At 41.1% G+C, this 63,912-nt stretch overlaps 3 protein-coding genes across 10 annotated transcripts; all 3 read right to left on the bottom strand.

Moving 5' to 3' along the window:
- Positions 1–13,997: 13,997 nt before the first annotated feature.
- LOC148874916 (RNA polymerase II elongation factor) lies at positions 13,998–15,180 on the bottom strand. Of its 2 annotated transcripts, none has more exons than XM_088963871.1 (2): positions 14,232–15,180; positions 13,998–14,136 (listed from the first exon to the last, which is right to left on the bottom strand). In XM_088963871.1, exon 1 carries the CDS (start codon positions 14,993–14,995, stop codon positions 14,333–14,335), a length of 663 nt encoding a protein of 220 aa, XP_088819997.1. In that variant the 5' UTR covers positions 14,996–15,180; the 3' UTR covers positions 13,998–14,136; positions 14,232–14,332. The 2 variants fall into 2 exon arrangements, with proteins under 2 accessions (XP_088819997.1, XP_088819998.1); XM_088963872.1 differs by having other exon boundaries at positions 13,999–14,136; positions 14,249–15,180.
- A 14,952-nt stretch (positions 15,181–30,132) lies between these two features.
- Positions 30,133–37,668, bottom strand: LOC148874915 (uncharacterized). 6 transcript variants are annotated; one of them, XR_016104834.1, is made up of 10 exons: positions 36,971–37,668; positions 35,288–35,680; positions 34,958–35,178; positions 34,656–34,850; positions 34,155–34,244; positions 33,994–34,057; positions 33,637–33,680; positions 31,863–31,898; positions 30,701–30,988; positions 30,133–30,547 (listed from the first exon to the last, which is right to left on the bottom strand). XR_016104834.1 is itself a non-coding variant. In XM_088963868.1 (9 exons), exons 1-8 carry the CDS (start codon positions 37,260–37,262, stop codon positions 31,851–31,853), a joined length of 1,347 nt encoding a protein of 448 aa, XP_088819994.1. In that variant the 5' UTR covers positions 37,263–37,668; the 3' UTR covers positions 30,133–30,547; positions 31,848–31,850. The 6 variants fall into 6 exon arrangements, 4 of the variants coding, with proteins under 4 accessions (XP_088819994.1, XP_088819993.1, XP_088819995.1 ...); XR_016104835.1 differs by lacking the exon at positions 30,701–30,988 and having other exon boundaries at positions 33,994–34,069; XM_088963868.1 differs by lacking the exon at positions 30,701–30,988 and having other exon boundaries at positions 31,848–31,898.
- Positions 37,669–47,805: 10,137 nt separating this feature from the next.
- On the bottom strand, positions 47,806–51,587 carry LOC148874914 (putative amino acid permease 7). Of its 2 annotated transcripts, none has more exons than XM_088941853.1 (8): positions 50,713–51,587; positions 50,394–50,627; positions 50,163–50,256; positions 49,756–49,970; positions 49,390–49,523; positions 49,032–49,259; positions 48,214–48,691; positions 47,806–48,097 (listed from the first exon to the last, which is right to left on the bottom strand). In XM_088941853.1, the coding sequence occupies exons 1-7, from the start codon at positions 50,783–50,785 to the stop codon at positions 48,290–48,292; spliced, it is 1,380 nt and encodes a 459-aa protein (XP_088797979.1). In that variant the 5' UTR covers positions 50,786–51,587; the 3' UTR covers positions 47,806–48,097; positions 48,214–48,289. The 2 variants fall into 2 exon arrangements, with proteins under 2 accessions (XP_088797979.1, XP_088797982.1); XM_088941856.1 differs by having other exon boundaries at positions 50,723–51,382.
- Between the last annotated feature and the right edge of the window lie 12,325 nt (positions 51,588–63,912).

Below are 63,912 nucleotides of genomic sequence, written 5' to 3'. Positions count from 1 at the left end.
TGTTTTAACTGCTAAGGTTAGACCCCAAGCACAGCCAGTAGGTGTTTATTAGAAGCGTTGAATCCGAACAAATTTCTAGTTATGCCCTGGACCTTGGAGATAGATGGGCAAACCTAGAAAGTTACACATAACCCCAAACTTGATTATAGAACTACACTAGGTGATTGGACTGGGTTGTCTTTGATATGCTAACCAGTGATTAGGATCAAATACCTGGGTAGGTTGAGGCAGTCTATGAATTCACCTAATTCGGCTCATCTCGCCTTGAATCCACCCCTAAATGGTCAATTGGGAGGATGATAAAGGGTTTGGCAAGGTTTGGGAGTCTTGGATGATGTGACACAACGAAAATTTAAAAATATGAGAGTGATGATTAGTAAGGATGGTCTATTTAGAATCTTTTTATGTGAAGGTCAATATGGGTATTTTTTAGTTTAAAATTTGGTGGCTGGGCAATCATGAGGTTGATAAAGGTTTTGGTGGGGTTTAGAGTCTTTGGAAGTAGACATATTCATGGCTGGCCCTGCCCGACCTATTATTTTAAGTCGGGTTTGGACATTATTTTAGGCATGCGGGCTCTGGCTTGGGCCTTACCTTTTTTTGGCTAGGTTTGGACTTTCTCAAAAAATCCCAGCCCAAGCCCGAGCCCGACTTAATAATATATTATATAATAATAAATATATACATAATATTTTTTCTTCTTTTTTATTCTCTTTTTTCAAGTAATAGTTAGATCTTTTATTATTTTTAAGTTTTGAGGGCATTTAATATAAAAAAAACACTTTTTTATTGAATAAAAAAAGAAAAAAAATTGTTTTCAAATTTCTAATTGGGCTCGAGCTCCAGCCCTAGCTTCAAGCTTTATATGAGGGCTGACTCGGGCTTAAGACCTAGGCCCAATGGTCAGGCTGGGCTCAAGCTTGGGCCTGAATGTATTTTGTTGATACATAGACAAAGCTCGACCTGAACCAACCCATGAACATAGGTCTATTTGGAGGGAGTATCATGATGGATATCTAAGATTTTGAGAGTAATATTTGATGAGAATGATTGATTTGGAATCTTTTGTATGAAGGGAAAAAATGGGCAACTTTGGGTTTAAATTTGGTGGATGGTCATCTTAGGATATTTGGAGTCTAATGAGAGTGTCTAACGGCTCTAAAATTGGAATCATGGGAATCTAGTTTGTGGGTATTTTAGTTAATTAGGGAGCTTAGAATGGAATCTTGTTTGATGGATGGGTAAGTGAAGGAGTTTTAGGTTGGACTTTGGTGAAGGGGCATGGATTTGAATTATAAGGACGTTTGGAAGGTTTGATTGTGTCAGGGATGTGTGGACCATTGGTTTTAGTCTTGAAATCAAGAAATTTAAGGCTTAAATTTGGTGTAATTGGTTATTTAATGGTATTGCTTCATGTGATGACATTTGATCATGTAAGAGGTGTCACGAATTTTAGTAGGCTGATGACAAAAGGAGTAAGTGATTTTATTTCTTTGTCTTAAAGTCCATATTGACTACTTTGTTCTTACTACATTCATTAAGATCTTTCACCCAAGAGAAGACATTTATAGGGGCTTTGATTTTCCAAAGTCTAGACCATCGAATTGAGGAATGGGAGGATGATCCATCGGAGTTCAAGATGAAGCACCTGTAGGCTGATTTGAAGAGAATATTCATTTTTTTTTATTTTGCTAGAGCATAGTGTTTTCTTGCCTCTATTGGTTAATGGGAATGTTTTGGGTTTGGTGAACATAGATTTCCTAAAAAATCTCTCTTTGAAAAGATGTATTCCATTCTCCATGGTTAGTAATAATGTGGCTATCTTTCCAAGTATTCTCTATCAGTTGATTAGTTCTTGCTCTAAGAACATGTGGATTATTTGTTGTACAAGGGATCCAAGGGTTTAGTCTAGCATTTTTTTTCACATTTTTCCATCTGCTAGTATAAGATTCTGTCTAATTCATCCCTTAGTTTCAATACATTCTTCCACCAACAGGAGTGGGAGCTCTTAATTTTGCATTCAAAGAGGCTTCTACCTTTTAGGTATTTTGCCTACAATTGGCTAATCCATATTTCTTGACCACCTTTCAATCCAAAACCTCCATTGTTTTTCGGTCTACAAAATTTCTTCTAAGGAATGTTAATATCATGCACCTTGTTCTTGCCTGCCTTCTACCAGAAATTTCTCTATATTTTCTCTAATATGGATAGAGTTTTCTTTGTCATAAGACTTGCCATCATGACATAGGTTAGGATGCTTTGTGCTACAAATTGCAACATAGTAGTTCTGCCAACTTGAGAGAGAACTTTGGATTTCCAGCTAGCAAGTTTACTCTCTACTTTGGAAGTTACTTCTTTAAAGGTTTGGATTTTCTTTATTTTTTCCTTTATCCATGTTCTGAGATATTTCAAATTTGAATTCATTACCTTCATGCCCATACTTTACGGAGGATCATTTGGTGGATTGTATGGGTGTTTTTGTTGAAGAATATTCTTGATTAGTTATGGTACATTTTTTATCCTATCATCCTTTCAAACTTTTTCAAGACAATATTTACTACTAATAAGGACTCTAGTGTAGCCTCACTTATTATGAGACCATCATTAGTAAATAAGAGGTGAATTAAAGGTTTTTCCCCTGTTGTAATTTTTATCCCTTGCAACCTTCATAATTGTTCCTCTTGATTTAGGAGTTTTGATGAAACTGCATTCTAATGATAAAAAGATATGGAGATAAAGGATCTCCCTATCATGGACCTCTCTTGGTGTAAAAGAATTCAACAAAACTTCCATTTAACTTGAATGAAAAGGTTGTAGTAGTAATACATGTTGTATAAGATTGCACCACTAATTTGGAAAACCTAGTTTCCTCAAAGTTTTTATAAGAAAATTCCACCCCATCTTGTTAAAAGCCTTGCCCATGTCTATTTTTAGAGCAACCCACCTTTTTCTTCCTTTTTGGATTTTGGATTTGTGCATTATCTCTTTTGATAGAATAATATTATTGGTAATGTGCCTTCCCTTTTTGTAAGAAACCTGATTTTGACTTACAAATTTTGGTAAGAGAGGTTTCATCCTATTTGCTAGAACCTTTGCTATTAGCCTATAAATGACGTTACGGAGGTTGATAAGTCTATGCTAGTTTGTGTGTAGTTTCAAGTCCTTTGCTTCTGGGGATGAAGACAATGTGTGTGTAGTTTAGTTTTCTTAGTATAACTCCATTTCTGAAGAATTTTTGGACCTTTTTAATGATGTCTTGCCCTAGAATGTTCAAATATTTTTGGTAAAAATATGGGGTAAACCCATCAGGCCTGGAGATTTGTGAGGGTTCATCTCAAAGAGGGCACTCTTTATTTCACTCTCCCGAAGTAAAGTGATAAGGTGGATCTGTCTTCCTCTAAGAGAATTGGTGAAATTAAGCCTTCAAGCTAGGTTGGGTTGAAAACTTCTTCTTGGCCACTTATATTTTGGAGTTGGTTTTTCAAAATCTCTGCTATCTCTCTCTTATCCAAGATCCAAGCAACATTTCTATTCTTCAACCATTTAGTACTATTCCACCTTGTCTTTGCTTGGTTTGGAGGTGGAAAAATCTTGCACTTTTGTCTCCCTCCTGCAACCAAAGTTCTCTTGATTTGAGGTGCCATAAATTTTCTTCATATGCAAGCCACTTGTAATATTTCTCTATGCTTTCCAGGTTTTGGTAGTCCACTATATCAGGTGGCTATTGTTGCACAGTAAGGATAACTTCTTCTAGAATTTTGATGTTTTTGTTTATGATACCAAATGTTTCTTTGTTCTATTTCTTCCGTTCTCTTTTGATTACTTGGAGTTTGTTAATGATTTTTTAGGCTTCCAAGCCTTTATTGGGTTGCTTCCAACTTTCCCAAACTACTTTTTCACCTTCATGCTTAGCCCACATAGGGAGGAAGTGGAACGCTTTTTTCCCTATGAGAGCTGAAGGAATAGTACCCAAGAGAATGAGGCTATGATTAGAATTTAAACCTGGTAGGATTGTTACTTTTGCCTCCCCAAAAGTTTTTAGCTAGAGAATACTTGCTAGGGCATTGTCTAATCTTTCCCTCACAAGTCTTCTACCCTATTGTTTGTTTGACTAGGTAAAGCAAGGCTCGGAGTTCCCTATTTTAGAAAGGGAGGTGTTTAAGGTGATGAGGTTGAGCCTTCATAGTCTTGTAGGGAAATTAAATCATTTAAGTCTTCCATCATTACCTAAGGCTTTGAGTTCAGGAAGCTTTTTGTTTCAGAGAAATTCTCCCAAAAGGAGGCTCTATCTCCCCTACTTGGGTGGCCATATATAAGAAGAAGGTACCAACTAAGATTGTTAGATTTTTAGCTCAATGAACCATTGACTTGAGTCAATGACTTTCTATAATAATGTCATCTTTCTAGTAACACAGTAACCCCCCTCTTGGTCTAGTTGCTTCTTCAATTTTGTAATTGAAGTACTTTAATTTTTTGTAAAATTTGGAGGCTTGTTCATGATTTAGTTTCGTTTCAGGTAGAAAGAGAATATTAGGGTCATAAGAGTAGGTTAGTTTCCTAATAGTACTTTGGGTTTCTCTATTTCCACCCCCTGGTATTCCATGCAATGATCCACATTTGACAAAATACAAAGTAGGCAAGAAAGTAAAAGAAGTAAAACGTTGTTAGCTGTTTTTCATGAGTTGGAAGGGTTTTCCACTTCTTCCACCATTCAGCCACCTAAATGAAGAAACAAGTCAGTTGTTTCAGGCTAGCATTGTCTCCTTAATTTGTACTTGCCATCCATTCACCATATTTTAATATTTGTAAAATGTATAATATATAGTATTTAAATGACCCTTAGTATATATACATACTATCGTATATAGTATTTATAATTTCCCTCTTGTCATAGTGCAAGTCTCCCTCCCTCTCTCTCCTTGTCTTTCACTTTATTCTTTTCCTCTCCTTGTGTATCCACCATTCATCATCTATCTATTTTATTCACCTTTCTATGTTTTTTCCCAATGTTTTGATTTGTCTTATTAAATGGTTGATGATGACTTTGTTTGAAGTTTTTCAACTCCCCTTCTAGAAACTACTGCACCAGTTGAGGCCTGTGATGTTGATTCTTTTGCACAAGTAGACTGGTGGCAGAATTGTTTAATTTTTAAAGTCCTAAAAAAAACAACTTGTTAAGATTGTTGGGTTAAAGGAAATGGTTAGTAAGGCATGGAAAGTTAATACTAAGTCTATACCGGACTTCACTTCCAAATCTTTTCTTGTCAGATTTGAGACTTGTTTCGATCGAGTTCAAATTATTGAAAAAGGTCCATATGGTTCTTTGATGGAGGTATTATAGTCACCCAAAAAGGTAATCTTGATATTAGCCCAAATGATGATCTTTCAGATCTTGTTGCCTTTTGAGTCTACTTAAATTATCGGGTTTTCCACTTACTTTAAATCTAATGAGGTTTTAAAGGTTGCTTCAAAGATTGGTACTTCCTTGAACCATTTATTTAGGATATATCTAAATGGGGGAAGTTTTCACGTATACAAATTATTATTGACACTAATGCGCCTCTAGCCCAAGAAGTTCCTTTCACATAACATAATAGTTGTACAATTCCAATTAAAGTTAAATTAAAGTCCAATATGAACCCCATAGAGCACACCCCACAAATGCCCCACATGCACATCTCAATGTGCATTGGAAGCATCTCCCATACTAGCCATGGTGAATGTCCTTTCTACAATTGTTGATATATGGGTTGTGGAGGCTGGCCCAAATAAGCTCTATTGGAATTTATGAAGATATTATCTTGGAACAACAACCAAGGGGAGGAAGCCTCCCAACAGTTCGACATATGCACTGACTCCTCACTAGTGTGCAACCAGACATACTATTCTTCTCGGAGACCAATTGTACTACTAAATGTTATCATATTCTTGTTAAGTTTTTAGATTCTAATTTCTAAGTTGTTGGTGCTAATGGTTGCTCAAGTGGCTTGTGGTTTGGCTATCACACAACTTTTATCTGACCATTCAGTTTTTTTCCACAAGTTCGGCTATTGCTACCAGTCTGGATGAGTTGGAGACAAAATAGTACACACCGAACTAAGATACCTATCACAAGTGAACACACCAATGTTCATTATGGGCCCTATCTATACTAAACACTAGTGTGTTTACTAGTGATAGGTAACCTAACCCAGTATGCATGATTATGTCTCTACGCAATCTAGGCTTTGTTGTTTACTGTTTCTAGGGGTTCCTCCCCAATTCCATGGACTATTTATTTAGTGTTTATGGCTTGATGTCCATATCTGACCGTGCACATTTATGGGATTACATTGAACACATGCTTCAACACTCTGCTACACCATCTTGTGTTACGGGTGATTTTAACTCTATCTCTATTGATAGTGAGAAGTTTGGGGGAAGGGGTGTACAACACCAATAAACTCATGACTTTAGTTACTTTATGCATCATAAAAATTTGGTGGATTTGGGTTATGCAGGATTAACATACACTTGGTTCAGTAAGAGATTTAATTTGAATCTTATTCTAGAGTGTCTAGGTAGGGTTCTATTGAACCCAAACTAGTGAAAGTTGTTCCCTCATGCTAGAGTCCTTCATTTGCCAATTGTAGGCCCATATTATTAACATGGAAATCTCAAAGGAAGGTGAGACCAATACATCATTTTAATTGCCTTTGTGTTGTCCAGACAAATGGCAAAAAATGTTTTAATTGCCCATGAAATCTTGCATAGAATCAAGGACAAAAAAAGTGGATCTGGTTTGGTAGCTTGGAAAATAGATATGAGAAAAACCTATGACACATTGAAATGGGGCTACATTAAAAAATGCCTAGAAAAATTAGGCTTGAACAACATATGGGTCAATTAAGAAATGGAGTGTATCTCTATAATAAGTTATCAAGTGTTGGTGAATGGCTCCTTTGAAGAGGAAATTTATCCATCAAGTGGGATAAGGCAAGGGGATGCTTTATCTTCATATATTTGTGTTATCTATGGAGAAACTCTTAGCAGAAGAGAATCTCATGCAATAGAAAAGATGAATAGGGTGATTAGGGGGCTCCAATTATCCCAATTTTATAATTTTTTGATGATTGTCTTATACTTTCAAAAGCCACTATAAATGTTAGCATTATGGTTAAAAATATTCTAGATATCTATGCAAAATCCTCAAAGTAGCAACCTAATTACCAAAAATCAGCCTTGTATTTTTCAAAAAATTGCCCTCTAAAGCTCTGAAAGTTGCCAGCAAATATAATTAAGATTCCATAAAAAATTGAAGGGAATTACCTTGGAGCTCCCATGATAAATCACAGAGTAGGAAGAACTACTTTTATAGAAAACCAAGATAGGATAAAGAATAAGCTTAAGGGTTAGATGACTCAATACCAGATGATCATGTTTTAATTCCCAAAGCATACGACTAAGAAATCAACAAGTTCTAGAAAAGCTTTTTATGGGGAAAAAGAATGATAAAAGACCCTTCAACTTAGACAAACGGAATTGGGTGTGTTCCTCAAAACAAAATGGAGTTCTAGGTATAAGAAAAATGGAGCTTATAAGCTCAACAAATTTAATGAAACTGGGGGTGGAGAGTTCTAGTTGAATAGGACAATACCTGGGTCAAAGTAATCAAAGCAAAATGCCCAAAAGGATGAGACTTTCTACAAACAAGCGCTCCTAAGAGGGCCGCCTGGACTTAGAGAGGTATATGCAACTAAAAAGAAAAGTTAAAGAAATTCCTAGCTTGGAGATAGGTAATGGTAAAATGCATTTTATGGAGTAATAACTAGGTAATGAATAAAACCCTCAAGGATGAAGGGATTATGATCAATGATACCCAAGAAAATAAAAACATTAAGGTGGACTCCATTATAAACACTAATAATAAGGCATGTAATGTAGACACGATTGTCATTATTCCCTTATCTCATAAAGAGGAAAATTTGAACTATTATCCTTCCATCATAGGTGAGAGAGGATGGAATAGTTTGGAGAATGAATAGTAAAGGGGTGTTCTCTTTGAACTCATCTTATGCCTTCTTAAATAATGAACAAGATTTTGACACATGCCTAGTAAGATTACCACATTGCATAGATAAAGTAACTTGACCTTCAAAAAAAATCATTTAGTTAGTGATTAGGGGTAAGCTCCTGGTGTGTCGGAAGCATGTCGTTAAACACTTCGGAACACCAATTTAAACATTTATAATTTTATTTCGATTCTCAAATAACTACTAACATATAAAGTGATTATAATGCATCGTATCCATAGGGAAATGAGGGAAAAATAATTATGTACTTAGATCCGGGAGAAGAGAACACAAGTGGGAGTTGAAGAAATAAAAAAATTAATTAATTAAAAATGGAATTTATTAAAACCACATTCGAGCAGTACTGAGAATGACAACTCCATAAGAATAAATAAATAACAAAGACAAATAAATAACATGAACGAAATAAAAATGTCTGGGAATCCAATTAGAGGTAGCAGTCTCTAGATCTCTCCTTCGACCCTTGAACTTCTCGAGCTAGGCCTTCCATCTTACATGGCCGAATTCCAAATCTACCGAAAAGAAAACGAAGATCAAATGAAATGAAAATAAATTGCAGAAAGAAAGAAATGGAACTTGAAATGCAAGAACAAAAATTAAAATTAAAACTAAAGATATTGGTTGGGATTCGATTCCAAAGGTGGCAATAGTGGTGTTGGCGAACTGCAAGTAGGAACCCCTCCTCTTGCCTAGGCATCCTCCTCTTCCTCTACCCTTAAACTTCTCAAGATCAGCCTTCCTTCTTACCTATGTGAATTGACTAACCCTTTTTCTAGGGCCCTTGGGGTCATTTTTATAGAGAAGGGTGGATATATTTGGGAATAGAGAGAAAAAGGTGATGGCAGTTGGGTTTTAGCAAAAATATGGGTGCCGCAGGATTTAGAATGAAGGGTTAGGATGGTTCTAAGGTGATCCTAAGGCTGAGAAGAAAAGGAGAAAGCACCCGATATTATGTAAGGCTGAGATTTAATGGCTAAAGGCTGAATGGTGAAGATTAGAAATTAGGTGGCTCCTAGGGTTAGAATGCTAAAAGGAGAGTGCCCTACAATGGATGGTGGAGATTAGAAGGGATGGAAGGTGAGGATTTAGTAGTTAGTGGCGGCTAGGGTTTGTTAAGAGTGAAAAAAATGGGTTAAAAGGTGCCCTAGGGTTTGCTAAAACGTGGGGAGCATGCTAATACAGTAGGAGGGGCGCCAAACTAGGTTTAACAGCTAGGAGATGCCCTCCTACTTTCAGTTTTTTACAAAAACACTCCCTCTATCATCTGGACTTTACACCAACTTTGCAAAATCTGCATTTCAGCTATGTAACTTCCTTAGTTTTTCACAAAATTTGCATAGAGACCCTCAGAGGTCACAACATTGAATTTAATTGGGAAAATGGCATACTTTGACTATTCTAAGGCCAAAAATACCATTGAAATGATCCCCTTAAGGTATCAAAATGCAAAGTTATCGCTTCCTATAAAAGTTAGACTATTTAATAGAGTGATTAATTGTGACCCAAATTGTCTCATCTATGGGTTGCCAAAAACCACTCACCACATCCTTTTGACTTGCCAACTATCCAATCAGGTTTGGTCCCTTCTTCTTGACCAAATCCCTCTTTGAAATATTAGATAAATCAAAATAAAATTGGTTCACCTATTGCCTTGAAAAAGCTTGTTTACAATATGGTATTTAAGGAAAAATAGAAACAAAAAGGTTTTTAATAACGAACTCTAAAGCCTCCTAGAAGTTGTATCAAAAGCTTTCATAAGCTTCGAAGACTATAAGGAGGCACAAGAGAAGCTAGTACCTAAAAAAGAAAGAAAAAAGAGTCATGTGAGTTAAATGAAACCCTCCTAATCCCAATGAGATAAAATTTAACTTTGATGCATCAAGAACATAAGTAGGGATGACAATTTTCCCCATTTCCCTGATCCCCATGGGTCGACCCACCTTAAATGGGGCAGTAATGGGGAATTTTTCATCCCTATTTGTGGGAATGGGGCAGGGGAAAAAAGAGCACTCCCTACCACGTAGGGCCTCTAATCCCCATCTTGTGGGGATTCTCGCAGATATATATGTATTTATGCATGTATATTAATATTTTTAAAAATATGGTTGAATATGTTTGAATATATTTGGATATTTTTTAATAAGATTTTAAATTTTAACTATTTCATTCTTAACTTTAAATGAAATGAAAAAACAAAAAACAAAATGGTTGACATTATAAAAAAGAATGGGGAGTGGGGATCCTTGTGGAGATAGGGATGGGAATAAACCTTGTCCCTGCTGGTGTGGACAAGGACAAGGATGGGGATAGGGATTTTCGTAGGGGCAAGGATGGGGAGTGGCTCCACGTCATTGCCCTGCCCCATTGCCATTCCTAAACTCGAGAGGATAGGTGTGCATTTGGTTGCATTTCTAGTTATCATAAGGGGGAAATCTATATCAATATGTTAAAACTGGTCATACCATGTCAATAGGCCTCTCCTTACTTCCTCACCCTTTATCTATTTTATGGTTTTCTTGATTTTTTTTTTTCAGAGAAAAAATTCAAGTAGTCAATCATCTTTAAGATTTTCATCGCTCCTCATTAACTCACCATCAGCTCTCTCTTCTCATTCTCATTAACCCCTTTAGATTATTTCTCTTGCTTAAAATTCATTGACTACTTTGGTTCCTTTTTTTTTTTGAATTTTTCTTCTTTTTTCTTTGGAAAGTGAATAATAAACCAAACACACTTTGCTTAGGGTTCATTTGGTAGATCTAGGTTATGTGAAAGTCGCTTTTGAAGGAAATATTATTTAGGCCTTGTTTATTTGGCAGATTTGGGTAAATGCATTTACCCAAGTAAGTGTTTTCCAAGAAAATGTTATTCGAGAAAGTACATATACCCATGTTTGTTTACCAGATGGATAAATGAGAAAATTTCCTAAAGGATCCCTATTTTTTTTTGTTTTAGCATGGAAATTTTAGTTCTACATAGTTTGACCAATTTCCACCCTCTATGAGTAAGCAACTTACCCACCTCCTAGGTGGGTAAAACTTTCTCATGTAAGTTATCAAATACTTACCTAGGGAAAAGTTTTATTTCCATAGAACCCACACTTCACTAGTAACAGAACATAAGAATGTTAGTCAACTTTTCCATTGACAAACTCCCCGCTAGTTGTCCTAAAATGAATAGGTCATTGGACATTTCATGCTCATGAATCATTTTGTCCTATGTGGTGCACCTAGTAACACCAATGTATAATAAGCAACAATGAACAATTGTTACATTGTGTCCGATTTCTTTTTTTTCTTCCCAATTTCGAATGCTTGGATCAAGTACTATGCAATAGCATGATACCAAGCATTTTATTTGTTTAAGCGATGTACTATGTTTTATTTTTTTAGGGTAAATTACATATAGGTACTTTGGGGGTAATGACACTTAAGGGCTTGAACTTTCAAGTGCAACAATTTAATATCTTGAACTTTTAGAAACATACACTTAAGCCCAACTCTATTAAAAATAACATTATAGTGAGGATAAAATTACAAAAATGCCATATTTAGATTTTCTTTTTTTTTTTCACTGTTTTTTGTTGTTCCATTCAAATGTATTTATTCTTTGTTAAAAGAAGTATAGAGATGGTTGCATATGGCAAAAAAGAGTAAAATAAAAGTTCATGAGTGAGCAAAAGAGAATCTAAACATGATCATTTTTAGGAATTGCAACAGGGTGGGTTCGGGGCAAGGATCGTATTCCCCGTTTGCAACCCTGATTTTGGAATAAATCCCCATCCCCGATACCGATCCCCCTCAGGGATAAAAGTTGTCCTCCATCCCCATCAGAATGGGGATGGATTCCTCATGGAGATCCAAATCCTCGGAATTTTTAGTTAATAGTATTTTTTGAAAAATAAATTTACTTAAAACAAATAAAAATTTTAAAATATAAATACTATTTTAAATATATTTTGATATATAAATAATATCATATATATAATAATATATTTAATATATATATAATCAGGGTCAAGGAGGGCAGAGACCTCATTCCCCATCCCTATTAATCCCAACCCCATCAAGTCATTACTATGCATTTTTATAATTTTATCCTCATTGTAACGTTAGTTTTAACAAAGTTAGACTTAATTGTATATTTCTGAAACTTTTAGGTACTAAAATGTCCCACTTGAAAGTTTAAGCTCTTAAGTGTCACTAACCTCAGAGTACAGGAACCCCATTTTTTATTCCCTCCAAGTCAATACGTACAATGTCAAAGTTTTGGTGGCGGAGACTTGGTGAGAAACCAGGTTAAGTGGGTTAATCTTTTGCAAAACAGGCATAGAGATCTCTCAAAAATCCACAATCCTCTTGGGCATCAACCATTAAAGCAAAATACTTCCCAAATACTATTTTCTTTAATCTCAAGCTTTGTGCTTTCTCTAGGGGATGGAGAAGTCTATTTGAAATGGTGATACGTTTGGTCTTTACCCATGGATTCCCACCCTTCTTCTCATGCTGAAGATACTTATTGCAAAGCCTCCTACGTGCCAATCTATTAAAGTCTAAGGATTTGTTAATTCCAAAGTTCAAGATCTTGTATATGCACCTTCTAAACGAGAACTTATGGAAGAGAACTGTGTAACATGGAAATGAAACCTACTCATGCTCTGTGAGTCTGATATTGGCAAGGAGCCTTTTGTTTGGATCTCTTGGGAGCAGTTACTGGAGCTAGAGCAGGTGCTCAGGTCGGAGCTTGCTGGCCACTCACACAAGGATTAACATCAATAGCCATCAACGTCAAGCCCCGGCTCCGTGCAAGTTTTGTCAGGATCAGGATCAATGGTGCATTTTATTGAGAATGAATATGTGGAGGTATTTCTTGTCTCTGAAGATTCTAACGGTCACACCAAGTCAACATTGTCTTCATATGGCTTTCCTGCTTAAATTCAACAAGAGTTGAAAGTGGTTCGGTGATGTGTGTTCAAGAATAATTGAAGTGCATTTTACACAAAATTTATTGACAACCAATGCACCAAGGCTGCCGCCAATGGGGCGACTGGGGAGGGAGACATTACACAGTAATTGAAGTGCATTTTACACAAAATTTATTGACAACCAATGCACCAAGGCTGCCGCCAATGGGGCGACTGGGGAGGGAGACATTACACAGTCTTACCCCCTGCACATACACAGAGGTGGTTCAGTATACTGTGTGTTCAAGAAGAGTTGAAGTGGTGTATTTTACACAAATTTTGTTGATATTTCAATGGAATCAGATTTGAATTGGGATATTATCAGTGTAAAAGGCCAGCCCAGTGCACAAGGTTGTTTTCAAGAATTGAATTGGGATACCACCACAGTGAATGAATTGGAATTCAGAGCTGTATTTTACATACCCGTCTGATATCTATTACTCATATTCTTATCAGATCAGGATTTGGACAACCCCTCTTCCGATTGCAGGGATCAACACAGAAGATAGATAGATAGATATGCATAGATATAGATAGATAGATAGATAGATAGATAGATAGATAGAGAGAGAGAGAGAGAGAGAGAGAGAGAGAGAGAGAGAGAGAGAGAGAGAGAGAGAGAGAGAGAGAGAGAGAGAGAGAGAGAGCAAAGGGAAAATGTAAATTTTTTTGCAGTTTCTATTGGGGAAAAAAAAAACAAAGCCAGCCTTAATGACTTTTCAAGTGTTCATACATATAGTACTTTCATATACTTGCAACATCCACAAATCCCTTTCTGCTGGGATTGAGATTCAAATTGGCGTTTAAATTTTTTGGCACTGTTATTAGCAACAAAAGAAAGAGAAAATGATAAATGGAAATAACATAACTCAGCAGTTTTATTTATGTGCATAAAAGTTGGAGCACAAGCAGTGTTCTCCCACCCTAGCGCTGGCTCTTCAACCATAATCTTCCTTTCTTCAGCAGGGCCAGAGTTTCAGTCCTTCCATTGACTGATAGAAATTTTGAAGAAGTAGTCCTTGACGGGGTTGTGGCTTGTGGGTGGCACAACACAATTACACGCCCAAGATCCATTCTTCGTCTACAGCAGATCAGCATCAGTTCCTAATCCCAAACAGTAAGAAGAAGTCTGAGCGGCTTTGAAAGAAAAGCTGTATTTCTGAACTGAACTAATTTCAAATATGTAATAGGTAAATCACCTTAGTCACTGCCATACCATAGATAGATCGATCCAACAGATCTTCAGCGACCCAATACCGCATTGAATTGAGTTGACGCCGAGATAGCAAGAAACCAACCATCAACCGCAGAGGATAAATTTGCAAACCGGGAACACCAACCCAGTAAAACAAACAAGACAGATAGTAACAACATTCTGTGAACACCAAGCATACGGCCTCCACTTAATTTCAACACTGGAGCTTTTCATCCTCTTTGCATTGTGCGGCTCTTTGGACAAATCGAAGCTAGCCCCTTTCATCCTTAGTTCCTGAATACACCTCGTAAGTGCTCGGTTGTCGCTCTTCTCCCTCTGCAACTGCCTCCAAACCTTCCAGTACCTGAAAAGCTTCACCTGAACCAAACATATCATAACAAGTGAAGTAAAAAGAGACAAGGAAGAGGGAAGCCACCATTGCCTACAAGTGTGGTCTTGGGTATTAATGGAAGAGGTGTAGAGAATGGTTAAGAAGAGCCCATGAAAGGCGAGAAAGAAACAACACAGTTGGAATATTTCGCGCTTGATGTTATCTAGTCGGATTTCTTTCCTGGCGATTCGCTTCCCGAAGAGGTCTTCCTCTCTTTGCCAGAGCTTGAGAAGCAACAAATGGCCGGGACTCCGGGAGATTTCCATTAATGGGTGGTGCTGCATTGCAGAGATGGTGATTATTGCAGAGAGGCTTTTCTGCTGATGCTCCTCGTCGACGGGAATTTCGATTACATGGGTATCTTTAGATTCTGCCATTACGAATTACTGAGAGAGAAAAAAAATGTAAAGCAGATAAAAAAAAAGAAAAAATCGTGAGTGAGTGAGTGAGTGAAAGTGTGCAAACTGTGCAGTGCTTTTGTGAATCTCTTGAGCAGAGAAATCGCTTGTTCTAGTGAGAAAGAGAGCTTGAATGCCAGTAGAATGTGAGATTGCGGTGATTGTTGGGCGAAGTGGAGGACGGCGAGAAAGATATTTGAATTGTTGGTAACGCCTGGGAGTCACAACGGTCATGTTTCTATTTTGTTGACGGAGTCGTCGCAGATACCCCTCCAACGGTCAAATTTGCGTTTCGTTGACCCAAGTATGAAACGCTTCTTCTGGGGTGATGCAACGGTCCACAAATGGAAGGGAAGGGGTAATGCAACGGTCGCAGATAGCCAGATACCCTCCAACGCTTTATGAAGGCCATAATGAATAAGCAACTCCCGGCCCCACATGTAAGGGAAACATTTTTGCCATCAGATTGGAATATGTTTAAAACCAGACTCAACCTACGGAGAACCATCATTCAATTAGGCCTATCGATCATAATTGAATCGGATTCCAACTTTATAATATGTATCTCAATTAATAGTTGGGATGGGATTTGGATTTGACTGCTTCCAATTAAAATTAAAATCTAGTATTTATTGATTTTAATATATAAAATTTATAATCATATTTAAAATTATATAATATACATATATAATTTAATAGTTATATACACATTAATTTATTATATATAAAGTTGAAAAGTAATTAACTATTTAATATATATATATATATATAAATATTTTAATTTTAAACAATTAAAGTGTAATCGATTAAATCCAAATCCAATCAAGTCCATTGGATTCGAATGCGTATCTAACGCCATCAAATCTTTAATCAGATTCAGATACAAATTTTCAATAATCTGCTTCGCCATAGAGCGTGCCCGACAACACCCCACAACCCATCCCCTCTGTGCACGGAGAACATCTACCATGCTTGTCATGGGGAGATATTCCCAATGCACGGAGGGTTGGGCTACCAAATGTTTTTTATTGTGGGTATATGGTGTTCCGAGACATTAAAATTTCAATGCATAAATTATTATTAAAATATTTCAATATATAAATTATTATTAAAATATTTCAAATAATTGTTTAATGAATGTAACTTTTGGAATACAAGACTCTCAGCTCGGCTAGCTTTTGAGCTTTTTCGGGACCCAAAACGTCCATCCATCTGGATTTTGAAATTTGAACAACCATGGATAATCGGTAGTCCTGCCTACATGAATATATAGAAGCTTTTTCATCATTGAGGATTGGTGTCCAATGGATGTACATGCTATATGAAACAGTAATAGACAATGGGATATGGGTTAAGATATTTCAATCGAATGTGAAAAAGGGCTCCCAGGATGAGAGTCACCTGTTTAATTAAATCGCCTTCTCTGCCAGTTACAAAGGTTCCAGTATCACAGAAAGATACATCTTTTGAAGTTGGGTGCTTCATGGATAGGGTGGTGTTTGGTTTCATTGCCTTTTTCTGAGAAAACAACATTACATCAGCAATCAATTTCATCGCTTGAACCTGCTATTTGTTTAGAGAAAGAATGGCAAAAAAATGCATTGCATCGATTCATCACTCTTATTCTGAAATCGGATAATCTTGAAGAGGTTAATAACTTTACCCCCATTAGCTTTGTAATGTCATCTCAAAAATCCTTGTGAAAAGGATTAAGACTTTTTTTTTGGATGATATCATCTCTCCCTATCTGAGTGATTTTGTTCTAAATAGGCATATTTCAGACAATATTCTCATTGCTCATGAGATGATTCATAAAAGGTAAAACAAGAATCATGGCTTGCAAAATTGATATAAAGAAGGCTTATAATAGGTTGGAATGGGACTTTATTGAAAAAGTCTTAAACAAGTTTGGTTTTCATAATAAATGGATAAATTGGGTTATAGAATGCATAAAATTTGCTTTCTTTTAGATTCTTATTAATGGTTCTCCCTCTAATGATGTGAAAGCGAGCAGGGTAATCAGGCAAGGGGACCTTCTATACCCCTACATCTTTGTGCTGAAGCCCTCACTAGTATTTTGGAGAAAGAAGCCACCAATGGGGATAAACTTGTTGGTTGTAAGGCATCAAGAGACAGCCCCACCATCCCTATTATGTAGTTTGCTAATGATTGCAAATATCCTTAGATAGTTTCGCTTTGGCTTCTGGTCAGCTTCCAAAGTACTCGACCAAAATTCTTAAAATTCCTCTGGAGAATATATATAGAAGTCATTTGGGTGCTACTGTTATTAATGGGAGAGTTTCGAAAGAGGTATTTAAATCTCTTAGCGAGAAAATGGCTAATAAACTTGCCAGTTGGAAGAGAAATACTCTTTCTCTTGTTGGCAAGACTTAGATCAATTCTGTTACCTCCATGATCCCCCAATTTATAATGCAATCCTTCAAAATTCCAAATAATGTCATTAGTGAGTTGAAAAAAGCCCAAAGGGATTTTATTTGGTCTAATTCTAGAAGTCAAAATCCTATTTATCTTGTTAATTATAAGAGAATGTACACAACCAAGAAAATAGGGGGCTTAGGATTAAAAAACCTGAAATAGGTTAACAAGGCCCATATTGCTAAACTAGGGTGGAAGATTATTATAAACAAGGAGAATTTATGGGTTAAGGTGGTCAAATCCAAGTATTTAAATAATTTACACTTTATGGAAGTGGAGCCTAAGAATGGTATCTCTTGGGCTTGGAGAGGTGTTCTTGCCTCTAGAGATTTTCTCATGAGAAGTATTAGTTGGAAGATAGGTAAAGGAAACAGTGTCAATTTCTAGAGGGATACTTGGGTTGCTAATTCCCTTTTCCTTGAGATTGTGAATTCAGAGGTTGTATCAAATTTGGATTTTTGTGTAACCAATATTATTGATCATGATAGAAAGATTTGGGAGGACCTTATTTGGACTCTTGTTCATGATAGGGTTTGGCCTTGCATCAAATCAATCTAGGTTCCCTCTAATTTATCTAAGGATAGAATAGATTTATCTAAGGATAGAATAGTTTGGAGGCTCACATTGGATGGCAATTTTTTTTTTTTTTTTTAAATTGGCCTATTGTAGCTAGAATAGTGAAAGTGGTTTTTTTTGCTAGTTGTCAAATATCTTTCTAGAATCTTAAAATTTCTCCAAAAATTAAAGTATTCATATTCCTTCTTGTTCAATAACAGGCTCCCAACTTAAAATAAGCTCATTTCTAGAGGCATAAATATGAATCCGAAATGTGAATTCTACAATGAAAATGAAACTTCTAATCACTTGTGATGGAATGCAATCTGGCCGGTCTTAACTGTCAACGATTCTGCCTCTGATTGGAGCAACGGGGATCCTGAAACGAAGAAGATGAGGGAACTCCGGGGGGAACCTGGCGAGATAACTCCGAATCTCAAGTTAGTATTTTCTCAAAGGCAAAGTAAAGACCAGATGGCGCAAAGTTCACATACCTTGTTGTTGGGGGTAGGGGCCTTTTATAACCACTTCGCGCACTCACTCCAAGCTCTCTGTCAGGCTGGGTATGATTATCTCTGTTTCTGCCAGTTCGAGTGTCATCCTTTCTGCTAGGACAGAACCGCCACTACTCCTTGTCGGAGCCGTCTCTGTAACTGGGGATGGCGGTGTCAGGTGGCCATTTGAAGTGTGGCTGTCAAGCGTCAGATCCCAAGTCAGTCAGGTGCACTGCCCCTGGGTACAAACTTCCTTGGTGTCAGGCGTGGTACGGTTTGGCATCCTGGAGGTGAAGTCTTGGAGTGGTGAGTGAGGTGAAGTCTTGAGTTCGAAGGTATGTCTTGTACTGCCATAGTGCAGGCCAGCTTGGCGAGGTGAGTCCTGAGCTGCTACAAGGCAGGCCAGTTCGGCGAGGTGAGTCCCGAATTGCTACAAGGCAGGCCAGTTCGGTGAGGTGTGTCCCAAACTGCTATAAGGTAGGCTAGTTCGGTGGGGTGTGCCCCGAACTACTACAAGGCAGGCCAGTTTGGCGAGGTGTGTCCCGAGCTGCTACAAGGCAGGCCAGTTCGGGTTTCTGTCCCTTGAGTGGCTTGGGGCCTAAGGGAGAGTTTGGGCTCCTAGTAGGGAGTTCAAATTGCTGGTAGGGGAGTTTGGTCCGCTGCTAGTTCCTCCCCTTAGTGTTCGCGCCTTAGGCGTACTTTTGTGCCGATTTGTCGCCTTTGCCACGTGCCGCGTAACTATGTGGTCGGGCAAAATCTTCCTTCATCAATTGCCCCCACTCCTCGCGCCAAGGGTCTTGCCCCAGCATGGGGAGTTTGCGAGGTGGTAGGTAGATTTGTCCCGTTCTTCGAATCTTGATAGTGCGAGGTGCTTTGTTAGAGTTCTTTGATTTTCTGGAGTGTCCAAATACTGACAAACGTGGCGGCGTGCGCTCATTTCAAATTTCAAAAAGTGCGCCACTGGGAGACGTGACAGCGGGTCTTTTGATTTTTGAAAAAAGCGTGCCCCTACCGTTTGAAAGGTGAGGAGATGTGCACTGGCAATTGTCAATTACAGAAAGACATGCGTTGGCAATTGAGTTATAGAAAGACGTGCGCTGGCAATTATCAGTTACAGAAAGATGTGCGTCGGTGCACCGCCAGTTTTAGAAAGACGTGCGCCGACACCGTCAGTTTCAAAAATACGTGCGCCAATCACATCTCGACCTTAGGGGACGTGCGGTCAGCGCAAATGCGGGCCGTCGGATTGGCTCTGATCTGCACTGTTGGTTCTCGGTTACTGTGGCTATAAATAGTAGGGGACCCCTGTCGATTTGTCACTTCTGTGATTTGCTTCTTGAGCTCGCGTCCAACTTTTCAGCTCGCGTCCAGGCTTTTCATTTCGCGTCTAGGCTTGTTATTTCGCCTTCAAGGTTTTTGGCTTGTTCCAGTTTCCGGGGCCTTCAAAATTTTCTTCCGGTGAGTACTTTCCTGAATCCATCCTTTCTCCTCGATGTCTAGCTATGATAGCTCAGACGATTCTTCAAGTAGAACTGATGTAGGTTCTACGAACCGAATCGTATCCCTCGATTGCCTTAGTGATCTTGAGGTGGAACTTGAGGATGACCTCGAACCCGTAGGCCGAGCCACTTCGGGCAATTTGACGTCTACCTCTCGTCGAGGTCGGATGCTAGATAGGTTTGGTCCTTCGACCATGACGCTCGAGGGGCTCCAATCTCTACTTATTTCTTACAATCTGCCTGGGGGGTACACCTATTTCATACCTTCGGGTAGCTTTCCTTGGGAACACGGTCCTGATGAAATCGTGATTTTTCGGGAGCATCTCGCTGCGGGGCTGCGATTGCCTTTCCACCCCCTTCTCGTCGAGGTCATAAACCACTTCGGCGTTACCGTTGGCCAGCTTCATCCGAACTCTATTCGGAACCTAGTGGGGACAGTCTCCCTTTTTTGTGAACAAAACTTCCCTTTAGACTTGGAGATATTCTCCTCCATTTTAATGCTCAAGAAACAAGCGGGTTCTCTTCCCGGGGGTAGGCGGGCGTATTACCTGTCTCCTCGCTCGGGTTTTGAGCTTCTGCACGAACTTCCCAACATAGTCCCGACGTGGAAGCGAGACTACTTCGGGATACGAAGTGCACAGGGGTGGCCTTTTCAGACCGGGTGGGGGGAGGCCACTCCTGACTTTGGTGTCACTCTCGATAAAGAGACAGTGAAGGGCCTTCGGCAATGGGCACGATAGGGGTTAAAGTGCCATCAGTACCTAACGGAGGCCAAGCTTATTGCGGTCGGCCTGAGTTCGGGTAGGTTCCTTGCTCGCTTTGTTCCTTCATTTTTCTGATGCCGAACTCTTTTCTGCAGGTGTGATGGACTCAGAGAGGACTCGTGGGGGGTGTCTGTTCCAAGGCATGAAGAGGAGGAAGCGGGTCACCAAGCGAACTTGTACCGAGCTGCCCCAGGATGAGGAGCCTCAAGTTCCAAGCCACATGCTGGAGGATCTGCACAGGGAGCCCGAGGTGGCTCCTCCGATGTAGGAAGCAGCTGGGGCCCCTTACGCTGAGACCACTCCCACGGGTACTCCCGCCTACTCTAGTGCTCCTACTTACTCTAGGTTCGCTCATACGCGGGTTGGGCCCTCGGGCTCGGGAGCTCAAGGGGAGTTCAGGAGCGTGTTGTCGCCGAACTATGCTCTTCAGAAGAGTAGGGAGGCCACTTTCCCCGAGGAGATCGCGGTGTGGACCAATCTTCCCTTGAATCAGGTCTCCTGCCGTGCCGTAACTCATGCTATGGTGGTAAGTCGCATTTCATCTGCCTTCTTTGTTTTCTATCCTTCTTGCTGTTGTCGCTCGCTTGTTTCTTTTGGTAGGTGAACTCTTCTATTCACGCCTTAAAGGCCCAGGTGGAGAGGAGCTCGCGACAAGCGCGAGCTGCTGAGGCGGCCGCTCATGCTACCGAAGAGGCTGCTCGTGTTGCTATGGCCAGGCAGGCGATGTCTCAGCGGGATGCAGAGGCCATGGGGGTAGTCATGAGGCATATGGTGAACCTGAGGTTGGACATGCAGCATCATGTCGAATATCTTTAGGAGGACATCAGGGAGAAAATGCAGATCCTTTCCCAAGGTATTGAAGATGCCAAGAAGAAGGTCGTTGAGGACTACATTGCCTCGCCACATTTTGACGACCTGATGGTGGATTCTTACAGAAGGAGATTCAAACTGAGCCGATGGATGATCCGGAACATGTATCCCGACCTTGACGTTAGTGCCATATCCACTTCGCGTATAACTCAGGAGATGGCAAATGCTGCTGGTGGCGAGCCAGATTCTGAGGGCGAGGCAGGGCCTTCGGGTGTCGTTGAAGTGCCTTCTGATGGGGAAGAAGTAGCTCTGGGCTTGTAAATATTTTTTTTGTACTCTTCTTTTTCTTGCAATGGAATAGACAATCTTTTTGGTTAAGTGTTGTTCTTTTTTCCAAACTGATATTTCGTCGAATTGATAATATGCCTGATTTGTTTCTTGCTCGGGTTATTGTACTCGCGCGACCTGTTTCGGTGTTTAATACTTAGTCTCTGCTTCGCTTTATTCTTTTGATTGATATTTTTTCGAACTAATAATATGCCCGACTTTTCTTTGCTCGCTTATGCCGAGGTTCCTCTTGTTGGCTCGGCATCTTGGCCCTAAGGCTCTTGTAGCGATTTCGTCCACTTCGCTTGGCGGTTTATAGGTAGTATCGCCTTAAGTTAACAATGTTCCACGCTCGGGGTACTTGTTTGCCTTCTAAGGTTTCGAGGTCGTATGCCCCCCCCCAAGCGCTCTCTTTACTTTATAGGGCCCTTCCCAATTTGGTCCAAGTTTGCCCACGTTGGGTTTGGGCACCATAATCTTACGGAGAACCAGGTCGCCGACTCGGAAGCTTCGCTGCTTTACTCTGGCGTTGTAGTACCGAGCTACCTACTACTAGTAGGCCGTTGTCCGGATGTGCACGAGGTCTCTTACCTCGTCTAGTAGGTCAAGGTTGGTACGTAACTCATCTCCGTTCGTCTGATCGTCAAATGTTTCTAGTCGCAGTGTAGGTACTTCGGTTTCCGCCGGGATTACTGCTTCAGTGCCGTAGGTGAGGTTGAAGGGGGTCTCTCCCGTGGCGGTTTTTTCTGTAGTTTGGCGAGCCCATAAAACACTTGGTAGCTCTTCCGCCCATAACCCCTTAGCTCGATCTAGACATGCTTTCAGTCCGTGCAGGATGGCTCTATTCATTACTTCTGTCTGACCGTTTGCCTGCGGGTGCGCGACCGATGTGAAGTTTTGCCGAATCCCCATACTCTGGCACCATTCTTGGAACTTGATATCCTCGAACTACTTGCCGTTGTCGGAGATCAGTACCCGAGGTAACCCGAAGCGACATACTATGTTCTTGCAAATGAAGTTCTGTATGTTTCGGGCCGTAACTGTTGCCAGAGGTTCGGCTTCTATCCACTTTGTGAAGTAATCTACTGCCACCACTAGGAACTTTCTCCACCTGTTGCTGGCGGGAATTGCCCCAGGAGGTTGATGCCCCATTGTGTAAAGGGTCATGGGCTGGCGAGGTATTTGAGGTCGGAAGCGGGCTGATGGTGGATATTGCCGTGCTTCTGACACCTGTCGCATTTTCTGACGAGCTCGACGGCTTCTGCCTTCATCGTTGGCCAATAGTATCCTTGTTGAAGTTCTTTTTGGGCGAGTGCTCTATCCCCCAGGTGTCCGCCGCACAGACCTTCATGAGTGTCGCGGAGTACAAGCTCAGCTTCGGCAGGTCGCAAGCAACGCAAGTAGGGGAGCGTGTAGGACCGTCGGTACAACCGTTCATCTATTATGACGTATTTGGCTGCCTGGCGCTACACCCTCTTGGTTGCATTGCGGTCTACAGGGAGGGTTCCATCTAGCAAGAAGCTCGCGAGTGGGTCAATCCAGCTCGGCTCTGCTTCAAGGATGGGAGCAACCTCTTCTGCCCCACCGAGAATGCTAGGCCGAGGTAAGTCCTCTATGTACACGGTTCTCATGGTGTTGTGACTCGTGCTGGCTAACCGGGACAGAGCATCGGCCTTAGTGTTCTCTGACCTCAGGATTTGCCTGATGAAGGGCGATTGGAAGTTGAGCAAGGCCTCCTTTACTTTCGCTAAGTATGCGATCATGGAGAGCTCGCGTGCTTCATACTCGCCCGTAACCTGGTTGACCATGAGCTGGGAATCGCTGCAGACGACAATGTGCTTTGCTTTTACCTTTCGTGTTAGGTTCAACCCGGCTATCAGTGTTTTGTACTCTGCCTCGTTGTTGGATGCCGCGAACTCAAACCGTAGTGCGTATTCCAATTTTGTGCCACCCGGGCCGCATAAGACTATTCCAGCCCCGTTGCCCTACTGGTTTGAGGAGTCATCTACGTGAAGGATCCATGGCTCCTAATCCCAGTTCGCACTTGGCCTGACTAGGAGAGATGCCACACTGGCTGCTAATTCACGGGGTTCAGACTCTATCAGCTTGGGAGCTCCGGGTTCACCCAAACTAGGGATCTCGAGCTCAACCTGCTCAGGGACTTCGAGGCTGAATGTGCACTCGACGATAAAATCCGCAAAGGCTTGGGCCTTAATGGCAGTCCATGGTTTGTACTGGAGGTCGTACTCGCTAAGCTCGATGGCCCACTTCATCAGCCGACCGGAAACCTCAGGCTTGAGCAAGACTTGTCTTAGAGGTTTGTCAGTCAAGACGATGATGGTGTGAGCCTGGAAATACGGGCGGAGTTTTCAAGCTGAAATTACCCATGCATACGCTATTTTTTCTATCTGCGGGTATCTCGTCTCTACTCCCTGTAGAATTTTACTAACATAATAGATGGGCCGCTGGGCCCGATCTACTTCCTTTACTAGTACCGAACTGACCACCTCGTTGCTCGCCGAGAGGTACAGTTCTAAGACCTTGCCCTCCTCGGGTCTGGCTAAGGCTGGTAGAGTTGCGAGGTAGGTTTTTAGCTCGTCGAACGTGGGCTAGCAATCTCGGGTCCATTCAAACCCTTTGCCTTTGATTGCCTTAAAGAAAGTCTGGCAGCGGTCTGCTAATTTGGACATGAAGCGGCTTAGAGCGGCTATGCGGCCATTTAGCTTCTTAACCACTTTTACTTTTCGGGGTGGTCTCATATCTAAGATGGCCTTTATTTTGTCTGGGTTGGCCTCAATACCGCGCCGGTTGACAATGTACCCTAGGAATTTACCCGAGGTGACACCGAAGACACACTTGTTTGGGTTTAGTCTCATTCTATATTGACGCAAAATTTGGAAGACAGAATTTAAGTCTTTTATTAATTCCTGTGAAAACTGTGTTTTGACGACCATGTTGTCTACATAACATTCTATTTTCGTGCCAACTAAGGGCCAAAAAAGCTTATTTACAAGTCTTTGGAAGGTCGCCCCAGCATTCTTTAGTCCGAAGGGCATGACCTTGTAACAGTACAGGCCGAACTCGGTTATGAAGCTGGTTTTTTCCTGGTCGGACTGGTCCATCTTGATTTGGTTGTAGCGTGAGTAGGCATCCAGGAAGCTTAGCAGCTCATGTCCCAAGGTCACATCCACTAGGCGGTCAATTCGGGGCAGAGGGAAGCAGTCTTTTGGGTAAGCTCGGTTTAGGTCGGTGTAGTCGACGCACATGTGCCACTTGCCGTTTGTTTTTTTCACCAGCACTGGGTTGGCTACCCAGCTCGGGTAATGAACTTCCCTTATGAAGTCCGCTGCGAGGAGCTTTTCGACTTCTTCGTCGACCGCCCTCCAGCACTCCGGGGCTAAGTTGCGTTTCTTCTGTCTAATGGGTCTGACTACAGGGTTAGTGTTGAGTTTGTGAGTTATAAGGCCAGGGTCAATACCGGGCATATCTGTCACGGACCATGCAAAAATATCTAAATTTTGAAGTAAGAAACTCACTAGTTCAGTTCGTAGAGGCTCCTTGACAGAAGCACCGATCTATAGCGTTCACGCCGGATCTGTAGCCGAGGTCAGGACCGCGACTGTTTCCTCAGTGGGCGAAGCTCGTTCCTCACCCTACTCCGTAGGCCGCTCCAGTTTGAGGTCATCGGCTGCCTTGGTTTTTCCCTTTAGGGCAACAACATAGCATTTGCGGGACTCAAGCTGGTCGTCCCGCGCTACCCCCACATCAAAGTCCGTGGGGAGCTTCATTGCCAGATAGTAGGTGGAGACCATTGCCCGTAGAATATGCGTAATTGGCCGCCCTATTATGGCGTTGTATGGGGAGGGGGTCACGACCACCAGGAAATCGTGGTTGAGCCTTACCGCGCAAGGCCATGTGTCGACTTCCACAGGTACTGTTATCTTCCCTAGGGGCCTGATTTCCTCTCTACTGAAGCCCACCAGAGGAGTGTGCACGGGCTTCAACTCGCTTCTCTGCAACTGTAGTTGGTCGAACGCCGATTTGAAGAGGATATCTGCCGAACTGCCTGAGTCCACAAGTACGCACCAAACTTTGAAGTTGCTGATCCTTAGCTTTATGACGAGCGCATCATCGTGGGGATAGTGAACACCTCGCGTGTCGTCTTCTGTGAAAAAGACCGGTTCTTCCGTCTTCGGCCTCTTTGGAGGGTTTTGCTCCTCTCGGGCCACCTCGCGAACTGATGTCCGTGCTGCTGCCGAAGTGCAACCTGCTACTACCGAACTGATGTACGTGCTCCCCTTGCCGACCTGCTTTATTATTATTGTCATTATGTACAAAATTTCTCAAGTATCCACGATGAATGAGTCCCTCTATCTCGTCCCGGAGATTGTTACATTGTTCGGTACTATGACCGTGATCTTTATGAAAACTACAATATAGATTTTTATTTCTCTCGTTTGGATTACTCTTTAGGCAAGGTGGCCACTTTATGTAGGGGGCGTCCTTGATCGTCATCAAGATCTCGGTCCGCCTTGTGTTCAACGGCGTGTAATCCGTCCGAACTGCTAAGGGAGCTCGGGACGACTGGCTTGGCTTTGCCTCTCGGGCCTGGCTTCTTCTGTCGCCTGGGTTGGAGGGCTCGCCTTCTCTTTTTCTTTTCTCGACTCCGCCTTTGGTTCTTTGGGTGATTTCTTCCTCTATTCTCATGAACTTGTCCGCGAGCTTGAGGAAATTGGCCACGGTTGATGGCTGACTGGCCACCATGTGCCATTTGAATTCTTTGTGCGTTACCCCTCTTTTGGCCGCTGTGAGCTGTACTGTAGGGTCTAATCGTGGTATCTGCAAGCATGCTTCATTGAGCCGCTTGATGTAACTCCGGGTGGATTCTCCTTCCCTCTGGATTACCCCGAAGATGCTTTCCTCGATTCGGGGGCACCGCTTGCTGGTAACAAAGTGTGCGGTGAAGATCTGCACGAACTGGGCCCAACTTCTTATTGACCTGGAAGCTAGGTTCCGGTACCAGGTGCGGGCCACCCCCTAAAGGTGGTGGTGAAGGCCATGCACATGCACGACTCACTGGCCCTAGCGAGGTGCATTTGTGACTGGAATGCATCGACGTGGTCGTTGGGGTCAAAGGACCCATCATACTTGTCTAGAGATGGAAGTTTGAAGTCTCTAGGCATGGGGACTGTCAGAAGTTCTGATGAAAGGAGGGAAGGAACTGAGAGAATTGGGACGGTTTTTACCTCGTCCGAGCTCGTCTCCTCCTTGTCGGGTGGAGAATTAGGACACGGGTGGCAGTTCGACGACTTCGCCGGTGCCTTCTTTGAGCGGGCCTGGTGCTGGCGCTGTTGGCCTCTGTGTTGCCGAGCTCGATGTACCCCGAACGTTGGCCTGCTGCTAGGGCGCTGAACCAGATATCCGTGAGTGGGAACTTGGGCTTGGAGCACCGAGGTGACTTTGTGTGCGAGGTTCCTGACCCACCTGCGAGCTGCGAGGCGGGGGTGATTTTTCTTTGCTTTCGGCCTGGGGATGAGGCCTGGCTATTAGGGGGGTTCTGGGGTTGGGAAGCTTCTCCTCGGTGAGGTCATCCACCTTGAGGGGAGGCCTTAACCGACTTTGAAACAGGGTGCCGGGGGGGAGCAGTGACTAGTTTAGGGGTAGCTGAGGGAACTGCTGCTGATAATGGTGCAGGGAGAGGTGGTGCAGTACCTGGTGTTGTTGGAGTTGGTGCTGCTGGAATTGTTGCATTTGGGCTTGCATTGCCCACATGCATTGCATTAGGTCGTCCAACTGGTTCTGGCGGATTGCCAATGGGACAGCAGTTGGTTCAACGAAGTTTATTTCAATAGGGAGTTGAAGAGGGATGTTCAACGAAGGAGGGTTCAGGGGCACCACTGCTTGTGGCACATTCAAACTGGGGATCCCATCCACTGAAAGAGGGATGGTGAACTGCCCAACGCACACCATGGGAACTTGGAGTTGCTCTCCGGTGGTGGCCGTTTCTGTTCCATGTCCGGCATTGTTGGAGGAGGCCATGGGTGTTGGAGTTTTTGAAAGAATGGTAGGTAAGAGAGGTAAGAGAGATTTAGAGGGAGGCTTTTAGAAGCGTTCCCACAGACGGCGCCAATTGATGGAGCGTAATCCGACCGGTCTTAGCTGTCAACAATTCTGCCTCTGACTGGAGCAACGGGGATCCTGAAACGGAGAAGATGAGGGAACTCCAAAGGGAACCCGACGAGATAACTCCGAAGCTCACGTTAGTATTTTCTCAAAGGCAAAGTAAAGACCTGATGGCGCAAAGTTCACATACCTTGTTGTTGGGGATAGGGGGCCTTTTATAACCACTTCGCGCACTCACTCCGAGGCCTCTGTCAGGTCGGGTATGATTATCTCTGTTTTTGTCAATTCGGGTGTCATCCTTTCTGCTAGGACAGAACCGCCACTGCTCCTTGTCGGAGCCGTCTCTGTAACTGGGGATGGCAGTGTCAGGTGGCGGTGACAGGTGGCCGTTTGAAGTGCGACCGTCAAGCGTCAGATCCTAAGTCAGTCAAGTGCGCTGCCCCTGGGTACGAACTTCCTTGGTGTTAAGTGTGGTACGGTTTGGCGTCTTGGAGGCGAAGTCTTGGAGTGGTGAGTGAGGTGAAGTCTTGAGTTCGGAGGTATGTCCTGTACTGCTATAGTGCAAGCCAGCTTGGTGAGGTGAGTCCCGAGCTGCTACAAGGCAGGCCAGTTCGGCGAGGTGAGTCTCGAACTGCTACAAGGCAGGCCAATTTGGTGAGGTGTGTCCCGAACCGCTATAAGTCTGGCCAGTTCGGCGGAATGTGTCCCGAATTGCTACAAGGCAGGCCAGTTCGGCGAGGTGTGTCCCGAACTGCTACAAGCCAGGCCAGTTCGACGAGGTGTGTTCCGAGCTGCTACAAGGCAGGCCAGTTCGAGTTTCTGTCCCTTGAGTGGCTTGGGGCCTAAGGGAGAGTTTGGGCTCCTAGTAGGGAGTTCGAACTGCTGGTAGGGGAGTTCGTTCCGCTGCTAGTTCCTCCCCTTAGTGCTAGCGCCTTAGGCGTACTTTTGTGTCGATCTGTCATCTTTGTCACGTGTCACGTAACTATGAGGTCGGGCCAAATCTTCCTTCATCAACTTGTTTATTTTGTGCCCTTATACTAAACGAATTTGGTTGTGGGTGGGTTCCTTGTTGCTGACCCCAAGTTCTAATGATAATTTGATCAATGACTTGTGGTCCAATGATTTGAGAAACCAAAGTACTATTACTGAGCAATTTGATAAAAAAAAGTTGGCAATGATGCTTTGGTTTATTTAGTAAAATAGAAATGACAAGTGCTTTAACAATAAATTTGTTCATCTCCAAAAATTATTATTGATAGGACTCTTGCTTATTGGGGAGAAATCAAATCTTGTTTTTCTTCTAATCCCAATGAGACTTCTAAAGAGTGGAATTTTATAAGACAGCACCTAAGACCATCAAGGCCAACTTTGATGCATACTATAGGTTTGATTGTTGGTGTTCTATTGGGTGCATTGCTAGGGACCATATGGGTTTTATTTTGGACCTCCAAGCCTATTATTGTATTGGGGTATCTTCAATTAACCAGGCTGAGGCCTATGACACTTGGGAGGCCATCAATAATGCTCTAAATTTTAAATTTTAAGGGCTCCCCTATCATTATTGGAGACTCGAAGCTCGTGATTGACTGACTCAAGAAGAGAATAAAGTCCCCATGGAGATTGTAAAGCATCATCAGTGAGTGTCTCTACCTCCAGACCGTATTCAATTCAAGCATCACCTTCAAGCACACTTATCGTGAGACAAACCAAGCGGTTGATTGGCTAGCACGCAACACCCCTTCCTATTGTCCTCCTGGTTTAGGTTCAATCCCAAAAGATATCATACGGATATGTTTTTTGATTACCGGGGAAGGGCTACCCCTTGTGTAGCCTCATTTTTTTTCTTTCAAGAAAAAAAAAAAAAAAATCGGCACCACTTCAAGTTCAGGAAATGCAATTTTGACGTTTCTGTTTCTTGCACGAGGTGACTATTGCAAGAAATGGTTGAGTGTTGCTACATCAGCTTAGGTGACAAAAACACCACCAAACAAACATTACCGTTTTCCGAGAAAACACCAGACCATTGCATTGGGGAACCAAACACCACCTAAGTCATTCACCCATCAATGATCAGTCCAATCTCCAATGGCTTATCCCTCTTTATTCCGTTGCCTGCATGCTCAGTGTCAATTTACTTGATTAAAAAAAGAAGCATCTTCTCCTTACAAATTACAATAATATGATCAGATTAGATCATCTTACCCATTGTTTTTCAAATTGTAAGAATTTTACGCCAATTTCCGTTGCTATGACTCTTCCCTAACCCTGAACGCCAATGAAACACCTATACATTTTGATGCTTCCTCAAGTAAAACTAAAATACAGGAATTCCATCCCAAAATAATGGGAAGGAAACTTGATATAGGGTACATATACATCAATTTCATCATTGATCTTTCAATAAACAAATGAGGAAAAGAATATGACGTGACTTGAAGAGATCAGCAGGACATTGGGCTGCAGATTTCATTTCAAAGCTTGAATGCATGTTGGGAGCTAAATAATAAAATCTATGTTGTATTCCTGCAGCCAGATGCAAAAAGCAAATCAGCCACCAAGCCCAAGAGAAAATGGCAATGAAAGTTTACAAAAGAAATAACAGAGATGGAAATCCAACGTTCAAGATTCAAACCAATTATCAGAGAGAACGGCAGAATGTTTGCTTAAACTACTCACTTGGGTCTTAGGTGTTTACTGATCAAGACCAAAAGGAGCATCCAGTAAAGGGAAAGCAACAATCTGAAAAACTCCATCCATTATGAACAGTAGTGTAGACAATACAGACATTTATCCAGGAAGAGATGAGCCCTGATATAGCCTGATATAGCCTGATATAGCTTCCTCCTCCCAATCCAACCCTCTGCCAGAGCATCAGCTATAGAATAAGCTGATCTTGGGAACCATCAGAATGAGATATTCACTCTCAATGCTAGAGATCTAGCTTCTCCGAAGTCCAATCAAAAGCTGTGTTTACCAAGGGTCCTCTTTAGTTTCATCACATCCATCTACTGATAATCTGTTAACCACCTTCCCATGATAACTAAGTGCTTGTTTGGGGGTGGGGGGGTGCTGAAGCACAGAGGCTTCTTGCTTTTGAGATGGGTCCCTACATGGACAGCCTTTAAGCTATGTTTGGTGAAGAATCCGGAGAGCCCAAATTGGCTGTCAATTGGTCATTTTTTGGTCTCTCCACTTTGGGCTTGGATCTCCTACCCATGAACTGTTCCCACATCTTTACCCACTAGACATTACAGCTGTGCATTGGGAATATCTCCCTTGTCATTCATGGGGAGATGTTCCCAATACATGGTGGTGGTGCTCTGTGGGTAGGGATGTGGGAAAAACTTGTGGGTAACAGGTCCTGAGTGCTCCGCTTCAGCCTCTACAGATAGCTTATCCAGAGTGCCTCAAAGCAGCTGAACCAGCTTTAGCTGAATGTTCAAGTCAGCCATCCCAAATGGGCTTGAAAAGCAAGCTGAGGCTCTGTAGTAGTGTCAGGATCTGAACTTTAGTGGGAGGTACCAAAGCTCACAGAGTTTGAATATTCTAGGAGGTTCCACCCCCACCCCAATAAGAAGCATAAAACTTCACTTCTTCCTTTTTGGCTCACTCTTAAAACTGCAAAAAAACACACATGGACCAAGCATCTCTACATCCTCAGGCAATTTTCCTAGCAAAACCCATGTTTCCTTTGTAATAAATTCACTTAAGAACCTATGGAACTGATATAAACCAAAAAAAAAAGCAACATGAAAGATAGCAATGGCAAGAATAATATCATGATGTACATATTAGAATGCAGACACTAAATAAAGCAAGGAACCTGCTACTGAACAACCTCTTGGTCAGCAGGAAGGCCCATGGTGTCCTCAATCTGTGAACAAATGAACAAGAATTAGAAAATGCACAACTACGTCAAATATGTAGATGAACTATTCTGAAATCCTAGCATGCAAAAAGGAAAAGGAGAAAATGAAGGCACTTTCAATAACTAGAGGATAGAACGCAACATGTAATAACTCTATGGTCAATGGTCAATAACAAAAAAAATAAATAAATTTGAAATAAATAACAATAGGCATGCAGTCCGAACATTTGAATAAAATCAAGTGTCATTTACCAAGACACCCCTATACTTTGCAACTGCCTTAATCCACACCATCAGAAACCATTTGTGTATCTGTCTGGGCATGATTTTTATTCCAAAAATACCCCTAGCAACAACCAAAACAACATCATCTTCCTCTCTACAGATGTCACCGATACCCAAAGCCATTACTCAAGTGCACACATCCCCACCCAAATATCCTAAGATCATAAATTTTTTTAAAGGAACCCCACTGCAATCCCCCAAAACCCAACCTTTGTGAGCTGCCCCATCTCTTCTGTTATTACCGCCATCCCAACTAATGCCCAAGCCAGAAACTGAGCCAAAGTCTATAATGGTGGCTGAGCAGAAGAATGTGCTTGTGCAAGAACAGGAGACACTTAGGACAATGCCAGTGACTAACAATGGTGGCTCACTAATGATGCTGGAGAGGATAAGTCTATCTCAGCCTATAACAGGAAGGAGGGAGGAGGCAACGGTGTGAAATATGTAGATAGCAATGACATGGAAGCTCATGAAAAGAAGGATAGGGATTTTTTGAGGGGGATATGAGGGTGATAACTCTAACAGGTGAGAACAAGGGCACTTACATGGAGCTTGTAAGGAATCCCTACTGTCTTGGATCTGAAGGCCATGGCAATCAATCACAATCAGGCAACAGCAGCATCAACAGCGATAGTGGCAAAGATGGGAAGTTGAAGAGAAGGGACAAGGTCATGCCAAAATCAGCACAAAGCCTGCCCGTATCTGCTTTCAGTAATAGTAACAGAGTGTCAAAAGCTCTTTAGAAGATTCAACCAGTTTCTTGTTCTTGAGAATCAGAACAGAAGTTGCAGGATTTTAATGGTGGAACTCCTTGTCTCCTACCTAAGTGTAGCCACGCCTCTCACCTTCCCCATATCGATTCTTGGCCTAGAATAAAAATTGCCCCTTCGGTTTTGCACCCATTGTCTCTAACACTGCCATCCCTCCTCTAACTATGTCAACCTAATTTGAACAATTTGGCTACTGTGGTTGAAATTTAAGTGAAAAGTTTGACAATGACAGTAAATTGGGAAGAAATCAAACTGCAGAAGGTGTAATCTTTGAGGCCATTAGTGTTGGACAAGATGAAGTTTCACATGAAGGTAGGTTCTGGGTTGTATTGCAAAAGCTCATTACTGCCATTAAGCTTTCACCAGCCATCTATGAGACCATAGTGATATGTCAAGGGATATTAAGCGAAGGTTTGAGTTGATTTGAGGTGCCTTGGACAGCACATCACATTTGTCAATAATTTGATGATCAAGGATCTTTCTTTTCTTTTCTTTTCATAAATTCGATCGAATGGACGTTATGGATAGAGGGTAGGTTTATTAAAGACACAAAACCATAGGGGTGTCTTAGTAAATGACCCTAAAATCAATTAGACTGACAAAAATCAGCCTTAAAGTAGCAAAACAATAGAACTTTACTTGAAGAAACTTATAATGCAAGAAAAATGATGCAAATGAACAGATCTTACATTATTGTTATCCTCAACCATGGGCAACAGCTTCTTTGGGCGACCTAAATACTCAAAAAATAAATAGATAAATAAATAAGGAGTTGCAACTTAGATGAATGTAAGCATAAACAGACCAAAACTTCTTGTACAATGTGATACATAGTTTGAGAGAACAAGTAAATCGAATAAACCCAATCACAGAAAAGAGTAGAAAGAGCCTACTTGTCAAGATGCCACCCACATAACATAAGTTTAAGTCTCAGAGGAATCAATAATATAGGGTAGTAAATTAGCATTATCTCAAGTGCAATTAGCATTAACCTGGCTTTCTACAAAGACCGAATTCCAAACAAAGAGAGTATCAACTGAGAATACCTCGCTTGGGTTTATTAGTCTTCGACCACACACAGTCATCTGCAGAACCCAGTTCTGATCCTTTCTGCAATCAAAACTGTTCTTTAGAAATAAGGTCCTAGTGACTTTGAAATAATTCTCAACAGAAACTGCTAGCAAACATGTGAGCATTGAGATCTCACCAACTTTCTTTTATGAACAGAGGGGGACAGGCCTTTCCTATTCATAGCACTTTGGTGACTTCTGCTTGCTTTGTTCTTTTTGCTAATTTTCTGAATAATTAGGAAACTCTTAAATTAGACTATAATGGCAAACAAACAAATAGGTCAGATAGAGAGAGGGAAGCAAAAGTCAAAAAATAGTAAAATTCAAAATTGATAGTATTATCTGAATAAAATATCCACAAAACAAGGTTTGGATAGCTTAATTTCTCACATCTAGCTGCCCAAAGGATTCCTCAAATTCATCATGTCATTATTCTTCATGAAGTAATATTAGGCTGACAAGGATATAGGTACACAGCCCCATCCAGAGGTTACCTCTTTAGATTTATGGACTAGATTGACCACATCATTTCTCTTTTTAGTAGTGGGGATCATGCCAAGAAGATATTATAAGAAAATCCATAAGGAAAAACTACTTCAAAAAATATTTAATTCATGTATTTCAGAACACAAACTCACATCAAATTCTTCATCTTTTGTCTTTGCCACAAATGCATCCCAATCTTCTTTTTTCACATAGGAAGGTTTTTGTGGTTCAACACCTCTCTCAAGGTCTTTCTTGATCTGAATCAGCAGTTTATATTTATGTTGTCTATAACAAGAGGAAATCTTTTTCCTCGTATAGCTTCTATTTATATCAAAATTATACCTCTCCTGCAAATCAAAAAGTTTAGGTGTTCAATCAATCCAGGGAAAATAAAATCATTAATGAAGACAAAAAAACGGAAAGAAATAATTTGCTGAAATTCTAAGGTACCTACTGTTAACATATTAAGTACTGATTTGTAGTCTTCAACTGGAACATCCCCGATTTGCTTAAACCTTACAGGCAAAAAGTGGCATACATATGAATTGATAGATCTTTTAAATGCTCCAGCATTTGGACCAGTTGGGTTACCAACTTCATCAAAATCAACAATCAAACGTTTAGCTAAATTACGAGAAGCTACTTGCCCTGCTCTCTTAGGCACCCTTTTAGAGCCTGCATTGCATTAATTTTCAGTAGCAAAAGATGATATTAAAACAAATAACACATTATTTTGAAGATATACTTATGAAAGTAGAAAAGTTATGATTAGAAATTCATTTACCTTGAGTTTCTTCTTGGGGGAAGTCAGAATTCTCCATTGCTTCTTTGAAAATGGTATCCACATTTGCATTTGGGTCCAATATACTCATGGCAATATTATCTAGGATATTGTTCTTATAATGGAAGTCACCATATTCACTACCGTCTTCAGGGGTCAAGCATGCATCTTCATTCATATTTATTTGAAGCATTTTTAGACCTAATGGAATTTCATCTTGTTCTGTAGTAGTTTCCTCCTCCAAGTTTCCATGATCATCGCTCATTCTCATTATATCCATGGCTCCAGGCATGGAACAGTCATTTGGGAACACTTGATTATTATCATCTCCACTTGATAGTCCAGAACTCAGAGAAATATTAGGCACTACATCAACACCTGACCGACTTGCACTATCTGCAAAGAGCAACCACCAGTTCATGGGAGGTAAAACTAATACAGCATAACCAACTTAGCTGTTTGAAGTGGACATGCTCGATAAGCAAATAAAGTTACAATTCTCTTGATTAATATCAGAGAACAGAAATATATATTTACCAAAACAGGCAAAAACCAAAGGGCACAATGGCATGACAGCATGAGAACATGATTGCAAGCCTTCCAAACTCAACATTACCCAGCCATCAAATTACTAATATAGTAATCAGTTTAACAAATACATCCCCAAGTGCATCAGGGTGGAATGGTGGATTCATTACATTGCATTAGATTTCCATCTGGAGAGGCAGTGGGAAGTTTGATCTACACTAAATTGAACAAAGAAGATGAAAAGTTGATCAAAGCCATACATGCTGTTTATTTCTTTCAATTAACTACATGATAATTAGCAGTTAGATACTGAACCTTCATTTTCTTTCAATTAACTACCAAACATTAAATTGAACAAAGAAAATGAAAAGTTGATCAAAGTCATACATGCTGCTTATTTCTTTCAATTAACTACATGATAATTAGCAGTTAGATACTAAACTTTCATAGTTCCTATCCATCTTCTTAAGCACATAGGCCATATAGTACCATTACTAACTCCTGATACCTTAAATCATATGAAAGAAAAAAGGGAAAAAAAGAAAAGAAACAACAAACAACTTTATCCAACTAGAATTAACAACAGGAATGAATCACTATAGCAATCAATAAGGGAAAAGAAGCACACAACGGCTAATCTGGAGCCAGGAAAAAATAACAAGAAACCCAGAAATTCATCTCAAACCCATTCTAAGTCAGGCAACAAAGGCTCCAGAAAAATAAATCTTTCGAGATACATCATTTCATTATATCAATTTATCAATACAACACTGACGTATATAATAATTTCTCTATTGAACATTAAAACTAGCTATCATCACTTCATCAGAAAATCAAAAACATTTTTTTTTTGCATTTTTTTTAGGGTCACCAGAACGTCGAAGATTGACAAAGATTTCCAAGATGGGTTATTCATAATCTCGAGATAATAGTAGCCCAGACTACAATTCATCCTTTTGAACGCCAAGCCAATCATTGCCTGCACGTCAGCAGATAAAAAAAATTTGAAGAAAACGAAAAGAAATTTGTAGATGGATAATTGATAATCTCAAGCTAACTCTAACCCAATATCACAGTTTTCGCTACTGTACAATTGAACCATTCGTTGCCACTTCAAATCTTCAATAGAACGTTGAAACGCAACAAAACCACCCATACCCGACTGCCGACGCTGCTTTCTCCGAACGAACAAACCCAACAAATCATCATGTAGAGCTCTAATAACCTCAGTCCTAGACGCCGCCCTTGCAATCAGAGTGGCCTGATAGTTCAGCAGATTCTGCAATCGCTGCCGCTCCAGTTCATGAAGTCCCGACCCACGAATCCGATCCTCCAGGAGCCCGATCTCCTTGTTCAACTCTTCAATCTTCGCTTCCTCGCTCCGAACGTTGGAGCTGATCCTGTGGTGGTCCTCGAGAACTCTCCTGATCTCCGACTCAATCTGCTCCATTTTAGGACGGAAATGGAATACGAAAAGTTTGAGGCTTGTTTACATTTCTTCTGTTGCTGCAGCAGCTTATCTCTTGTTAACCCCGTTTTGAGAAGAGAAATGATTGCATCCAGGAACAGGAAGCTTTACCTTGGGACCAAAAGGGGAACTGCTCGAAAATCAAATTTGAGTTCGTGTTCACGTCCAGTGTCCATGGGTCCCGCCAAATTAATTTTACTGTTTAGTTGAAACCATTGTTACAGTTAGCAAAGGGAGAGCCTTGACTCTTTTGCGTGTAAGCCCTTCTAACTTCTAAGTAGGGCTGATCATTTCAGCAGCTGATGGATGGTGGTTATGGTTCAGTTGCTACTTGGTAATGGTAAGTTTTTTTTGGCTGGTTGTGTGCTTGAAGCGAAGAATTGGGATCAAATCCCGTTGTCACCAGGGTTTTGGGTGGTTGTAGCGGAGATTTGGGGAATTGTGATCAAATCCCGTTTTTAATTCGATCGAAAAAAAAAAAACTGGAATTGAAAGGGATGGGTTCGAGTCGACCCGAGTTAAAACATGGGGAATGGGGATCATCTTCGAGTGAGGAATCAGCTCGAATAGTTCATATGGGTGAGCTTGGCTAGGATCAAGTTTGATACCGAGTAGAATAGCTTCATGTAAAAAAAAAAAAAAAATATATATATATATATATATATATATATATATATTATTTTTCATATATATACTTAAACCTACTTATTAAATGGACCTTTATTAAAACACTCCTTACATTTTGCAACCTACTTATTAAATGGGCCTTTCATTGAGAAGTTTTTTTTTTTTTTTTTTTTGCCATTTGAAAATAGTAATATGATCTCCTAAACTGAGTTGAATATGTTCAAGGGCATGTGCACATAATTGTTTATTCCAAAAGTACCCCTAATACTTCTTCATACAAGAAATAAAATTGACCAAATAGAGTGGTTGCTCATATCTTATTAGGGGTAAAAATGATATTTTCATTTTCATTTTCTTTATATTTATTCATATACATTAGGATCAAAACTGTAAATTATAGGGAGTGTTTTAGTAAAACAAAAACTACGGGGTAGCTTTTCGTAAATCCATGAAACTATATGGGGTGTTCTAGTAAATGATCCTAAAAATTATTTAAGTTTGATTAAGCTTGCAAGCCTCACAAGTCACAAGTTAAGCTTCATTAGGCTCAAGCTTGGCTCGATTAGCAAATAATTCTACATATTGGGCTCAAGTTTGGTTTGAAGCTTGGTTTAAACCAAGCTGAATCGAGTTTTTCATGAGTCAAGCTCGAATAACTAGGTTCGTGCCCACCCCTACTCAAAACTAGGTTTTGACAATGGCAATGGGCCAGGTTCAGGACAAGGACCATACTCCCCATCTTCAACCCCAATTTCTAAATAACTTCTCATTTTTTATCCTGATCTTTGTTGAAGAGAAAAATGAACCTTCATCCCTGATGGAATGGGTTTCCTATTGGACCTGGGCCCTCAATTTTTTTTTTTTTTACTTTTAACTAAAAGTTTGCTTTGGAAAAAAAGATTTACTTAAGAAAGGAAAAAATCATTAAACTACATTTTATAAAATTTAACTAATATCTATTTGAGTTGAGATGAATATAAATTTATTTAAGAACCTATATACAAATATTGCTTTAAAATATTTAATATATGTATATGTTTTCAAAATTTTAAAATATAAATAATGTTTTAAAAATATTTAAAATATTATAGTTGGGATCAGGTTGGGATACGACTTCACTCACCATCCCCATTCCCACCAAAACAATCTCCAACTCTCCATACCTGATCCAATCAGGTCAAGGAGGCCAGATACCTAACACGATCAATGAAAATTGCCATCCCTAAATTTTGCACCCAATAACAAATTAGCCTAAAATATATATTATAAATATATGCATGTATATAATATTTTGTTATATTGAATATAATATATATTATTTCATTTAGCTATAAAAAATAGAGTAATCAAAATATCAATTAGCCATTAGCAATTTAATAGTTAGATATGGTACCTTTAAGGGACCAAAAAACCCTTAAAGTTGTCACTATTATTGCAAAGATGCCTCATCCTAAGTCCTAACCCACAAAAGGGGAGGTCGTGAACCTCATGGTTTGCTAACATATATGGTTTTTGTTTCTCTAACATTATATCTTACACATGGAAAATTTTGGATCTTGAAATAAATTCTTAATCTTACCCTCCAATCTATATTCATGGAAAAAGAATTTAGTGCAACTTACTACATCTATAAGTGAAGCCTACTTTTATAGGTAAGTCTTATAGTTAGTGTAACTACAACCCATGCAGTAGGGAGGTCCTGATTAAATCAGTAGTCTCGGTCCTCCCCACCTATGTGATGAGTCACTTCAAGATCCCTCGAAGCCCTTTCAATCGAATCAATCAATAGTAGATGCTTTTTGTTTTACTAGGGTTAGAAAGGGTTACATCGCAAGCTCAGATGGATCAATTGGGAGAAACTTTGTGGAGTGAAGTGGGGTGGCCTTGGATTCGGAGAATTGGCATGCTTAAATTAGGCCCTCCTTGCAAAGATGGCCTAGAGTTAATTTAAAGTGAGGAAGACCTTTGGGTAGACTTTCTTAAGGCTATGTTTGGTTTGAAGGAAAAAGTAGAGAAAGATAGGAAAACCTTTACAAACCTTGTATTTGTTTCCCTGTCTTTCCCTACCTTTTCCTTCAAACCAAACATAGCCTAAGAGCATTTATAGTGACATAATCTTGTGTCTTCTTAGTCGAGAGGCAATGCTTCATGGTGTTGGAAAAGCATATACTATGATTTGGACTTACTACGCACTTGGAGAGTGGGTAGTGGCTCAAAGATCCATATTTGGGAAGATCCTTGGCTTCCTACTATATTGAGGGAAAGATTATGCCTGCCAAACCTATAGATTGCAACATTGAGTGGGTCAATGAGTTGATTAATCAAGAAGTTGGAAGAATGGGGTCATCTAAATTTTCTTTTCTCATGCCCCTGGTTCACTACCTATTCTCCAAAGCTGTTTGGTTCCTTTGCCTCCTTGGTCTTTGCTCTTTAGAGATCATTGCCACCTCTTTTGTGGATTGGTGCTTATCTTGGTTCAGCCAAGTTTAAGTATTGATTGATGATTCACAAAGGCATTCAGGTTTACTTTCTCTATTTGTTGACCTGCTTGGAAGGCTTGTAATGGTTTCTGATGAGGGCGGATTTAGCCCTCCAATGATCTTATGACACCTAACACCTTAGAACAACTAGGTGACACCTCGGACCACTTTGACAACAACTTGCCTTTGCTAAGTTGATGGTGTCCCCCACACTCTTGGATCAGCTTAAGCCCTTTGCATCCATCGTTTTCCAAGGTGTTCCCTAGCGGATATTTTAATAATTTTATGGCTCTTACACCTTTTTTTTTTTGGAAAAATTTATTCCATTTTTTCTTATCCATCTATATTAAATAAAGCGGATACTTGCTTTGGGTTTTGTGTTGGTCATAAAAGTTAAAATCCAAATACCATTCATATATGGTTAATACTTACTTGTAGACAAGCATAGTGCATGCTCTTACATTATTGTGTGTAGAAAGGGGGAGGTGTTTGAGATGATTAGGTTTTTCAAGGCATCTCAATGCATCTTAATGCATCTATATCTTCTATATATTAAAATGAAAAGGTACAACCTATCACTTTTCAATTTTCAATTTTTTTCTTTAACTTTTGAATTTTCTTTGCTTTGAAAATTCCACGTAAGCATGTAAAGCATGAAATGAAAAATGCCATGTCAACAAGGTTTAGGAACTTGCAATTAGGGGTAAAGTTTTAAGTTTTGATTTTTAGGGATGCTATTTAGGCTTTCTAATTGAGTTAAGTCCAATAAAATCTAAAAGAATGGAAAGATCCATCGTATGGACACCCTGATAAAGCATAATAGAATGGGAAATTTTCAAAAATTTCTCTCCTTACTACAATTGGGAATCACATTCCCTATTTTAGAAAACTAATTTTCAAGGATCAATCTTGAATCAAGAACCGAACCAGATCTGAACAAAACAGTAGGAGAGGGAAATACCTGATACGGAGAATTAGTATCCCCCAACGAAGGTGTTCACGCCTAGAAAAGTCACCAAAGACTAATCCCACTGAAGATGGCGCAGTGTAGGACGGAGCAGAATCAGTAACGTTCTTCACAAGAACTGGATCCTTCGCAAGAACCCACTAGACGACAGATGAGCACAACTTTTTTTCAATTCTTTCACAAAGAACTGAAATCAAGAACGCTTCTTGATGACTCCCACGTGAGTGGAGACGAACTACTAATGGTGGCGGCGACAGGAAGGAGGCGACAGAGAGAAATTGGCGCAGTCTCGCTATATGTTGATTTCTCTCTTCTGTGTTGTATCCGTATCTCAGATGAGTGTGTTTAGAGGCTGCCGCCCCCTCTTCCTTTTATAACCCTAAAGGGATAAGCTCCTAATCCTATTAGGAGAAGTTGATCCCCTTAAGTGATAAGGTAAAGTCCTTATCTAATCTGTAGATCATGATCAACCCTCCTAATTTGATTAGGAGTTTCCAGTTTTGAATCATATTCAAATTTGGTCTCTTACTGAGTGGATAGGGACTTTCCCTTATCCTTTAAGGCTGGTCCACATCTTAGATTTGCCCCATTCAAGCCAATCTAATTATCCTAGCTCGTATTGGGCTTTTGTCCCATTAAATGTATGTGCTCATTTAAGCCTTCCAAATTGCTGCCTAGTTGGGCTTTCTCTGTATGGTGTGGGACCCAAACGTTGATCTACACATCAGCCACAAGGGTTTGGCCCAGCTTTTGTCACAAGACCTAGCCGAATTCACTGGAAAGCCTAGTGAACCCCTTGAGCCCATCATATGGATTCTATGAAATCAACACTTATACTAAGTGGTCTTTGGGCCAAACCACCTTGTAACACCCAAGGACTGTGGGCAGATGCAAGATTAGCCCATCAGGTTTAACCCTCAATGGCCTTACACTTAATCTCTCAGCTCATAATGATCAAACACTGCCCGACAATGGAGGACCTCTCCCCCGACTACAAGATACAATGTTGCAGTCTCATCTTACATGGACCCTGGGGATTAAAACCTTTTGCAAACAATTTTGGAAACCTATAATATATTTTATTATATAAATATATTTTGCAAAACAAAATTTCAACGATTGAAATCAATCACCGACAATTTTGGTTTCCATCAGAGAGAGTGCATTTCCCCGATCATTACCTTTGTTTGACAAATGGGCTGATCCTGTCACTATGATCACCCACTTAGATGGGTTCATGAATCATCTCAACATACCCAGGTTTTGACCCCCTCTAAGGGTCTCACTGATTGGCATATCAAAGATGGCCTAATCCACCACCTAGTGTGGTGCCATAATCGAGTCTGGGGGTCAAGTGTAACATTCCAGTTTTGCCCATTAATCACCAAGGTCCAAGGCAATACTAGAATTCTGGTCCGGTTCAAGGTCTCAAGGTGATCCCACACTGCATGTACCTCGGGTCTCACCCTGGTGGTAGAGACAGGCCACCCCAACCAACTTGGCGGGACATCAGTGTCAGCCTTATCAAGATAGGCCTCCCCAGACCGACCCACTGGTTGTGAACGTTCTAAACCAACACAAGTCTCATAAGTGTCCGGTTTTAAGAGTAATACACAGAAACACACCACATGACATGAATCAAATATGCACTTTATTCATTTACAATAAATGTCATAAGTACATCAAACTGATTGGAGCTAAGGGCATACAAAACTGTCTAACAAAATCAAAGAATGGTCCAAAGTTTATTAGAAATTGCACCAAACCGTATTAAAACCGTTTAGTATGGTTTAGTCTCCATAAAATGGTTTGGTTTTGTTTGGGAATTTCTCAAACCGTAATTTACTAGTTTGGTTTGAGATCATCTCTAAACTGCACTAAGTTGGACCGTGAACACCCCAACTTGCAATTAATCCACAAAATCCCATGAATATCAATTCTTGACTTGAGAAAGAGAGAGAGAGAGAGAGAGAGAGAGGAAAGAGAGCATGTCTCAATACATGTTTTGACTTCCGGTGCCTAGTTTCAGAACTTTGATTCCTTCCCACAGCTAAAGCACTTCAATTAGCTCTACAAAGCATTACTAAATTGTTGATCTTATGTGTTTTGATGATAATAAAATCATTGAAGGTACTAATATGGTTTGGATCTAAGTATGCAAATAATCACATGAATCTCCTATGTTTGAACAAATGAGGATGGAAGAAAATGAAAAACTTCTCTCATTCAAGAAGAAAGTCAAGTTCAAAAAGTTTAAGAGTCATATCTATTAAATACTTGATGTAATTAATAGCAAGATATTCATATTAGGCTCAATATAGACCTACCTTGGTTAACCTTATGCCTTAAAGACCAATGATTAGCTTAGGAATTGTCTTAGCCTTTGGTAACCTAAGGAGTCAACTCCCTAGCCTTGGAAGTTATCTACTTAAGCTTTCTACGGCTGTTGTAGCAAGTAGTTAACTATTTGTAGTGGCAAACTCTAAAAGAGCCTAAGTAGTCGACTACTTACTACTAATAGTTAACTACTTGAGACAACAAAGCTTGGCAATTTGAGTAGCCGACTATTATAACCAAGTAGTTGACTACTTTATGCAAGAGAATTATATTCCGAACTTGAGTTCTTTCTTGACTATTAAAGTCCAATAGCTCTTTCCTCTTAAGGTAAGCCTTACAACTTTTTGGAAATCATTTATAAATTTCTCCAATTGAGGGAAGCTCTTGAATCAATCAATTCAAATGGTCATATTGGTCTTGTTTTGAATCATTGGTATAAAATCCTCGAGAATGAAAAAGAACATGATGAACATAAGAGAGATTCAAAGGGTTTAGCAAGAAAAATAAGAAGGAAACAAGAGGAAACCAAAAGATAGATTATTGAGCTTACTATGAGCTGGAAAGAGTGAGAAACCCTTGAGCTTGAATGTATTGAGTGAGAAAAATCGAGATATCAATAAATCTCAAAAAGCCCAACCAATGTCCTAAGAGGAGTTGTCAATGTGCTAAGAGGAGTTGTCTTCTTGACTCAATGCGCTACGGTGACACTGGTTAGCATTATTGGGATGATCAACCGACCCAAAAAGCGCAAAGTGACGAGGACTGTTGCTGAACTCCTTACTGTGGAATCTCCTCCTAGTTTAGACAAGTTGTGCTATAGGGAAGGGTAGAGTAACAAAGAGACCCTAGGATTCCACATTTCTTGTTTTCTGTAATTGTTATGGCAGTTTCAAATCTAAAGATTACACTACTACAAGTCTACAACAAGTATATTAACAGTTTGGTTTTGTTTTATTCTGGGTAAATTACAAATACCCTCTATACTATGGGGTTAGTGACAATTAATCCACAAACTTTCATTTGTGACAAAGATCCCCCGAACTTTCACTTTGCAAAAAATACCCCTTGGTCGTTAAGCCAGATGATGGAATGTGTTAAATTACCAAACTATCCACATGAACTTTCTGTATTTTCTTTTCCTCGCTCTTTTTCTCTTAAACCCTAATTGACCCCAAAATAACACCATATTCTCCAAATGAAGCCATCTAAAATAAAAGAATCATTTCATTGACATAGGAAAATAAGTTTCTTTAAATTCTTGTTTCATTTCACTGACATGAATGTCTTTCTTCATCTTAAAATTTATAAATTTATTCACTCTTTTCTCTAATAAATTAAGAAAATCAAAACAAAACCTTAAATTTATATCTATTAGAAAGAAATCTCTACATCTCATTTGAATGTTGAATCTAGCCAAAAGTCTGCAAGTATTTATTAGAGCAACCAAGAGGACTTATATTTAGAAAACTAATTGAATCATAAATCGTTCAAATAAATAAGAAAATGATACCTTTGAGATTTTAAAAATTTTAAACAACTAAATGAGAATCTTTTTCAAAATTAACTAACGGAATCCTAATAGAGGGGGTATCTGTCACAAAGTGGAAGTTCATGAGGGTTCTTTTACAAACGAAAGTTTAGGAAGCAATTGTCACGACCCCATAGTACAAGTAGGGTATTTTTAATTTACCAAAAACAATTTTTATGTTTTGTCTTAAAATCTTTCATTAATCAAATGAAGCAACTTTTTGATTCGATTTCCATAGAACTTGATTTTACAATCATTGCAAACCCAAGTAGGACATTGATCTTTCCACTTGTAAACCCAACTTTATCTCGGTTTGAATATATGAGAATGATCTGTTGGGGGAAGATTTCTTTTTAATGTTTCTCCCAACACCCAGATGCTTTTTTTACTATTTAGCCTATGTGGTGCCTAATGGCGTCTAGCTGTCTAAAAACGTAAAAAACATTTTTCGACCATTTTTCTTGTTTTTCAAGATAAAGAAAGTACAAATCATTTATAAAGTAAACAACAACAGAACCAAACAACTCCTTAATTTAAGTAAGGTTGCAATTGGTTTGATTTGGTCCAATTTGGTCAAATCGCACTAGATTAGTCCAACTTTCACTGGATTGATTTGGTTTTATGTAGGCTCAAAACCATCTGGTAAATATCTAATAAACAACTATTAATAAAAACAAATTTAAATTCCATTTAAAATAATAAAAATATTAATTTATTGAAAAGTTAATAAAATTAAGATTATTAATAAAACTCATTTTACTTATAAAATTATTGAAATTACTAAAAAAGAAATAATTTTTCATAAATGTCAAAATAATAATAAAACTAATAATTAGTAAATTTTAAAGAAAACGTATCCATTTAATTTTCATTAAAAACATTAAGAATAATAAGCTATAATACAAATTTATTAATCAATTATTGGAAAAGCCATAATCTCTTAACCACACCACTTAATTAAAAACTAAATAATATATATTAATAATACCACATAAAATTAATAAAAATCAATTGATAATAATTCTTTTTATTAAATTAATTATGCTAAAAGTAATAAAAAACAATGAAATATGATACAAATAGTTTAAAATTTTAATTAATTATAATATAATAATCATTAATCATTATTATTGTTAAAAATTAAAATTTTAAACTGATTTAAGTTTGAGATAAGAAATAAAATTGTTAAAATTAATAAAATTCAGAAAATGGATAAAAATAAATTTTATCAATATAAATTTAAAAATTAATAAATTTATTTTTAAACTTAATAAAGAGGGCTAAAAATTAATAATTTTTATGTTAATTAAATAAATAAATTAATATATTTAACATTAATCTCCAATAAAAAATCATTTTAAAAATTAATGCAAAATTATCTAACAATAATAAATTTAATAAATAATAAATAATATAAAATAATACAGATTTATTACTTATAAAATTTATTTTCATTAATTTAAATCCCGATTAAACCAATGTTACACATTAATAGAAGGATAGTTGGATTTTGATTGGTTCACCGTACTTGGGAAAGTCTCCTTTTGTTTCAATTTTGCTTAACACACGCTCATGTCTAGTACTTTTTAAAACAGGATGAAATGTCTCAGGGTAAATTGTTGAAACCTCCCACCTGAAGTTTGGTAATTTTAATCACTTTTCATGAACTTTCCAACATAGTTGCAAATGGACCCCCTTTGTTAGAATCCCCTAAAAAGAGGCATAAATATGTCCAAAATACCCATTCAGTTTCCAAATTCCCTTCATAATATGAATTCTACCCAAAACCCTTCCAAATTTGCTCTTTATATCAAATTTTTATCATTTCTGAAATTAATTTATTTTTCAAATTTGCTCTTCATAAATATTTAAAGCTGCAACCTTAAATTCTCTTTTTTAGTTTGTTGTCGTTCATAAATTCTGTATTGTTTTTCTGTATAATCAGCGGTATTTTGGACATTATCATGCCTCTTTCTAGAGGATTCTAACAAAGTGGGACTACTAGCAGTTGTATTAAAAAGTTTAGGGAATGTAACTGCAATTACCAAACTTCGATAGAAGAGTAAAAACCTCAGGGGAGGTTTAAGCAATTTACGCTTTCAAAAATAGGCTTACCATCAATGCCTTATCCTACTATTAAATTATTAATACTTAAATGTTAATTCATTTATTACTACTTTCATTCCATCCATATCTTTTTCGGTCTACACCTATATCTTCTAGCCCATTCCACTTGTGACAAATCACTTTATTGCTTTCACTATATAATAGATTTTTGAAAATATCAATTATCACGTGTATTTGACTACCGCCTTTCTTTTGACACGAATAAAATCAAAACTTTGAAGATCGATTTTTCTTCATATAAAACTCAATCTCTGACCTCATCTTATTACCTCTTTTATGTTGAAGTTGATCGCCACTCCTTTGCACTTTGTATGGGCTCTCTGGATTTTTCCTAATAGAGTCCTTCCTGGTAAGTACTTGCTGAACCCAAGCAAGATAAGGCTATTTTGGGCCCCAAAAAATAAAATATAATTTTGGATTTATGAAAATTTCTGAAGGTAATATATTATGACATTCTATGAAATGATTCTGACAGCAGTAGATCTGTATATTATAGGAACCTGTTTCTGAAAAACAGGGGAAGTTTCAGCTGGGATTAGAAAAGTACAGGGAAAGTTTGAAGAATTTTCCTTTATTATTAATCGAGTCAAACCTTAAAATCAAATTGCTCTGATAACAATCCAATTAACAATTTGTTGGGTTCCTTTACCTGCTGATTAGCTGCTGGTGGAATTGTGGGTGGCAGAACATTGAGTTTTTGGAGAGAAAACATAGTTTAACTACAGTCCCATGATCCATGGAGCACCAAATCCTGAAATGGAGAGGATTGAATAGTTGAGTGCTTCCATAAGTATTTCTACATTCAGTGCACTGTAAGCATTATCTACATTCAGTTCCTGCTTGAACCATAGCTAAAGTGTGTATTACCTCTCCAATTCATGAATGGAATGGTCACTCATCACTGGCTTCTTTCTTTCCTAGTTCCGGAATGGTTGGTTCCTTCTTATCTTAGTTTTGCACTAATTAGACCTTCAACAGATCCAACCAAGGCCACCATGGTCACAACCAAGCAAACAACACTGAAAGTCCGAAGAACAACCCACTTCTCTGTCCAAGGTTCTATCCTCTTCTGAGCAAAGTACATCTCCACAGGGAAATATATAGCCAATGGCCAGAAGTTTAGAGCACCTAGAACTCCCAAGACCTGGTTGAAGTATGGGAAGAGCAGTGCAAGTCCAGTGGTTGATAAAACATATGCAGTTCTAAAGCACAATCTGAGCAGATTCATCCTAAAAGCTGGTAAAAGTGGGATCTTTATGGAGTGAAACTTGTTCACAAACCCATTGTTTGGGAACTTTTCTGCCAACCATCCCTCGGTGAATGCAAAAACTGGCTGACTGAATACCTGTGGAAAGAAAAATAGACAAAGGCCACAAAATTATTAAAAAAGTCCAACTACAGTGCAAAAGCTGCATAATAATAATAAAAAAAAAAGTAACCAATCACATTAAAGATATAACACATGACTTTATCACTGGTTCACTTTTTTTGCTTCACGGTGACGGTGGTGCAGTTTCTACACCGTAGGTTTTGCCTAAAATTAACCTCGAAACCACTGGTCGTTATGATTGAAACAGAAGTTGACAATACTATTTCTGCTTTTATCAACCGATAACTAGTAGCTAGAAAAAGTTACAGTTACTGTCACCAAGTTTTGCTGCTTATTGTAATAGAGACTACTGTACCTGATATCCTCCAACTAGATGAAGAACGATGCAAGCATTAGCAAAGTCGATAAGCCAGTAAGGCTCATAGAATCCAAATCCTGTTAACATGTTGCCTGGTGTCTGGTTCCCAAAGGCTGCATACCCAAAGCATCCACAGCAGAGGTAGAAGAAGGTGGTAACGAGAACTGCAGCCATTGAGGCCTTCTTCATGGTCTGGTTTTCTGGTGGAGGCGACTTCAGAGTATCCTTCAATCTCGCAAGTAGCAAACTCATCAACTTCTTTATTCATGAACTTTTGTCCTAAAAGTTGAATCTAAGGTTTTAGCATCCTTCAACTATCAAAGGAGAGGTAAAAAAAAAAACAAGGCAGTGATACCTGTATTTCAATAAGAATCAAGGAGTAGGGGTAGGAAAATGCAATGTCTCCAAGTGCTTGAGAGACTTTCCATACTTTGTTAGCCACTGTAGCTGTTGGGGCTCCTCCAATGCTCCCCTTGATCCTTCTATCTCCTACAATCCAAAAATGACTAAGTTAATTGTGGAACCAATGGTTGGAAGCACGCAGTTAAACTGGCCAAAGCTACATGTGTGACTGGATTATTATTAAAATGAAAAACCTCCCATTTTATCTACAATGTAGTTAAGAAAGTCTTCTGCCCTATACTTGAATTTCTCTATTAATATTGGCTATTTTGCAGCAGATCCAAAATAATGGCAGGTTGATGCCAAACAGAAACAATACCTATCACTTTAGCAAAGCCAAGAGCTAATCCAATGGAAGAGTAGGAAAAGGACATGATTGCTGCAACAGTGGAGAGCCATGCCATGTTATGGAAATCGGGTATCTGGGAACACATAATTTGAATTGCTCCAAATAGCATCATATAGAAACTATCTCCATATGCACACGAAGCCTTGTGTCCTTCTCTATGGAAGCAATTTGATCTCTGAATTGCTCTGTATTAAGGGGAAAAGGGTTAAAGAAAATAAAATAAAACACAGATACTCCAAAAATAGAAGCATATAGTACAAAAGTTACAGAATGCTTTTGTTATAATGGTGTCCCTTAGTAATTTCCTAGAACACGTTAACCTAAGTGGGTCCAAGGATTCAAGCTCACAAAACATGAATTTACCAAGGGAATATTACCTCATACTGATTGCAGTAGTAATCACATAAGCAATACCAGTGCCATACATGCTCAGATATTGAAGTAACCCACAGACCCATGTCTGATTTTTACCTGAGGTACCACCAGCAAACCAAATGGAAGAGGCTTAAGATAGGGAAGGAAAACCATCTGAAAGAAAGTATTCCAACCAGAGTGCTGGTTGGAAACAAGAAAAGAAAAAGAGACAAGTTGGTTTTGCTTTGTATTACCCAGATTCACTTTAACAGCATCCATGTAAGTATAATTTCTTCTTCCAGTTACTGAATGAGGAGACCTGTAACAATCTGATAGAAGGAAGGCAGAGACATAGGTGACAAATGCAAAGAAAAGCATGGAAACTGGCCCTGCAATCCATCCCAACTGTGCAACGCTCCATGCCAGAGATAGAACCCCAGATCCAATAACTGAGGTAATTATATGGGCAATACATGTCCAATACGTTCCTGGTCAACAGTTTTGTTGCCCGAGTGCACTACGATCAGGAGTCAAGACTAAAATTTAAGTATACAAATCAATGGATGGACTTACCAGTTCTCACCTGACGCCCATCATCGTCACAGCAAGAGCCATTAGCTAGCTCAAGGGAGTGCTCGACTGCCATGCTTAATGCTTTTCCAATTCAAAGCAGATAGTGTAGTTGGATAATTCTCAATATATAAAGGTCCTAGCAGTCTAACCTAACAGTTCCAGATCCAGAGTCAAAGATATCAGACTAGATATTACGTGGTTCTTTCACATTTCTGAGTTGTGAAGATGCCGATTGGCCACTGGTTACTTAATTCTATGGACTTGGGTATCACAAACCAGGATGAGAATTGAGAAGTGAGAACCCTTCTCACCGACTTGCCTAGTTATCGCCGCTAGCCTGCTTGCGTACTCAAAGCAACAGCTATCACCAAAATACACAGAAGAGAAAAAAACAAAAAACAAAAAACAAAAGATCTGCTTCTACTGCAGTTACTATTACCAAGATCACTCATTCCCAAGTGAAAATGCTAAAGAAGTTGTTCTTCCACTCCATTGAGGTGCCTACTCGAGCTAACTGCTGCTGTTGGGAGATTGATTTGAACCAAATATGGTTGATTGACGTCATGTTTTGAGATAGACAGACTTTAATTTAGAGTCAATACTGAATGTGAGATCTCAACAACGATGAAGTTGGGATAGACAAAAAAGAGATTCAGTAATCGGATTTTACATTTTAGCAGGAACACCCCTCTGTCCAGATTTATGGTTTCTTTGTCTTTCCACAGGGGATATGTCATGTGCCCAAATCAATAGAAAAAAAAAATGCCAGATGGGTGTCCATTTTCTTGCGCACACAAAAGTTAGGATTCTGGTTTTTCCTGTAAATACCAAACTATGGCTGGTTTGAACTTTTGAAGGCAAACCACGGCTGGTATAAGGGCAGCTTTTGGGGTTTAATGTCAATAAAAGTAATATTTTTTTAAAAAATTCGAAAATAGGTTAACTTTTTTAAAATATCAATAAAGGGAAAAAACACTTATCATCATCTTCTTCTTGCCATTTGTTCACCGGCCACCACCTGCCACCACCCGGCACTACCATCCACTACCACCTTCCACCGTCTCTGGCAGAGGCGGCGGCAGGTGGCAATGGACAGCGGTGGTAGGCGGCAATGGACGGCGACGTTGGTGAATAAATGGCAAGAAGATGATAAACATTGTTTTTACCCTTTATTGATATTATTTTTAAAAAGTTAACCTATTTTTATTTTTTTTTAAATACTACTCTTATTCTTTTATTGATATTAAACCCCAAAAGTTGCCCTTATATGCTATTACCCCAAGAATTTATTCCAATTCCAACTGTTTGGTTTCCTGGAATAAGGGTTTGAAATCTGAATCAGGATAGTCCATTTTGATTCTAACTATTTGGTCGGAATGAGAATCCCTTTCCATTCCAGATGAAATGACATTTTTCCATTTAAGGAAATGGCCATTCCCTCCCCTTAGAATGCGAATCAATTCTAACTAATTCTGATTTTGAATCCAATTCCGATTTACATCTGAACCAAACAGGTGAGTGGGATGGACTATTCTGTTTCCAACTCCGAATGAATGGTATCACCCCTTTGTATTCCAATTCCAATCTCAATACTCTCAGTTCTTAAGTTTTTGAGGCCGAATAAATGGTACCACCCCTTATATTCAACATGATTTTATGTTCTCTTTAGGCTCAGTTTGGAATGAAGACGAATACAAAGATGTAGAATGTGAAACCTTGTATTTTGTATGTATTTATAATTTGCATGTTTGTATTTATAATTTTCCCAAACCGAACCTTTTGCACTCTACATATTTATATTTGCATTGGAAAGAGTATAAAATACAAATATGCACAACATAAAACCTGATGAAGGAGAATTTGGCCCGACCTCCTGACAGGGAGACACGTGGACATGACTCTGCATAAGCGATAACTCGACATGATCAGATCGGCACGTGGACGTGACTCAACACAGGTGACAACTCAGCATAAGTCAGCTCGCTACAAAGCGAGCTCGAGTATGCTAGTGCCCCGAACTAAAGTTACTTCGAGCTAAGATCGTCCAGGTATCAGATTGCGACCAGGATAACGGAACCAAGTTCATTATAGATCGAGCCCGGACAGATATAACCACTTCGGTTAGGACTACTTAGGGACAAATATACCTCAGCACAAGATTGCACCGGGGTCACCTCGGTGCGAGGGCACTTCGACATTCATGTCAGGGGCGGACCTAAGCACGAACTCGAGAAGCTCACTACCAATTAGCTCGCTATCAAGCAGCCTGGTATCCTACAGGCAACTTGCCTACCATTTAGACCTCCGCATGGCAACCTCGAGGAACACACCCTCGTACTCTGTATCCCGCAGGACCGTACTTTATAACGGAAACATTAGTTCACCAACTCTCCGTTTTGACGGGAAGTGACAGTATTACCATTTGGCGGCGTTTCAACCACCTAACATGCGATAGGTCCCATCGTAGCAGGGATTCAGTGACCATTCCACCAACCCACCTGGGCCACAGTGTATAAAGGTCCCGTCCCCCCAGGGGCGAAAGTACAATCTATTATTATTGTTGTGTGTGTAATCTGCACTCTCTAAGCTCTCTCACTATTACTATCTTCAAGCTCTCTACTATCACTGTGCTCTAACTTAGCCATCGGAGTATCCTTGTCAGGTAAGCCACCTTGGGATCTCTGACTCATCTCTTTCAGGAACCTAGTTTTCATCGTTGCTGGTAGCCAGGTCATATCCAACAGGGAGTAGCCGGATTACGCCACATCAATTGGCGTCGTTTGTGGGAATTTGTTACTAAAAGCCTTTCTATCTCCATTCCAAAAACCTAAAAACTCAAAACCAGACCCATGGCTTCTTTCAGCAATGCCAAACAACACAAAGAAGCAAACATCTCTGGGGGGCAACCGCAGTTCTCAACTGTCTGTGTAGGCCAGTTCTCCATTCTGCTCCCCGTGGGTGGGATCCCAGCACTTGCTGTACCTCAACCAATTAAGCCTCTGAATGACCCACTCCCCCCTGTAGTGGGTGCAACCTCCGTTGAACCAGTAGGACAAAACCAACTAAGTGACCTAGTATACTGCGTACGGACAATTTAAGCCCAAATGCAGCAGGTCCAGCAGTTTCAACAGTACCAACAACAAGTTCTACACCACATGTACCAGTAGCAGTTCCCACCGCTGCCTCGGAACCAACAACCTACCCCACCTCAATGTCCAACCACTCCAAGCAAGCCTCGCCGCCAAAGCAAGGTCAAGAGATACTTGGCCCACCAGAATTAGTCCACCTCGACCTTCATGGCCTGAAGGCACTCTCGCAGGAAACCGGTTCGAGGTCTTAGCTGAGGACTTTAGGCAAGACATTTCAGTCCATAGTAGCCGGCAATCCGAATCACTTCCGACCAAAGCACCATCTAATAGTGCAGAGGCTAGCAACACCATTGCGGAACCAGTCGAGTAGCATCAAAGGAGGCATGCTAGAGCACCCCGGGCGGTAAACCCCGGCCAGCTCGCGCAATCTAGCTGACCTGAGCAACCTAAAGGTAAAATGGAGGTAAGCTCGTGAGTCATGAAAGCTGCCCCACTCCTCCCTATACCCTCTCCACTATCCCCCGAGCTCCTGACCTCCCCGATGCCGACGAACTTCAGGGTCCCCCCTGGACAAGTATGACGGGTCTTTCGACTCAAATGACCACGTAGATTTTTTTTAGTCCCAGATGCATCTCGCTAGGGCTGACGAAGCCTTCATGTGCGTTGCCTTCTCCACAAACTTCAAAGGGGTAGCCCGCACTTGGTATAGAAACATCGTGCCCGGGACAGTTAAAAGTTGGGCGCAACTCGTACAGTTGTTCACCTCGCACTTCATCACCAGTAAGAAGTGCCCGAGGTCGCAAGAAAGCCTTCTCAGTATAGTCTAGAGGGAAGGAGGGTCAATCTTAAGCTACATCAAACGCTTCAACTACACTTGCGTACTAATCCCAGACTTAGACCCAGCCGTAAGACTCGTGGTAGCAAAAAAGGGGATCACTCATAGAGAATTTAAGTGGCATGTGGTGGCGAACAAACCCAAAGACATCACAGAGTTCCTTAAACTCGCCGATCAGTTCATCGGGACCGAGGAAGAGATGAACCAGCAGACTGAAGCCCCATCAGAGAAAAGAATGAGGGAGGACTACAGCTCGAACAACGGTGGCGGCAAGAGAAAGAAAAGAAAGTCCCCCGCTAGGGGAGGGAACAGGTCGGATTTTCATCCCCGATCTCCCCCGGTTGAAAGAACGAGCTTTACACCCCTAAACGCGAAGCGAGGGGAAATTCTCATGGCAATCAAGGATACTTCCTTTGTGAAGTGGCCACCTCGGTTGAAAAGCGAACCAACCCATAGAAATAAAAGTGTAAATTGTCATTTTCACAGAGACCACGGTCATAGCACCAAAAATTGTAAAAACCTCCACGATGAGATTGAAGAGCTCACCCGTCGCGGGTACCTGAGAAACTTTGTACAAAGAAATAATAAAGGCCAGACAGATCAGCGAGGGGAGCAAAAGAAAGATGCTCTCGAGTCTAGCAACATGCCGAGTGAACAGAGACAACTGCCTAAAGAAAGACCAGTTCGCGGGGTAATCAATACGATCATCGGTGAGTCGGTTGTCCTGAGTTGTTCCACAGCAGCAGGAAAGACTTCAGTCCGCGAACTAAAACGCAAAGAGCAAAACCCTCCAAAGCGGTTGCGACCTAAGGACCCTATATTCTTCACCGAAGACAACGCGCGTAGGATTCAGTACCCCCATGATGACGTGCTAGTCATAAAAATGAAGATCAATGACTTCAAAGTCAGGCACATCCTAGTAGATTCAGGGAGTTCGGCCGATCTCCTATTCAAAGGTACCTTTGACAAGCTACAGCTCCAGGAAAGTGACCTCCGGCCCGCAAGTACTCCTTTAGTGGGCTTTAGCGGAGAAGAAGTTAGGCCTCTCAGGCAAATCTCTTTACCCGTGGAGGTTGGTACATGGCCCAACATCGCGAGGTTTGAGCATGCCTTCCTAGTAGTCGCAATGCCTTCCCTGTACAATGCCATTGTGGGACGGACTGTCACTCATGCGCTTTGCGCGGTGGTATCTACTTACTACCTGGCTATGAAGTTCCCCATGGACTTCGGGGTAGGGGTAGCTTGGGAAGACCAGCTCGAGTCCCGGAAGTGTTACGTTGCTCTCTCAAAGGGAAAGCTAAGCTGGTGGATGACCTCGAGTTAGAGCGACATGTGGAGTACTTCGAGGAGCAAGCTACGCTAATCGAAAGGACGATCCACATCCCGACCTCGGCGGAAGATCCAATCGGAACTCTCTAGATCTTAGCCGCGATCGAAGAGCCTCTCCTCTCTCAACTGGTAGGTTTCTTACTTAAGAATTTAGATGTGTTTGTCTAGTTCGCGGCAGAAATGCCCAGTATAGATGCTAAGGTTATAACTCACAGATTGAACACTGATCCTTTAATCAGGGCAGTTAGACAAAAAAAATGCAACCTAGCCCCGGAGCGTTGGAGGATAGTTGATGAGGAGGTCGGGAAACTCCTCGTAGCCGATTTAATCAGGGAGGTCCACTACCTGAGCTAGATGGCTAACCCCGCTTTGGTGAAAAAGGCCAATGGTAAATGGCGCATGTGCGTTGATTACACCGACCTGAATCGAACTTGCGCGAAGGATTGTTTCCCTCTCCCTAAGATCGATTGTCTAGTGGACGCGACCTCAGGGCACTAGTTGCTGAGTTTTCTGGATGAATACTTGGGCTATAACCAAATCAAGGTGGACCTCGCTGATGAAGAAAAAACAACATTCATAACCAAGTTAGGACTGTACTGTTACAAGGCTATGCCCTTCGGACTAAAAAATGTCGGGGCAACCTTTCAAAGACTTGTCATTGAGCCATTGATCGGCAATAAGGTTGAATCCTATGTAGATGACATGGTCGTCAAAATCCAATTTTCAGACTATTTAATAAGTGACTTACAATGTGTTTTTGAAATTTTACGCAAGTATAATATGAAGTTGAACCCTAGTAAGTGTGTCTTTGGTGTCACCTCGGGTAAATTCCTTAATCAAGGCAAACTCCAAAAAGATCAAGGCTATCCTAGAAATGAAGCCACCTGGCAAGTTGAAAGAGGTTCAAAGGCTGAATGGCCGCATGGATGCCTTAAGCCGCTTCATGTCCACGTTAGCAGATTGTTGCCAGCTTTTCTTTAAGGTAATAAAGAAAAGTAAAGACTTCGTGTGGACTAAAGAGTGTCAGCTCGCCTTCAACGAGCTAAAGAAGTACCTAGTTAGTATCCTAGTTCTAACCCGACCTGAGGGCGATGTTTTAAAACTCTACCTCTTCGCGAGTGATGAGGTGGTCAGCTCGGTACTGATAAAAGTAGATCAGGTCCAATGACCTATCTACTATGTGAGTAAAGTTTTGCAGGATGCAGAAACCAGGTACATAGAGATCGAGAAGCTGGCGTACGCACTGGTCACGATGGCTTAGAAGCTTCGCCCATATTTCCAAGCCCACACTGTTGTAGTCCTCACAAACAAACCTCTGAGGCAAGTCTTACTCAAGCCCGAGGTATCTAGCAGACTAATGAAGTGGGCCATTGAACTCAGTGAATACGACCTCTAGTACGAGCCTCGAACGGCAATTAAGGTCCAAGCCTTAGCTGACTTTGTAGCAGAATGTACCTTCAGCACTGCAGCCCCCGAACTAACGGAGCTCGAACACAAAGTGGAGGCTTCAATACTTTGGCACTGGTCCCAGTTAAAGCAAGGCCAACTTGGGACGAGGAGCCCTAAATCCTCCATGTAGATGGCTCATCCAATCAATAAGGAAGCGGAGCAGGCGCTGTTCTACACGGACCAAGCGGGGTGAAACTGGAGTATGCACTTCGGTTTGAGTTCGCGGCATCCAATAACAAAGCAGAGTATGAAGCACTACTAGTCGGGCTGACATTGGCGAAAGAGGTACAAGCAAAGCACATTGTCATCTTAGTGATTCCCAACTCATGGTCAACCAGGTCACCGGAGATTACGAAGCCCACGACCCCACCATGGCCGCTTATTTGGCCAAGGTCAGGGAAGTTCTACAAAGCTTATAGTCATACTTCATTAGGCAGATTCCAAGGTCTGAGAACGATGAGGCCGATTTCCTATCTTGGTTAGCCAGCACGAGCAGCAACACCATGAGGACCGTGCACATAGAGATCCTGCCTCGGCCCAGCATTCTCGAGGGGGGTAGAACAGGTTGCTCCCATTGCACAAACAAAGCCGAGTTGGATTGACCCACTCGCGAGCTACCTACTTCACAGAACCCGACCTACAGATTGCAACGCAGCCACAAGGGTAGAAAGACAGGCAGCCAAGTACGTCATGATAGGCGGACGATTGTGCCGAAGATCCTACACGCTCCCCTACTTGTGTTGTTTGCGATCTTTAGAGGCTGAGCTCGTCCTCCACGACACCCATGAAGGCCTATACGACGGACACTTGGGGGGAAGGGCCTTTGCCTAGTAAGCGCTACGATAAGGATACTACTGGCCCATGATGAAGGCAGACACACTCGAGCTTGTAAAAAAATGTGACAAATGTCAGAGGTACACCAACATCCATCACCAACCTGCTGCCGATCTGAAGTACCTCACTAGCCCGTGGCCCTTCGCACAGTGGGGGATCGACATCCTTTGACCATTCCCACCAGCGACAGGACAAAGGAAATTCTTAGTAGTAGCAATGGATTACTTTACAAAGTGGGTAGAAGCGGAACCCCTAGCAACAATCACAACTCAAACCGTGTAGAACTTCTTTTGGAAGAACATAGTATGCCGCTTTGGACTGCCTCAAGTGCTCATTTTTGACAATGGTAAGCAGCTCGAAGATATCAAGTTCCAGAATTGGTGTGCTGAAATGGGGATACAACAAAACTTCACTTCGGTAGCACACCCCTAGGCGAACGGGTAGACAAAAGTGACAAACAAATCCATACTCCGCGACTAAAAGCTCGCTTATCTCGAGCTAAGGGGCTATGGGTAGAAGAACTACCCATCGTACTATGGGCTTACCGAACTACTGTCAAGACCACCACAGGAGAAACCCCTTTCAACCTCACCTATGGCATGGAAGCGGTAATCCCAGCTGAGGTTGAGGTACCTACACCACGTCTGGAAGCCTATGATGAAGAAGGAAATGGCGACGAGCTCTACACCAACCTCGACTTGGTAGAAGAGGTGCGGGATCTCGCGTACATCTAGACCGCAGCCTACCAGCAAAAAATAGCTCGGTGTTATAATGCTCGAGTCAGGAAGCGACACTTCTGTGTTGGGGACCTGGTCCTCTGGAAAGTTATGGTACTTGAGCCCGGTGTAGGTAAGCTCGGACCAAACTGGGAAGCTCCCTACCGAGTAAAGCGGATACTCAGGGAAGGTACATATGAGCTCGAAACCCTAGAAGAAAAGCAAGTACCTCGGGCATGGAACATCAACAACCTAAGGTGATACTACCTTTGATTACGAATTGAAAAGGCACCAGCCTAAGAAACAAGTAAACAATCTCTATAACTCTCAGATTGTTATTTCTAGCTCGCAGTCTACTATGAGAGTACTAACTTAGCCATCGAAGTGACCTCACCAGGTTAGCCACCCAGGGTCCTCTGACATTTAGTTCCTTACAGGTCTCCAAGGAGCAACTAAATTCAGGAGTGGACTACGGGTCCCTCCCAAAGCCTATGGGCCATAAGAAGACCCAGTTGCCACTTCGGCATGGGTGAAGTTCAGGAGCGAATTATGGGTCCCTCCCAAAGCCTAAGGGCTACAAGAAGACCCCAGTTGCCACTTCAGCATGGGTGAAGTCCAGGAGTGGACTACGGGTCCCTCCCAAAGCCTAAGGGCCATAAGCAGACCCAGTTGCCACTTCGGCATGGGCGAAGTCCAGGAGTGGACTACGGGTCCCTCCCAAAGCCTAAGGGCCACAAAATGCCTAACTGACAAGAACCTAGGCATTGCATAAGATTTGGTTACCTCGCTGGCATAAGTAAGCTACTTCTAACACCAAAGGAAAAGATAGCTTGGGTATAAACCCTACGATGTCTATTCCACCCCTGTTACCCTTACTCGTTACCAAGCTCGGTAACTCAATAGTTCGGGGTAACCTGCAGAGTCCGGAGTAACATAATTTATACTACCGATTATCCTTACTCATTTTCGGCTCGATATCTCGACAGTTCAGGTAACTTATACATTAAATTTCCCAACTCGAAGCTCACTCACACATAGAATAATTTTGCACTTAGGAGTACTCAGAAAACTGTATATTTCATTAGTAGAAAAAGTTTAGATACAAGAATTTTACTAAAACTCGAGCTCAACGGCCCGGGAGAGTACATCCACAGTTCAAAAAAAGAAAAAGAAAGAGCAAGAAGCCATCACGCAGAAGGGTCCACCACTTCGACCTCAGTGTCACTCTCCTCCCATGAGGAGTCGGGCTCCTCATCCGCTGCCTTGGCCACCCCGGAGTCTAAGCTTGTCATCGTAATCCCGCCAAGGTCGAGATCAGGGTACCGACACAACTTGAACCCAGAGCGATAGGAGCTCGAGTTGTATTCGACCTGTAGGGCCTCAAACTCCGGGGACTCTTTGAAGCTCTCAACGGCCTTATTCCTTTCTTCCGCAATGGAGGCCTCGAGGTTCGTGATCTCTCACTCAAGTCGTGCCTTCTCCTCAGTCAGCGAGGAAATCTGCCCTTCTTGGGTCAAGATCAGCTCCTTCTGAGCCTCAACCCCCTTCTTGGCCCTAAGTACCTCGACCCGAGCCAGGTCCAGATCACGGTGGAGTTTTTGTGCCTCCTTCTTGGCGTCATGAGCTTCCTTTGAACGGATTGCCGCTTGGCAGGCCAGTGCGTGACTAGTAGAGTTAGCCTACCAAAAGAAAACTGAGGTCAGTCAGTCAAAACAAAAAAAAAAGGGAGGGAGACAAGAAAAAGGCAGAATGCTTACTACCATACTGTGGCTGCCGATTAGTCCCAAAAGCCGGCCCGTAGACATCTCTGCCTACTTCGTGACTTCATCTTGAAAGATGGCACCCTAACTCTTGCGCATGGCCTTCACATGGTCCATGATGCTATCTTTCACGGTCGGAAGATAAACTTTTGGTCCAGTCCCTGTCTCCACGGGTACGGACAAACTATTCGGCTCTTGAGGGAAAACTCCCTTACAATGGACCTCGTCCAAAATCGCCTTAGGAGCAGCAGGTCGGACCTGTTCCTGGGGAGGTGCAGTGGAGACTGGCTCCATAGTTAAGAATTCGGGAGAAAGGCCGGCCTCTTGGTGCGATCTCTTCACAACCTTCTTTTTCCCTTTATGGGAGCTCCTCAAGAGGCTTTCTGCATTGACCGGCATGGTAGCTGCAAAAATAAAAAGTAAGATTAGCCACGAACTAATCAAAACCTTAAAAAAGCAAAAAACCCAAGGTGACCTACCAGGACTCAAGCTGGCCTGCACGAGCTTGTCTTCAGCAAGGTAGTCCAAGCAAAGGAAGCTGAGCTCCACCCAAGACTTGAGCATCTCCCTTGTCTTCAGGCCCAGTGTAACACCAGGAACCTGAATTATCGACCTCCAACGGGTTGGGAAAGGCCATGCCTCGGGGTTATGGCCCACAAAGTAATCCCATTTCTAAGTCGGGATCCTGTTAGGGAGTTCGTGCAATAGCTTATAGCCCGGGCGAGGAGACAGGTAATAGGTTCTCCTATGCTCGGGAAGAGCACATGAAGAGTTTTTCTTAATCGATAAAATTGTAGAAAAGATATCGAGGTCAAGAGAAAGACAATACTCATAAAAAGTGAAATAGTCCCTACTACATTGCGGATGGAGTTCGAGTGGTCTATGATAATATCAAAAGACTTCAGGACCTCTACGATTAAGGGATGCAGAGGAAGGCGAAGGCAACCACGAGCTACTCTTCAAAAATCATGATCTCGTTATGATCATGTTCCCAAGGGAAGTTACTTGAGGGGAGACTGTAGGAGAACTCTCTTGGGAGGTTGTACCAGCAAACTAAGGCCTGAAGCCGGTCCAAAGTCATTGTCGAAGGGCCAAAGTTGTCTGGCACCCGACCTTGGTGAGAAGTGGATGCCTGACTACCCGAGGCCTCTCAAGCCTCCTGAGGTGCCTGTACCTCGGGAAGACCACGGACTGCCTCTAAACCCAAAATAGCCCCATCTCAGCTACCGACCTAGGCCGAGGTACCTGCCTCGGTCTCATCAGGAAGACTATCAAAACTAGAAGAAGACATGGAACTGAACAGAATTGAAATGAAAAGCGAAGGGAGACTCACCAAAGAGAGACGACCAGATTAGAAGAAAATGGCGACATAGAAAACTCGAGCTAAAGAAGCAAGCGCAACCTCAGATCGAAGACTAATAAGCTTGTGGCGAAGGAAATGAGTCTTGAGTCTCCCTATTTATAGCCACTGTATTAGAGAAGCAACGGTCAAGATTAAAGCAATCCGACCGCTTCTGAGAAAACTGGCTGCACGACCCTCGAGATCAAAAATAGTTTAGCACATTTTTTGGTGTCCGCAGAGCCTATAGATCGCTTGACATCCGCGCGTAAACCGCACGCGATCCATCTGATAGCAGCCAGACTTCGAGCCAAATTCATTTGGCACATCGTGTACTCCTCAAACCAGGTCAAGACCCCTAGCTCGAGGAGTGGGGGGCAATTGATGAAGGAGAATTTGGCCCGACCTCCTGACAGGGAGACACGTGGATGTGACTCCGCATAAGCGACAACTCGACATGATCAGATTGGCACGTGGACGTGACTCAACACAGGTGACAGCTCAGCATAAGTCAGCTCGCTACAAAGCGAGCTCAGGTGCGCTAGTGCCCTGAACTAAAGTCACTTTGAGCTAAGATCGTCTCGGTATCAGATCGCGACCAGGATAACGGAACAAAGTTCATTACAGATCAAGCTCAGACAGATGTAACCACTTCGGTCAGGACTACTTCGGGGCAAATATACCTCAGCACAAGATCGCACCGGGGTCACCTCAGTGTGAGGGCACTTCGGTATTCATGTCAAGGGCGGACCTAAGCACGAGCTTGAGAAGCTCGCTATCAAGCAACCCGGAATCCTATAGGCAACTTGCCTACCATTTAAACCTCTGCATGGCAACCTCGAGGAACACACCCTTGTACTCTATATCATGCAAGACCATACTTTATAACGGTAACATTAGTTCCCCAACTCTCCGTTCTGACGGGAAGTGACAGTATTACCGTTTGGCGGCGTTTCAACCACCTAACATGTGGCAGGTTCCATCGCAGTAGGGATTCAATGACCGTTCCACCAACCCACCTGGGCCATAGTGTATAAAGATCCCCCCCCCCCCCCCCCCAGGGGTGAAGGTACGCTCTATTATTATTGTTGTGTGTGTAATCTTCACTCTCTAAGCTCTCTCACTGTTATTATCTTCAAGCTCTCTACTATCATTGTGCTCTAACTTAGCCATTGGAGTATCATCGCCGGGTAAGCCACCCCGGGATCTCTCTCTGACTCATCTCTTTCAGGAACTCAGTTCTCATCGTTGTTGGTAGCTAGGTCATATCCAACAGGGAGTAGCCGGATTACGCCAGATCAAAACCTTAGGCTCGGTTTAGAAAGAATACAAATACAAATGTATACAATACAAATATAAGGTTTAAAAATATAGTATAGAAGGTTTTGCATTGTACATATTTATATTTATACTCTTCCCAAACTCAATCTTAATTTCATCGAAGGGCTTAGATCTCAATTGTAATAAAACCAGATCTACTATGCTACAGAACTCAAATTTCATGTTCCAGCTTTGTGTTTCCTTTCAATTCTGTTTCTGTTTGACTCGGATTTGATCCATGGGGTTGCAAACAACACTCTTTGACTCACTGTGGTAGAACTTGTTATAGATAAGAAGCTAGCAAACCCAGTAGGTGTGGCAAATCTATACTACTATTAAAATTGTGAATGAGAGTGTGGAATATTTGTCTTACTAAAATACCCCAGTTTTAGAATTTGGTCACTCTCTAATTGTAAGGATAAAAATATAATTTGAACAACCACTTTTCTCCTCATTCAAATCTCTTTTGTTAATTCTTATATTTAGGTATTAACTCTCATTAACATTTATTCAATCCTATATTCTTGAT

The sequence above is a fragment of the Nelumbo lutea genome, chromosome 1 (genome assembly GCF_056320005.1).
Source record: "Nelumbo lutea isolate HS-2025 chromosome 1, American lotus-T2T, whole genome shotgun sequence".
Lineage (NCBI taxonomy): Eukaryota > Viridiplantae > Streptophyta > Magnoliopsida > Proteales > Nelumbonaceae > Nelumbo > Nelumbo lutea.
The sequence above is the reverse complement of the archived record's forward strand: the minus strand, read 5'-3'. Positions and strand labels throughout refer to the sequence as shown.

Bases quoted from the DNA above. Each gene is read 5' to 3' on its own strand.
- LOC148874916 (XM_088963871.1), bottom strand. From the start codon at position 14,995: ATGGCAGAATCTAAAGATACCCATGTAATCGAAATTCCCGTCGACGAG.
- LOC148874915 (XM_088963867.1), bottom strand. From the start codon at position 37,262: ATGGAGCAGATTGAGTCGGAGATCAGGAGAGTTCTCGAGGACCACCAC. The intron at 35,681-36,970 runs GTATGGGTGGTT...TGCTCTTTGCAG, and splicing joins AAAGCAGCGTCGGCAGTCGG to ATAGTGCAAGTCGGTCAGGT. The intron at 33,681-33,993 runs GTATTCTCAGTT...TTGAGTATTTAG, and splicing joins GACTAATAAACCCAAGCGAG to GTCGCCCAAAGAAGCTGTTG.
- LOC148874914 (XM_088941853.1), bottom strand. From the start codon at position 50,785: ATGGCAGTCGAGCACTCCCTTGAGCTAGCTAATGGCTCTTGCTGTGAC. The intron at 49,524-49,755 runs GTATTGTTTCTG...TTTGGATTGTAG, and splicing joins TGGCTTTGCTAAAGTGATAG to GAGATAGAAGGATCAAGGGG. The intron at 49,260-49,389 runs GTATCACTGCCT...GCGAGATTGAAG, and splicing joins TGATTCTTATTGAAATACAG to GATACTCTGAAGTCGCCTCC.